Source organism: Morus notabilis, unplaced genomic scaffold, assembly GCF_000414095.1.
Source record: "Morus notabilis unplaced genomic scaffold, ASM41409v2 Scaffold241, whole genome shotgun sequence".
NCBI lineage: Eukaryota > Viridiplantae > Streptophyta > Magnoliopsida > Rosales > Moraceae > Morus > Morus notabilis.
Window position 1 is genome coordinate 1 of NW_010358037.1, and position 62,973 is coordinate 62,973.

At 32.8% G+C, this 62,973-nt stretch overlaps 7 protein-coding genes across 8 annotated transcripts; 3 read left to right on the forward strand and 4 right to left on the reverse strand.

Moving 5' to 3' along the window:
* Nucleotides 1-3,852: 3,852 nt before the first annotated feature.
* LOC21403818 (putative uncharacterized protein DDB_G0281733) lies at nucleotides 3,853-5,100 on the forward strand. Its single transcript, XM_010091256.1, has one exon. It carries the CDS (start codon nucleotides 3,853-3,855, stop codon nucleotides 5,098-5,100), a length of 1,248 nt encoding a protein of 415 aa, XP_010089558.1.
* Nucleotides 5,101-6,789: 1,689 nt separating this feature from the next.
* LOC21403819 (SNF1-related protein kinase catalytic subunit alpha KIN10) lies at nucleotides 6,790-11,774 on the reverse strand. Of its 2 annotated transcripts, none has more exons than XM_024161119.1 (11): nucleotides 11,630-11,774; nucleotides 10,538-10,737; nucleotides 10,070-10,254; nucleotides 9,792-9,974; nucleotides 9,534-9,665; nucleotides 8,929-9,114; nucleotides 8,524-8,616; nucleotides 8,370-8,453; nucleotides 7,968-8,108; nucleotides 7,383-7,616; nucleotides 6,790-7,173 (listed from the first exon to the last, which is right to left on the reverse strand). In XM_024161119.1, exons 2-11 carry the CDS (start codon nucleotides 10,725-10,727, stop codon nucleotides 7,060-7,062), a joined length of 1,542 nt encoding a protein of 513 aa, XP_024016887.1. In that variant the 5' UTR covers nucleotides 10,728-10,737; nucleotides 11,630-11,774; the 3' UTR covers nucleotides 6,790-7,059. The 2 variants fall into 2 exon arrangements, with proteins under 2 accessions (XP_024016887.1, XP_024016886.1); XM_024161118.1 differs by having other exon boundaries at nucleotides 11,616-11,774.
* Nucleotides 11,775-17,342: 5,568 nt separating this feature from the next.
* LOC112090270 (transmembrane protein 230) lies at nucleotides 17,343-20,092 on the reverse strand. Its single transcript, XM_024161149.1, has 3 exons — nucleotides 19,932-20,092; nucleotides 19,081-19,375; nucleotides 17,343-17,767 (listed from the first exon to the last, which is right to left on the reverse strand). The coding sequence occupies exons 2-3, from the start codon at nucleotides 19,346-19,348 to the stop codon at nucleotides 17,688-17,690; spliced, it is 348 nt and encodes a 115-aa protein (XP_024016917.1). The 5' UTR covers nucleotides 19,349-19,375; nucleotides 19,932-20,092; the 3' UTR covers nucleotides 17,343-17,687.
* A 1,351-nt stretch (nucleotides 20,093-21,443) lies between these two features.
* LOC21403821 lies at nucleotides 21,444-23,007 on the forward strand. Its single transcript, XM_010091259.2, has 2 exons — nucleotides 21,444-22,483; nucleotides 22,933-23,007. The coding sequence occupies exon 1, from the start codon at nucleotides 21,576-21,578 to the stop codon at nucleotides 22,449-22,451; it is 876 nt and encodes a 291-aa protein (XP_010089561.1). The 5' UTR covers nucleotides 21,444-21,575; the 3' UTR covers nucleotides 22,452-22,483; nucleotides 22,933-23,007.
* Nucleotides 23,008-32,860: 9,853 nt separating this feature from the next.
* Nucleotides 32,861-38,830, forward strand: LOC21403822. Its single transcript, XM_010091260.2, has 11 exons — nucleotides 32,861-33,339; nucleotides 34,235-34,538; nucleotides 35,122-35,205; nucleotides 35,390-35,524; nucleotides 35,622-35,888; nucleotides 36,042-36,177; nucleotides 36,309-36,471; nucleotides 36,617-36,745; nucleotides 36,879-37,073; nucleotides 37,689-37,811; nucleotides 38,478-38,830. The coding sequence occupies exons 2-11, from the start codon at nucleotides 34,256-34,258 to the stop codon at nucleotides 38,595-38,597; spliced, it is 1,635 nt and encodes a 544-aa protein (XP_010089562.1). The 5' UTR covers nucleotides 32,861-33,339; nucleotides 34,235-34,255; the 3' UTR covers nucleotides 38,598-38,830.
* Nucleotides 38,831-40,919: 2,089 nt separating this feature from the next.
* On the reverse strand, nucleotides 40,920-44,420 carry LOC21403823 (protein IMPAIRED IN BABA-INDUCED STERILITY 1). The gene is made up of 9 exons (XM_024177346.1): nucleotides 44,131-44,420; nucleotides 44,026-44,099; nucleotides 43,150-43,434; nucleotides 42,717-43,034; nucleotides 42,385-42,612; nucleotides 42,165-42,262; nucleotides 41,849-41,951; nucleotides 41,284-41,760; nucleotides 40,920-41,189 (listed from the first exon to the last, which is right to left on the reverse strand). Exons 1-9 carry the CDS (start codon nucleotides 44,414-44,416, stop codon nucleotides 41,037-41,039), a joined length of 2,022 nt encoding a protein of 673 aa, XP_024033114.1. The 5' UTR covers nucleotides 44,417-44,420; the 3' UTR covers nucleotides 40,920-41,036.
* A 5,319-nt stretch (nucleotides 44,421-49,739) lies between these two features.
* On the reverse strand, nucleotides 49,740-53,686 carry LOC21403824 (probable WRKY transcription factor 3). The gene is made up of 4 exons (XM_010091262.2): nucleotides 53,031-53,686; nucleotides 51,943-52,664; nucleotides 51,669-51,827; nucleotides 49,740-50,400 (listed from the first exon to the last, which is right to left on the reverse strand). The coding sequence occupies exons 1-4, from the start codon at nucleotides 53,466-53,468 to the stop codon at nucleotides 50,232-50,234; spliced, it is 1,488 nt and encodes a 495-aa protein (XP_010089564.1). The 5' UTR covers nucleotides 53,469-53,686; the 3' UTR covers nucleotides 49,740-50,231.
* Nucleotides 53,687-62,973: the final 9,287 nt, after the last annotated feature.

The window sequence follows — 62,973 nt, forward strand, 5'->3', positions numbered from 1 at the left end:
TTTAAAAAAAAAAAAAAAAAAAAAAAAAAAAAAAAAAAGAAGCTTCATGAGACAAAAATAACAGCGAAATTAAATTTATAAGCAATAATAATATTAGAATAAAGTTTATAAAATCTTATTAGCAGTTTTGGTACAAGTTTCAAAATTTTCTTAGAATAGTTTTCTTGAAAGGCCATATTTCGTCATCTCGTCTTCAAAGTCTTTCTTAGAAGCAATTTTTGGACTCAAGAAGTAGAGAACTACTTCTAGGAAGCAATGCCGAACAGGCTATGGTTGTCCTAGCTCCTAATCCCAGCTTTTGTAAAGAAGGATTTTACAAATGGATAGCTATATGTTGAAGAAATGTTCAGCGTACTAAGTTTGTCAATGAATTTCTTGACACAACTTAGTCATGCTGGGTTTACAAACATGAATTAATCTAGAAGTGTATATTCTAAGGAATCAAAGCGCATTTTGCTCTAGGCCTGCACTTTCAAAACATGGAAAAGAGAACTTCATCAGAAACTATCTTGTTCAATAGGTTTCCTAAGTTTTGGAACCAGTCTAGTTTGACAAAATCATTTATCACTCATTATTTTTTTCTGTTTATTTTTTGTTATACTTTGCCATTCTATTACTCATTTTTATTCTTATCTAAATCTGAAAATATAATAGTAAATACTGTTTAACAACTGTCTTTTTTATTAATTATTTTTTTTAAAAAAAATTCAGTGTGCATAAATTCTGTTAAAGGTTTAAGAAGCTATGCTTGAATCTAGACGACATATGGCGTCTGATTAATCCCTTACTTTGAGGGAAGCTTCTTTGTTGAAAAACTTTTCAATTTTACTCATCTGAAAATGGTATTGTAATATCTGAATACAGTTTTTGTTATAGTTTCCTTCTTGTCTTTGCATTGCCAACTAACTAAGTTTAATGTTGCACTGGACCTCCACGTGGAGTCTCCAGAATGGCCATTGACAGGTTCCTACGATGACAAAATTCAAAGTTTTCTCAAGTATTTTTATTCTCTTCACTTTAATAATGTTAAGAATAATCGAATAATATACTCAGCAGAGAAGAAAAATGTGGCAAATAATTTTTTTATGGTTTAAATTTTTATTATAAAATTAGAAAAATAGAAAAGGTGCCATTCTAGACTAGTGTTCACGCTAGTAGTATTATGATCACTTTCAAATGTATGCTGCTGCTGACCTTTAATACCAAAGTCCAAACAGAAAGTAATTGAAAAACCTCATGCTGACCTATGGCTCTCTTCATCTCATATTTAATTATATACATACAATGATATAAGCGTTATTTATTTAAGTATAAAAAGTATTTTATTTGGAATTGGAATGGTTAATTTCAAGGGAGAGTAAAAACCAACCAAAGAAATGCTGAGTAGAAAGATTATCAGCGTTATTACTTATTTGTCTCTTTTTCAACCAAAAAAATCTTATTTGTCTCTTCTTTTGTTATAACTGCCGTTAGAATCTCTACAAGTTTTGCTTCTGTTATTCTTTTTTTTTTTTTCATTTTTAGTTTGTTGCTTTTGTTCTGTCATAAGTGGATAAACATTTTAACTTTGTCTTCCATAATGTTGTGTTCTATCCACCATTTTCCTAGTTTTGAGATCTTGTACTCCTCATATTTCTTTGGGAAGTCATAAGCTCATAAATTTGATACTAGAAGCTTCCCTATTAATATAGTCAACTTATGATTGTTACATCTGGTTAAAATGTAGAGCAAACAATAAACAATTTTTACTATAAAACTTACGGCTGAAAACCGAATCTTTACGGCAGTTCATTTTTTAAGTCCTACCAATGTAACTTTTCTGTGCTTGTTCAATGGTGAATGAAGAACGTTACATCCGGTTAAAATGCATAGCAAACAATAAACAATTTTTACTATAAAACTTACGGCTGAAAACAGAATCTTTACGGCAGTTCATTTTTGAAGTCCTACCAATGTAACTTTTCTGTGCTTGTTCAATGGTGAATGAAGAAATATACTGCAAAACTCAAACTCAACGAGCTAAATAAAATAAGAATATTCCTTCCTTATATTGCGTAGGAACTAGAGCGAATTTCAATAATTTGAGAAAAAGTCTAAGAATGTCACTGTCTGAACCTTTTTGGGGTGACGATAATAAATCAAGAGAGAGATTATGACAAATAAGATAATTAATGGAGCTTCAATAACAAGTGGATTAAAATATGATTTTGAAATTAAAAAGAAAAAAAATTCAGCAGATCATATAATTAAAATATTTCTTAGCGCCATATTATTGGTCTGGATATTCTCATTGTAGGGCTTTGGAAAAACCGTTTTTCTTGCCTTGTCGCTGAAGACAACTGCAAAACGAAAAAGAACTATTTTTGGTTTGATCATCCGAGGCAATTTATTTAATCTTATTTATGAGATGAAAGGGACTTGTTCAGTATAATTTTTTTATGTAAAACAGTACAAGATTTTTTGCCTCTTAAAAAAATGGCTTTGTTTTATGTAGGACAAGAAAGAGATATAGTACTTGGATATAAAAAGTTCATTTCTTTTCAAGATTTATAACCGCTGCCTTTACATTGGGGTATCTTGAGAAGATTTATACTCTGCCGTAATGTACTTTCTAAACTTTAAATCTAGCTAAAATCACATTAAAATAAAAAAACATGCAAAACTGATAAAATCTAATACTAATATGATGGTTCAAAACAAAGCTTTACCGATAAAGTAAGCAAAAGTCTCATACTAATTTATTGCCAAAAGCAAGATTTTAACATGTTTACAAATAATCATACATCATCATTCCAACTTTAGCAAAGTTTCTCTCAAATATGCGATCCTAGTTTGACAAAAACATCTAACTTCTTAAAATAACATGCGTGAATGCATACACTTTTGTCCACTTTTTCGAAACACATAATTTTTGGGGTCTCTAAAAGGAATACCAAACTGGCTTAACATACTTTGTTGTTTTTCCCCTTCAATTTGATATGTAAGTATATAAAGTCATAACTCATAACTTCACTCCATAGAGAAAAATAGGATTTTCCATTTGTAATGTTTATTAATTGATATCTTGATGATGATGAGATAGATGTTGAAATGGTCATGCAAATAGAAGACTGCACTATCTTTCTGCAGCATCCGAAAAGTAAATAACAAGTCCTTGTTTTGTTTTACTTCTTGGGTAATCAATCATTTTGGTTGCTTATACCAATGACATGTGTTTCCATCCCATGTGAAGATACAATGAAAAAGGTACAATATGTACTTTTCAGTTTCCTCCCATAGCGATGAGTTCAATGCTTCCACGTCCTTTGTGCTAACCAAAAGAAAAATAAAAAATAAATTACAACTATGGTTTATTTACTCATAAAGATAATTGCCACAAGAGAGATCATAAAACCATGAAAAGAATATTAGACAAAAAGAAGTAATGACTCATTCAGGCTAGCATTTCCATGTTAATATTATTTTTTTCTCTAAAAAAAAAAAAAAAACTATTGTTTTGTTCTGGACATCTTTGGCCAGGTCAAAGCAACATTAATTTAATTTGCTTAACTCCATATGGCAAATGAAGCCGAAATTAAAAAGAAACAAAGAAATGAGAACAATTGCTTTGCAGTAGACCTTTTCAAAGCTGCATTTTAATTTGACATGATCTTCATTCGCCTCCATATAAATATACATGCCAACAGAACCAGCTGGTCCACAACATCTAAACCTTCCAAGTACTACTTTACCATCTTCAGACAAACAAAAAAGAAAACACTCAAAAACTCTCAAGTGATCTACTAAAGATTAAGGAAGAACCTCGAAAAAGAAACAAAGTTACAAAAGTTGAGAATACCAAAAGAAAGAGATATGGCAAGGAAGAGAAAAGCTGCTAGTGAAGGAGTGGAAGACAAGAGTTCAAGTGAGGGAAACATGGCTTGGGATGACATGGTGAAGGAAGCTGCTGCAGCCGCTGCACTAGGCGGAGCACGAAGAGCTCGAAAGCGCTTTGTTGGGGTGCGGCAAAGGCCATCAGGCAGATGGGTGGCTGAGATCAAGGACACAATACAAAAGATAAGAGTTTGGTTAGGCACATTTGACACAGCTGAGGAAGCAGCCAGGGCCTATGACGAGGCTGCTTGCCTGCTCCGCGGAGCCAACACTCGCACAAACTTCTGGCCTTGTTCGTCGTCATCTTCTTCGTCCCCGGCTCTTCCTTCAAAGATCACAAACCTTCTTCTTCAGAGGCTCAAAGCAAGAAACAACAGCCTCAACACTAGTTCTGCTGTTTCACCTCCTTCTTCTTTTCCCGTCGAACATCAGCAATATCAACATGATGCAGAGGAGGAACCAATGGACTTCTCAGACACCCAATTCACAGATTTCCTCAATGATCCAGAAGATTACACCATAAGCAACAATGACATGATTGGCAATAACAACATTAGTGCAGCCACCATAGACGACATGACATCAAGCTTTGAGTCATGTTTGACTCAGAGGGAAGGCTGCAGAGGGAGAGAAGCCGATTTGGAGTACAATTTTAGCGATGGGTCAGGGCCGAGTTCGAGTGTGGAGTACGGAAATTCTCACGGAGAAGAAGATGATGGAGAGGAACAAGGAACTGACCTGAGGGACTTGGACTTCCAGTTTGTGGATGATGTTAAATCATCTTGTTACTATTCTCCTTTCGAGATTGCTGAAGAGATAGAGGAGCCGATAATGGAGCCCGAGGCCTATTCGGACGAGCCTTCTATGCTTAGAGCTGCCATGAAGAGGATGAAATATGAGAGGAAATTCTCGGCCTCGCTCTATGCCTTCAACGGAATACCTGAGTGCTTGAAGCTGAAGATTGGAGCAGCGAATGTGAATGGAAGATCAGGAAGGTCTGACCAACTAATTAGGAACCTGCAAAATGCTTGTAACAACAACAACAACAACAACAACACAGAGAACAACAAAGACGAGATGGCAAAGAAAGAAGATGTGAAAGTGAGAGAGGAAGACGACCGCAAAACATCTAATGATGCGGGGTCTTCTTCCTCTACTTTTGGCACTGATGGTGAACTGTCCCTTTGGAGCTCACTTGATCTTCCACCCATCTGCTTTGTTAACTGATTCATCTTTAACATCCCATTTTTCCAATTCATGTCAAGACTTTAGATTTCATAATTATTTTTACAATGCTAATCCTTAATATATATATATATATATATATATATGTTAAGCAAATAAGAAATTCCATTGCTTTCTTTTTTTAACTTTTGTTCGTCATGTAATGTTAATGCCATGAATGGGTGATGAATGTTGTTGCACACCGAACGCTTTGACTTGTTGAAAGTAGATGGCCCAGCAATAGTAAAGCCCATTTAATTTACTGATTTGAGTTTTTAATTAAGAGAAAGAGGGAAATAGATCAAGATTTGAGATGAATTAAAATTAATGAGTCAATAGTTTATATAAGTTAATAAATAGGTAAAATTACTGTTTTTGTCCATAACTTGTCTGGTTATGAACCATAACTTGAGAGAGAAAGAGGAAAATAGATCAAGATTTGAGATGAATTAAAATTAATGAGTCAATAGTTTATATAAGTTAATAAATAGGCAAAATTACTGTTTTTGTCCATAACTTGTCTGGTTATGAACCATAACTTGACAAGTTATTGTCCATAATTGTCCATAACTTGTCTGGCTATGAACCATAACTTGACGAGTTTGTCCATAACTTATCTGGTTATGAACTATAACTTGACAAATTATGACCTATTAATTTCTATAACTAAAAATTGACCTATATACTTTCTTAAACTTTTCATATTGACCTATTTTTTACTATTTTCCTTTTTAATTTGAGTTGAAATGTAATTTTATGTGAGAGCTTTTTACTGTAGCAAAAAAGTTAGATGTGAATGTTTCTGAAAACTCTTTAGTGTAGCAAAACTCAAATTCTAAACTCAAATCGGTGAAATGAACGGGGTCTAAGAGATACAAGCGAAGAGATCCCAAGTATTTTTAAAGGAGGATAAATACCAAACGGTTTGAAATGATTTTAAAAATTCCGGCTTAGCCAAGCCTAAGGTAACCTCATTTTTGTATAGTTATCATATGAGCATCATTTCAAAAGGTTGTAATATATGTCAACATTATGCAGTCCTTAGCCAGGTTCATGTTAGTTTGACCCGGTGTCCTCTTCTCGACTGTTTGAATACAGGAAAGTAAATTTGGTAGGCAAGCAAATTCGGTAGTAGGAAACAAGAAATTAGAAATTGATATTTTGGAAATTACAAATAAATTTGGTAGTAGGAAACAAGAAATTAGAAATTGATGTTTTGGAAATTACAAATAAATTCAGTGGTAGGAAACAAGCAATTAGAAATTGATATTTTGGAAATTACAAAATCATGTGGGGAAAATAATTAGGCATAAGTTTTAAGCACGGGTGTCATTCAGTCTTCTGTCAAAAGCACTACTTTGTAAAAATTGAAACTATCTATGAACCATTTAGAAGTTCAAATTTTTAATTCTGACGATTGAAATTTAAATTTTTTATGAGAAAAACTACTGTAGCATAATTAATAATTTGAGTTTGAATATATAAAACAAACGAATCTCTAATTCTTAAAATATCAGATTTATACGAGCATCCATTTCTTTCATGGGAAAGATTTGGCGATGCGTGCGTATACCAATAGCACCCGCTCTGTCCTGTACAAGCGATTTTCTCGCTCACTCAAACCGCAAGTCTGCAACGAAAGTTACAACTACTATAACTTATAAAGATGCAAAGAAACTTTCAAAGGGTTAATTCTGTATATAGCAGGAATTCAGTTTCAGAAAACCCAGAAAAATATTGGGGCAAGAGCAAACAGACATAACCCTTGACCGAGTAATTTAGCTAGTACTATTGTCAAAGATCAGTTCGAAGTTCGAACGACTATTACCATATAAAACCGGTAATAACAATAAGAAAAGGACCCAAAACCAAAGGATAGATTATATACACTGCAATATCTTTTTTTGATTATTCACATCGGTAGCAGTAGTTTCCACTATCTAAGAAATCGTCTCCGCTACATCATAGGACCCGCAGTTGCGCAAGGAAAGCGGCACAAAGATCCAAGAACAGAAACTGTGGTCCCTGGACCCGCTGCAGATCGAGCAGATACTTCTCTTCCCTAGTCTTGTAAAGCTGTGAAGACCAATAGTCAGCATTATATTAGCATTTCAGTTGGGCCTATTAGATCGAGTAAATCAACACAATAGTAGTTTTCCATTATCCAAGTTTTATTTCCAGATGCACCAAGAACGACAAAATTATCCCAAGACAAAGATTGTAATTAGTCCATAAGACGAGATATAGAAATTACAGGAACAAAAGCAACGTAGCAGAAACATTACCTGAACTTCAAACTTGACCACATTGGGTTGTTTCACACTACCATCTGTTTCGATGATGGAGGAATTATCCCCAAAGTAGTGATTACTGTGCCCAGCATTGTTAATCATTTCGTCATGGTGTCCAGGAACCCACCTACACTTCATGTTATAATGCCCTATCTTTTTCCAACCCACACGCAATTCTTGCAGAGCTTTTAAGACTTCCGTCATTATTTCACGAGGATGGGCTCGAGACTGTCAAAATGAAAGCAAATTATATAAGCAGTGAAAAACATTTTGCTTTTGCTTTTATCAAGCCATTATAACCCAGAACTGCCGTGTATATCCTGTGCCCTCCACGAAACTCAACATGAGTCCTTAGATCTATCTATTGATGGAATTAACTCCTTAGACCTATCAACAGATGGATTTAACTTATTGTTCTACAAATAAAAACATTAATCTACTCTTTAAGTAGCCAGGAAGGAGATAGAAGCTGTGACCTTTTGTGCCAAAAAGTCAAATCCCGTAACATACCATAGCAAGTTGGCATCCTACTCCTAAGTCTACTTTAATAATTACTAAAAAAACTAGATAAAACTTTACCTGAAGTCCAAGAGCCCATTTTCTTTCGACGGGAAACTGTGGTCTCAGAGCCGTCCCTTGATAATCCATATAACCTTGAAGCCGATGCCCCACCGGTGAAGAAGCAGGCTCACTCGGATGCATTCGATTGAAACCCCCTTCCTATCAACATAAAATACAAGTCTTACTCAAAATGACTCCAAAGAGGTCAACAATATGCATACTACACGAGTTTAGCAGTAATCCCTCAAAGGGACTAGTCCCTCATACGTGGATGCCTAACTTTATAGTTAAACATGAGCATCAGCATAACTTTTATTCCATTTAAATAGTCCAAGAATGAAAAAAGCAGGCAATAGAAAAAGTAAAAAGTAACCTTATCAAGAAAAAGTTCAATAAAAAAAATAACAGAGAAGAACATACCATAGTTTCCTGAAATTCAGCCCCCAGATAGCCACTGGAGACGCGGAACCGATTGTCCAATAGCAAATAGTATGCAACAGTACCCTGAAATAAGTTGCAAGCAATGAGACAAAAGTTTGGAAACATATTATAAATTAGTTTCAAAGGTCCAAACCTCATTTTGTACTCTGTTGCGAAGAGATTCAATCAGTTGGTTCCTGTCAAATCCCACCATCTTAACCACCTCCTGAAGGATATCTTCATCAATCTGCATGAAGCATGGAAATGATTGAAAAGACGAGATACGAGAATGACCGATATAGAAAGCAGAATTTATCTACAAGAGAACAGAGTCATAAGCATTAGGTCTGAATTAAAAGTCAACGTAAATAAAGCCTATAGAAATTATATACCAAAGAAAAAGGTTGTGTAATAAAAAATTGGGAATTGCTAACTTTCATTAAGAGTGTATTGGCAATATACACAGACAGACACAAATATATAGCAAAAATGTATATCACATATGTCCGATATCAAAGAAAATCAAAACTGCAATTGACATTGTAAGCCCATGTCAAACCTTCTTTGCTTGCTGCACAGTGTCTGGTGGGGGCACAGCTAAATAACGAGGAAGATGAGCCTGGAACCATGGATGCTGGCGAATCTCAGGAATGGTCATTCTCTTCATTGGATCAACCACAAGCATTCTTGGGATCAGGTCTCTTGCACCTTGTGATAAATGACTCGGTAAAGTGTATATCCCACCCTGAAGACATATTATGTAGGTTCAGTTGACAATCAAACTCCATAAATATACAGCAGAGATGAAATTAATCAGCAATGGACAGAGAGGAAAATAATAAAATAAAAAATAAAAGGTAGAAAATAAAGTGTTCTCGACTTGGGACAAAAGAATGGGAAGATGGACGTATACAAAACAAATCTACAGAGAAACAAAGAAAAGGTTCATAACTCTAGAAGTCGTCCGAATAAGTAAATTCATTCCATGAGTAGATGCTAATCAGGGTGAAAAGGACTGTCATTCATGAACTACCAAGTATTAACTACTAATCACTCAGATTAATTTGCGGCTCACTGTTAACCACAGAATTCTACTATCATTTACAGATTATATGAGCCGATATAACAAATTCAATCATAATAGATCTAGACATCTAGCAATACCTTTATTTTCTTAAATAAGTTGGGGATGTTTTCATCGTCAAAGGGAAGGGTGCCACAAAGAAGGGCGTACAATATAACACCACAGCTCCAGACATCTACTTCGGGCCCAGCATACAATTTCCCTGATATAACCTAACAAATGACACAAAACGTTACTTTGGAGACTCAATGAAGATAAAATCAAATTTAATAAAATCAAATTTCCTACTAAATAAAACTTAAAACACCTTTCCAATCATAACACCAGAAATTACATACCTCTGGTGCGGCATAGTTTGGGCTTCCGCAACTAGTCTTCAGAAAATGACCATCACGCATAATATTGCTCAGACCAAAATCAGCAATCTTCACATTGCATCTGGAATCCAAAAGCAAATTCTCAGGCTTAAGGTCTCTATGAACCACCATATTTCTGTGGCAGTACTCCACGCCAGAAATTATCTGTGTCATGCAAATGATCGAGCTATTATAACTCATTCAGAGATGAGGAAATAAATGCCACGTGAAATCTATAATAGAAAACTACTCATAATTACCTGCTGAAAAAAGTTACGAGCTTCATCCTCCTGCAGCCTACCTTTCTCCACAATATAGTCAAAAAGCTCTCCAGACTTGACATACTCCATCACAACAAAAATGTCTGTAGGTGTTTCTATGACCTCATATAGTCGGATAATGTGGGGGTGCATAAACAGTCTTAATATTTTAATTTCCCTCCGCACTGCACAATATTTCCGGTAAAAAGAATGAAAAGGAAAACAAATAAGCCACTTACGATCAACTAAACCAGATACACAAACATAAGAAAAACAACAAAAAAATTTACACCCCCCCACCCCGCCAAAAAAAAAAGAAAAAAAAAAAAAGAAACATCAAAACCAGACATTATTTGGTTCAAGAAGAAAAACCAAGACCCAATCATGAACGTGTCATACAGACTGGACCACCATCTAAGAAAACGAGAAGGTCACCTTGTTCTTCCTTTTGCTTAAGATTAGTCTAACCTTTTTCTTCCATTTCCATGTTCTTGATCTTGCGCCGGTTAAGAATCTTGATAGCCACTTTGTGACCGGTCAATGCATGCTCTGCAATTTTGACTTTACCAAAAGATCCAATACCAAGTGTTTTCCCAAGCTTGTAATTTTGTAACATCATATCAACATTCCCACCACCTCGGGTACTTGATCCATCCATTTTTTATAACCTAAAGGCATAATCATTAAATTCAGATCAACATAAATAGAATGTGTAATCACTGCATATACTATATATATAGACATGATTGTAGAAGACCCAAAAAATAGAATTCACAAAAACGCGTTCATCATATAAGGGATTTAGTACAAGAATTATAAAATTGAAAAGGGCATCTCAAGTAACAAACTTTTTACAGCAAAAATACCGGGAAAAAAAATTGGAATAATTTTGGGAATTTACAGAAAACATACTAAAGCCATGCTTGTGGCACAAGATGTTAAAATGAGGGGGACAAAAAAAGCAAATGAAGCACACACACATGCACAAACAAACATGAATCCAAAGACAAACAAGATTTGTGTATGTTTCACCCTTTTTAGGGGAAAAAAGAAGAAGCGGAAGAAGAATAAGAAGAATAAAAGTTTCGATTCAAAGAATTCTTTTGAGCTTTAGATTGTTCGTCTCACAGACCGCGTAAATATGCAAACTTTAATTTCGCGCTTATCAATTTCTCTTTGAATCATTAAACTCGTGTTCTTTCAGGATCTACAAAGTCCCATACCTCAAAATTTGCATGGCCGCTTTCTTTCTAATGACTTTACACCACCAACAGTGTAAGGTAAATCACTTTCTTAAAATAAAAAATAAAAATAAAAAGCCACAACCATCGTACAAAAACCAAAGCCTAAAAAGAAGAAATCAATGCAAAAAATCTTCAGATTAGTATCGTTTAGAAGCAAGAGAACATATGAGATTCGGCACCCAAAAAAGAAGTGAAAACTTGATATTTCGATCAGAAATTTCGACCGCGATAACAGATTAGATTCGTACAGATCTGAAAAAGAGAAACCAAAAGGAAAAAATTACGGCAGTTAAAAGCCTAACCAGAAGCAAATTACGCGAATTTGTGGTCACCGGAGACGAAGCGAAACGGCGGAAGGCGACAGCGATTTGGTGCTCTAACTTCTTCTCCTTCTCTCCTCCCAAGCCTCTCTCTCTAGCACTCTCTCTCTCTCTCTCTTATCAGACGTTGATCTTCGAAGGATTAATTTCGTAAATGCCCCTGACGAATCTACTATATTTTTAAATGCCCCTTAATTTTTTTAAACAAGAGTTCCTTTATTCCACTTATTTCGAGTTTAAAATTAAAATTTTATTATAATAAAAAAATTTTATAAATAATTATATTTAATTACGGCTGATATGAAAAACTGATCAATTTATCCCTTTAATCCACTTCCGTTTATAATATTATTTGATTCGTTGGCATGCTATAAGAGTTTAATTACAAATATTAAATTCTAATTATATATCAACAAAAGATTAACTATTACAAAAATAATGAAAAAAGGAATAAAAAAACCTTAACATTAAAAAAGAAAAACAAAACAAAAAACAAAAAGAGAAATCTCTAATCATCGTCTCCAACCTCAGGCCCATTCTTAACCAGAAACAATCCATGACAAAAAAAAAACCCCTTCACTATGGAAAGCACAGCCCTCAAAAACAATGATCCAAAAACAAAACCCCTTCACATATTCAAGAACACCATAAAAGAATCAGTACAAACGCCTCTTATTCATTAGAATCCATGATCCAAAATCCTAATATTCACAATATTCAAGACTTCATCTGAATGTTCAAATTTATCAGTAGCAAAGTCCAAATTTGATAATGGGACTAAGAAAGATGGCTCGTCGCGAATCAATCGCCAGCCCATGGCAAAGTCCATCGCTAGCCTCATGCCGGCGAGGAGTGGGGGAAGGGGGCTTCGGCGATCCAGGGTTCTGCTGCGCAGGGCTGCTCTAGAGTGGCAAGAAGGGAGGTGCATGAGGTTTGGCCGGATTGCGAGGCCGTGGTGGAGGTAGGCTTGACGGCAAGGTGAGAAGGGAGATTTTGAAAATTTATATACAATCATTGTTTTGGCATTTAAGAAATGGATGTGCTTGATTGAAGCTGAAAGAAAAACATGGATTGTGTTATTAGATTCTTGGTGAAAATAGAACATAGAAATTTAAAAGCAATGCTTGGTTCGGTGATGAGAGCAGCTAAAAGTATTTGCTTTTTTTTTTTTTTTTTTTTTTTTTTTTTTTTTTTTTAGAAAATGTTAAGTTTTTTTTTTTTTAAATTAATTGTTTTTTGAATATTTTGTTCATAATTATGCTTTGATATTTTAATATTAGTGCCAAGTGAGCATTTCTGTTAAGTTCATAGACGAAATTAGACGAAAAGGCATCTGTAAAATTAATCCATCTTCGAACACAACGTCCTCATATTGTTATTGCATCCTTCTAATTTCTTTTTTCTTTTTCTTTTTTTTTTTTGTTTTTGAGAAAGGATCTAGTTTCCTTTTTCTGATATTGTATTTTCTTTTTGTACTATTTTTGTAATTTTATAACTGAGGATAAGAAATTCCACGCCAGGGACAGCTTCATTCGCGTTGGAGATTTTGTATTGGAGGGGAAAAATATGCTGAATTCCAAAACTGATGCGCACCATTAACGATGACAAACTGAAATGCTGATTCAACTATTAATATTCAATTGAAATATGCCACGAAGAACAATATAGCATTGTTTATTGTAATATTTCTATCTTTTTCAAATTAAATTAGGTAAAGAGCTGTGAAAACTATGGAATGTCAACTGAATAACGGAAAATTTATTTAGCGAATTTAGGTCTCATTCACTTCGTAGATTTAAGTTTTTAATTTAAATTAAAATGACATTTTATGAGAATTTTTTATTATAATAAAAAAAATGTGATATTTTTTAAAAAATTTTTACTGTAAAAATTTAAAATTAAAAAAATTTTTTATTATAATAAAAAAAATGTGATATTTTTTAAAAAAATTTTACTGTAAAAATTTAAAATTAAAAATTTAAATCGATAAAATGAACAAACATTTAAAAAATTACAAAAGGTGATGAAAGATTGCGCGGTAACGGAAAGTTGCGTAAAGAATTAAAGTACCGGAGAATAAGTTATTTAATAAGACAAACTGAAACACCAATTCAGCTATTAATATTCAATTGAAATTTGTCATGTAGAACAATATAACATTTAATATTGTAATATTTCTATCTTTTCCAAATTAAATTACCATAATATTTTTCCATTTAGATATTTATAATTAGTCCCAAAATTACAAAAATAATAATAATAATCGACCAACGAAAACTTTCTATAAGATGTTTAAACATGTAAAGAAACTAAACATAATGAAAATTTTCAAAAAAAAAGCTAATGATAATTGATAGATTATGCAATAAATTAAAGTTAATTTTAGAAAATTAACATAAAGTTTGTGAAAGAATTATTTTTTTTTTGGTTGAACTTGCGAAACAATTAATTAGTGAAGCATACGCTGTTCAATGAGATAATTGATTTATAAAATTACGAAAAATTATAGAAATTTAATCGATGAACGAAAAAATTTATCTAAGAAGTTTAAACAAGTATAGAAACTAAACAAAATGAAATTTTTTGAAAAGTTAATGATAGTTTACGCAATATATTACAGGTAATTTTAGAAAATTAACAAACAAACTTGCGAAAGAATTAATTAGTGTATTCCATGAGATAATTGATTCAAAAATTTACATTTAATCAAAATTTGCCACGTAGAACAATGTAGCATGTCTTATTGAACTTTTTCTACCTTTGCCGAATCAATTTAACGTAATATTTTCCATTCAGATCTTTATGGTTATCCCCAAAATTTTCATAACTTTTTAGCTGAACTAATTTAAGTTGGCCAAATGTTTTTAAATGGTCTATTTCTTAAAAAAAAAAAAAAAAAAAAAACGTAAATATTTGTTTCATCACCAGAGAACCCCTTTTTCACATCCTATAAAATCATTTAAACTCTAATAGACAAGTTGTTTAAAAAAAAAAAGTTATATGAAGTTAATGAAAAATTACATAAAGATTTTAAATAAACACGGAAAGTTAACAAAAGAAGTCATTAACAAATGACTGAGGCAATTGGTATAAATTTGTCACGTAAAACAATAAAGCATCACATATTAACATTTCATTCGTATTTGCCTTGTCAATGTATAGTCAGTTTTCCATTTAAATGTCCATGACTTTCAAAACTTTGAAGCAGAAAAGTTCAAGTCGCCAAAACATTAGTCTTTTTTTTTTTTTCATTTTGGTTAATCCTAATAGTTATGTTTTTGGACGAGTTTTTCGAGTTTTATTTATTTTCTTCTCGCAATCCAACTATACCACGGAGCTTGGTTCGAACTCCTCCTGCTTCTGCCATATTTGTCAATATCTTAAAAACCAAGGCCTAAGGATTTCTTTCCCAAAACGAAATTGTTTCTAATGTCGGCATAAGTATATTTATTTGGCAACTGAAATTAAGAAGTTGAGTTGTATATGTGTAAAAAAATGACAAAAATTTGAATTTAAATTTTTATGAGAAAAAACGCTATAATAATAGAATTTGAGTTGTGAGTTGTAAATAAATATAAACAATTATTAGGAAACTTGTATTTTTTATTTTTTATTTTTTTCCCGTAAACTTGTGGAAATTTGTTTCGATAAGATCTGAAAATTAAATTCACCCAACATTTAGACAACTTGCACTTTTTTTTCCCTTTTTTCTATAAACTTAGGGAAATATAAAACTCTTTAGAGGAACAAAAGGAAAAAATTTGAGAAAATGAGATAAATACCCCCTTTAAATGTATGGGTCTTAAATTTTTCTCTTTACACTTGATTAATACCCTTTAATTAAAGAATTATATTAGTAAAAAATGTATTAATTAAGAGAAAAAGGTAAAAATCTTAAAACATTACATTTAAATCGTGAGTTTACTTATTTTCTCAAAAAAAATATAAATCTCGTCATTTTGTGATTGTCCTGCCCATTCTCTCATGCTTTACAAAAACACATTATCTTGGCAGGGTTATTGACTTCATTAGTGTTCAACTATAAGCATTGTCATAATTGTTTTTTTTTTTTTTTAAAATAAACTAGTTGAACTCCACGTGCCTTGCACGTAGGGAGTAATTCATGTTTTAAATTTTAATTATCGTATTATTATTAAAAGCATATGACATTTGAATATAAAATTCTAAAATGGAAAAAAAAATAGGGCAAGAAAAAAAATATAAAATTAAATAAGTTTTAAGGCAAAATGAACCACAATGAAAAAGGAAGTTTCACAGCAAAAATATGAAAAGGGGTAAAAGAAAGACCAAAATGTGAACAAATAAGTTTTAGGATAAAAGAAAAAAAAAATTCCAAGACAAAAATGTGAAAAGGGATCAGAAAAGGATTGAAATGAAGAAATAAATAAATTTTAGGGCAAATAGACCAAAACAAAAAAAAAGATAAATTTTCAGGGAAAAATAAAAAAAAAATGAGTCAAAAAAGGATTAAAATAAATAAATTTTAGGATAAAAGGAATCAAAATGAAAAATAAAATAAAATTTATATACTAAAATAAAAAATAATAAAAAAGGACTAAAATGAAGAAATAGATATGTTTTAGAGCAAAAGAGAACCTAACAAAAAAATAAAGTTTCAATGGAAAAATTATTAAAAAAAGATAAAAAAGAGCCAACGTGAAGAAATAAATAAGTTTAAGGTAAAAAAACCGAAAGAAAAATGAAGTTTCTGGATAAAATTAAAAGAGGGAAAAAAAAGAGAAAAAAAAAACCAAAAAAAAAAAAAAACGAGCGTTTCAACCAAAACGCGGTTGAAATATACTGTTCATTGATCGGTATCTATTTACACTTATTAATATGTATAGATCAATTCTTTAACTTTAATATTTTTGACAGTTTCTCTTACCGTAAACTATGATGGATGGTTTGAGTTTAATGGATATGGTGCTAAATATTCTTTTCAATGCCCCTTGACTCGAGAATCCTTGAAAATTATAAAATTTTACTCATCATGTGACCTTTTTTTTTTTTTTTGGTAAAAATTGAATTTACACAATGAACAAGTGAATAGTGTTAAATCTCAAAAATTTATCATCAATTAGACACTTAAAAAAAAAAACACACACACACACAAACACGCACGCACAAATAACAAAAACAAAAAAAGTTCAAGGATTAATCGGTCTAAAACAAAAGTATAACAACTAAACTATCACTTCTTACAAAACTTAAAATAGACAGAGCCATAAACTCTGGGCTGATTTGGTTTCTGCGTTCAATTGTGTCGTTTTGAAACTTTGGGGTTTAAACCAAAAGTTTTGCAAGTTATGTGGGTTTTAACAAACTGGTGAACGGAAGTGTAACAACTATACAGGAATAGAGTCTGGTTTATATATTCAGAATCATGATTCAAAATCATTCTCGTTTTATATATATTTTTTATAAGAGAAAATACTGTAAAGAACCATGAATCATGATTCAGAATCAGGACGAATATATATGAAATAAACGTCCCTTAAAATAACGCCTCAGGAAACTGGTTTTTGCCTGGACTTTGGGCCACTCCTGTCTCCTGGTCTTAGCATACATACGAGTATTTTCTCCCTAAAATTATATTTTAGGTACAAAATACTGTAAAAATGATTGGGTTCAAAGTCTTCTTACTTGAAACGGTTAAACAATAAAGGGCATTCATTTTGAAAGAACAGCTTTCTTCCAAATCAACAAATAGTTTCTTTGCATAAACCAACAACATCACATGTCACAGATTCTCAAATTGCAATATCAGTGATCTGTTCAGTAAAAACTCCCACATAATTTCCCACTTCAGAGCCTGTATAGAGGGCTAAAGCTAAGCAAACGGATTACAAATATGTCACGTGTTTCTACATAAAGATCTTGATGCAAAGCTAAGCAAAACATTGTGTATTATTTGGAGCCAAAACAAAAAAAGAAAGAAAGAAGCAGCAGCAAAACAATGGGTATATACGGGACAGGAGAACAAGCAAACGTACAAGTTACAACGACGAGGGAGTTTACAATAGAAACACATTCCTAATAATCAGGAATGGAAGCAAAGCGATATCCTTGGGCACCTCTCCAGGCATAATACGCAATCCGTGTCTCATAAAAGCCTGCAGACACAAGTTGAGGAACGTGTATGAAATGAACGGCTTAAATAAATTCAGCCATTAAATATAGCTTCGTGTTCCATTTGCACAAACTTTGATAGTAGCTTGGTTAACACCGTATAAAGAAAAAGCTAAACGCGGGTCAACAAGAAAAACACGCCCGCAAGAAACAAGAGCAAGATGCTTTAGTTTGGGCTCTAGATCAGCTGTCTAACCAACACGTTTTACCACATCAATGAACAAGCATGAAAACTTGAATTAAAGAACATTTCAAACTCTTTGTGCGCGTTTGGAACCCTTTTTTAAAACAGTTTTCACATATTTCGAGAAGTAAAAAATAAAAATGAAAATGAAATGACGTTTGTTTAGTAAATATTTTGAAAACGCAAACAGTGAGAATGGTTTTTGTGAAAGAATTAGAAAACAGTTGAAAGTTATTTTCACTTTTCTATTTTCATTTTTTAGTACTTATCAATAATATTATAATATATTAATTAATAAACACAGTTTCACTTTTTTATTATACTCAAAACAATCTCTTAAAAAATCAACTAAACGCAATTTCAGAATCGGTTCCAGAGTGATTTTTAAAACAATCTTATTTTTACTTTTTATCGAAAACAAAATCATTTTAAAACCAATTCCAAACGCACCTTTTAAGTCACATGGCATGATATGGTTGGTTAGACACCATTTTGGACACCAAAATTAGACAGGTGATTCAAGTCCTTTTAGTTCTACCATCCAAAATAGTTATGGATTGATCCTGGTTCATCGAAGATCACAGCAGCGCGGTTGTAGAACATTCTACAGGGATTATGCCAGACAAATATGGTGATATCATGATATTGGTGGTTGTGGTGGAAACCGGTGGCACAGTGACAATATCACTGGTTGCAAAAAGAAATAATTGCAGCAGATATATGATCGTGGTGTTTATGAGGCTGTTTTATTGCTTAACCATTCAAGCGATTAGTTTACTCAAAAAGCCTTCCATCACAAAATTTCCGCGTTCATATGAGATAATGAATGATTACCCATTATCTATAGCTTGTTACGTTTTGATAAGTTACTGTTACATAATTCGGGATTGCTGCGGGTGAAAGAAGCACTAATTTTTACTAATCTAGCCTCTTAAAATAACGGTAAAGGTGCATTAGTGTGCATACAAAGTATTTTTGTGCACTCTACCAAACACGCAACTTGCATCATTTGATGTACACAGTGATCTTAGAGACTCCAAAAACAATACCAAACTAACCCACATTATCTATAGCACAACTGACCAAGAAAAAGAAGGAAAAATGTTTTCATACCTGGAAGAAAGGTGAGAATCCCCAAAGCTAAGAGGCCATAACCTTGGGACCGCTCTCCTCCCATGTGACCAGTAAGAATGAAATACGCAAGGAAGAGAAGGGTTAATCCAAGAAACAGGAGGAAAAGAGCAAGGACGAGGGATTTCCAGGGGATTCTATCGAAGGATTTCGGCGTGTAGTCAAACCGAGGGTCGTATTGCGTCGCATTACCATCATAATCCTCATCATTTCGAAGACGGCTGTATTGAACATTGCGCCTTGTAGCCATGCCCAAGAATGTCAAGTCTTAAACAAACTGATTTAGATCAAGAATCAGACATGTACAAGGCAAAAACAATAATGTAAATAAAAGTAGAAGCCTAAAGGCGCAAGATCAAGAACAAAGTAACACAAAACAACATGTTAGAGCAATGCATATTCAAATAAATCCGAGAATGGAAGTTTAAATACGAAATTCACTTTTGTTTTTCAGAAATTTAGAAAGCAAATTTGACTTGGTTTTGCAGACATCGTAACTAGACTAGAGCAAAAACAAAATACAGTAAAGAAACGAAAAAAAAATCCTCAAACAGTATAATTGTTAAAGTAATCTCAAACTATACAAAACTAAGATTTCTCTCAACTGGTAACTCTGTAGCAAACTAAGGGAAAAAAAATATTCATATGAAGAGAAATATTTTGCGCATCGATCATAAAAGAGAAATAGAAAATAACCATTTTTAGCTAGATCTTTACTAAATTGGTGTTTTGATGCCGATAAATCAGAGAAATATCAGTTTCGTATCTCAATAAGTTTTCCAATTGCTCTGATTATTGAAAGAAAATGGAAAAGAGAAAAAAGGAAATCTCACCTTTGCAATCGCGCCAAACCGCTGAATTAATCGAGAAGACAAAGAAGGTTGATTTTCTCTGACGGTTTCTCGGAACCCAAACAAGAAAATAGGGACAACGGAATTCTTGGGTTGGCTCTCTATCGCTATGACCTGTGAGCTGGTCAGTTCTGGGGGCTGAACTGAAGTACGAAGCGCACAAACGGCGCCGTTGTGGAATAGGCACACGTTGCCCCCTCTAGTAGAGATTTCATAGAAACGACGCCGTTTATAAACAGAACGCCCTCTCTTTTTCTTCTAAAAAGTGAACAGGGATCTTCTCTGGTATGCTAACATACCAATAAATCAAGTTTTTTATCCGTAAGATTTATATAAAATCACGTAAAATAAATAACATAAAAGTTAAAAAGTATGCAGATCTAACGGTTAGAAAAACATAACCTATCAGTACGTCAAGCATACCAGAAAATCTCTCAAATAGAAATCAAGTAGAAGCACTTCTCCATTTCTTTTATTGTTCCCTAACTTGTGAAAATATGTCTAAGAAGCTTTTGTTTATGAAGTAGGTAAATAAAATTGTATCTAGATCATATTCATATCAGACTATACTAATTAGGGAATTTTTCTGGTGTTTTCTATATTTTAGGAGCATCGATGTTCCTTGAATTCTTAAGCTAATTAGTAGGGACTTTTTTTTAGTGTTTTAGAAACACCAGTGTTCCTTGCTTAGCAGCTGTTAAATATGTATTATTTTTTAATTTAATTTGACTTTTGACCATATTTAATATAAATTCGACGACTACTAAGCATAAAATACCAGTGTTCCTAAAATATCAAAAAAAGTCGCAACTAATTAATTTAAAAATTCAAAAAACATTCATATATACAATTTTGTTTTCCGTAAAGAATAATAATAATGGAAAAATAATCTTTGCGAGAAACTGAGAAAAAATATATAACGCATTGAAACCCAAAATAATAGTAATTACTTAGAGGAAAGGTCAAGGAAAAAAAAAACAAAATAAATATATAGAGACTGACATTTGATATTTAAAGAAGTGAATAGATTTTCCATAAGATAAGTATTTGGATAGATTATCACAATTAAAGGAAGAAGAGTTTCCATGGATGATATTTCATAAAATGTCTTACATAAACACTTGTTAAACTTCCTAATGACATACGTGGTCTTTGTGCATCCTCTAAACTTTTATGGGCCCTACTTGATAATTACTCCTTTAAAGCATGAACGCCGTCGAACCAATACAACTATACAAGATAAGTTTGAAGCTTAATCAATTCATCATACTCTACGTGGAAATCTACGTATTACCCACTAAATACTTTTCACATATATTTGGATTAGTCACTTGACAAGGAGGAATATTCACGGCCATCAAAACTAGATTTTCTTTTCTTTGCTTGCGTCACTCCAAGAGAAGTAACGAAGTACAATTCTTATGACCTTTTTACAAAAGAGTGCTGTTTTATCTTCTTGCATATTTAAGCTTTGACGATAAAGAAAGACCTGTATCTTGGCAGTTTTTAGTGCTTAGTTTTTGGTAGTTGAAATTTTGGAAAACTAGGTGAAAGATTTCAATATTTGTCTCTCTCTCTAGTTTCCAAATTCATACATACAAATTCACATATTAAAATCTCCCCAAGATGGTGGAAGAATTCCCGTCCGATCCAATGGAGAGAACAGAAAAAATCATGAGGAAATCAGTCTCAACTTTTCTTAAACATTTTCATTACTTCACCACAACCCCAGTTCTTCTTGTGCTTCCCTTCTCGTCTTCAGTTCTCATCTCGCAGCCCCTTTTCAGCTCTTCTGCCTCGTCAAAATTCAGCTTGTTTTTGAGCCATGACCACTTCTCTCGATCCTTCATTTCTCCCTCAATCTTCGTCATACCCTTTGCTCTCTCCTCTCTTCTCATCGCGAAAGCGTCGGTAATAAATCGCCACAAATTAGCATCTTCTCAAGCAACCTCTCTCTCTTTCTTGTCCCTCTACAGGCCTCTCCTCCTAACACACCTCCTCAACATAATTCTTTGCATCTCCATCCACATAACCTCCACCTTCCTCCTCTTGATAATCATTCATTCCCTTGGCTCTTTCGGATTCTTCACCGCCATTTTCCGAACAGTTTGTGGAATTTTTCTCTATGCCTTTGTGACCAACATAATACTTCTCTGCAACTTGGCTTTGGTTGTGGCAGGAATGGAGAATTGTTCTGGCTGTAAAGCCATATACAGAGCTTACTTGTTGAGAAAGGGAAAGAATTCAATGGCTCTGATCTTTTGGGCTTTCCTTACCAATTTGGGCCTTGCTTCTGTAGAGGCCTTGTTCTGCTTCAGGCTTGTAAGACCTCATCAAAGGCCAAGTCTGTCCATTGCTTTGGAGGGATTGTTGATTGCTTATCTATATTCCATCATAATTGTGCTCGACACAATTGCTTGTTGCTTTTTTATCAAAAGCCGCACACCAGATTCTTCAACAGAGAATGGAAATGGGATTTATAATCAGATTGAGCTTGTTTGAAATTACACAAATGGATTTTCCTCAAAACACAAGTAAGCCACTATATTCATCATTGTCTTGCTCTCTGTTTGGTTTTCTTTCATGTAGTCACCAATCTCTTAACTTCCCTATTCTAAGCAAATGAAAGGGAAAATCAAGAGTAGTTATTTTCCAAGTCACAGTAAATGTGTAACAGCTCATATAAGATTAAAAGTAACTGTAAATAAGAGAGACAAACTCAGCATTATATTGTAGAGTGTTGCACCAAAGATGACTTATTGAAGTAGTCTTTTTTCTTTTTTCCGAGTTATAAGAATAGAGAACGGTGTATTCAGATAAATTTGAAGAGACATTAAATATACATGTGGGATGTGAGTTCTCCATAAAGTGTATTGCATATGCATTTTAGTTACTACATTGGAACTGACTCGAATTTAAGACCTTATCGAAGAGAACCTGCAATCATCACTCCATCAAGTATTGAACAATCATGTGAATGTAGATTGTTCATCAAATCATGGTAGAGTCAGAGGGAGCCACCTCCAAAGAATCAGAAGACACTGAAGAAAGGGCCCATTTTGCAGCTCAAAAATTCTAAATCCAACCAAAGGAAAGATTAGGGAACGCCTGAGCACCTCCAAAGAATCAGAAGACCCTGAAGAAAGGGCCCATTGTGCAACTCTTACCAGCTCAAAAATTCTAAATCCAACCAAAGGAAAGATTAGGGAACGCCTGAACCAGATTCAAAATAGCTGAAAAAACAAGAACACGAGCCGAAGCATGTTCATTGAGAAAATTATAAAAATTGACTCTTAAACACATCTTTATGAAGTTCCACCATTTTAGGCTACTCTTTGATAATAATCTATTAAATTATAGATAATAATTTGTTAAATTTTAGACAGTAATCTATCAAATTACGTCTGTTGTTGGTGACCGGAGACCTGCCGCTAATGACATCTGTCAAATTATCGATAATAATCTATCTTATTACTTACTCAAAGGGATAAAATTTAATAAGTTAAAGTGGGACTTAAAAATCCTTAATGGTATCATTGTAAAAATTACTCATGTTCATTTGGTAGCGTTTGTTGGGCGGGCCTATGTGTTCGAAGTTTGGCATGAGTGGAAGCATTAGCCCAACCCAATTATATTGTGGGACATCCTCACTGAGTCCGCTTCTTTAGAAAAATGGTTGTGGGCCATTATGGGTAGTGTGAAAGTCAAAGATGTACGTGGATGGGATTTTGGATCACTCAATTGTAAGACAGGGAAACATATTACACATCCATGCAATTTATTTCACGACAAAGATAATATTATTAAATATTTTCAGGCAGACCGTTTTATTCTCAAATTTTTTGCTACATTTTTTTAATTTAAATTCTCAACTTAAAAAAATGAAAATTTCACTTAATCTTACTCTAGATTTATCATCGGGTTATAATTGATTGAATCTTTTAAGATCCGACATGAAGCTTCGAAGCAACCACTATAGATAGCTTATTTTTCGCTTTTGGAATGAAAAGTTGGCCTTTTTCTTTCCATAGGCATGTGAATGAGGTATGTTTTTGCCTTGCATTATTCAAACACCATATGTATATACCAACATACAGATAATATATAAATATAAATATATATATATATATAATTAAAGTATAAAATTATTGTTAGTAAACTTCTTAATAGTTTAAGCTTTTGAGATGGATTAATAAATTAACATGGTATCTCAGGTTTAAATATTTATGTGTTAGACTTGTCAATTAATTTACCTATACATGAGAGGGAGTGTTAAAATATAAAATTATTGTTGACCCGCCTCATAATACCTTAATCTTTTAGGATGAATCGGTAAACTAACGTATTATGTGTGTGTATATATATATATATATATATCACATTGAACCTGAAAGCACCCACAGCTTTATATCTTCTTCCTTAAAGGGCCATGCATTTGTTCGGTGCAGTTTCAGCCATATCTCAACAAACCCATTAAAGAAAAAGGTGGACCAACAAAAAGAAAATGTATATACAATACAAGAGGCATGTGAAAGAAGGCGATCATTCTATCATATATTATTATATAATGTTAAAGTTCCAATAATATACAAATAAGAATTATTGATTACAAATTAACAAATGGTTATACATTCTATAATTCTGCACCATAATTAATTGAGATGATCTATATGTCTTGCTACGTTATTCCATGTGAACAGATCGTCGCTTCTTGCACTTCTAAGATTTACTTAGGATTTTTTTTTCTTGTGTCGTTTGCATATAATAATTGCATGAATTAGGTTTAACTTTCTAGTTTCTAATGCTATTATTGTTTCCTTTATTGTTTAATGACTTCGGTTGTTCCGATGGTTTTTTCCAAGCTCTTTCCTGAATACCCAACTTTTCATATAAATAGATAAACAATCTTGAGTCCAATAGGATTAGCAATATCAAGTTCATAATTGACATGCATGCATCAATGTCCTCTATCGGTTCACCACTTTTCACATGCATTGTCTATCTTAAATAATATTTAAGATATTCTTAGTACTTTAGAAATTCATTAATTAGAAAATTCCTATATAATTGCATATGAATGGTAAATTTAAAACTAAAGATGAGAGGATTCGAACTCTACACAAATTCTGGTGGAGACAAGCGTGTAAAATTACCGTTAGTCTATATCTATAACCATTTAATTTTTCTCGTTTTTTATAGAAAATCAGTAGCAAATATTTGAGTATTTCGATCCACGTGTTGGAACACTTGATCAAAGCTAGACAATGAAACCACTACAATTTTGCTTTCTAGAAAGTGGCTGCAATTGTTGATGTGTGGAACTAAGCCAAATCAATTACAAAAGAGAGATTCCATTATGCAACCATGTTGTTTACGGTCTCGTTCATTTTACCGATTCGAGTTTTTAATTTCAGTTTTGCTACAGTTAAAAGCTCTCACAAAAAAATCACATCTAACTTTTTTGCTACAATTAAAAACTCTTGCATTTGTTCGGTGCAGTTTCAGCCATATCTCAACAAACCCATTAAAGAAAAAGGTGGACCAACAAAAAGAAAATGTATATACAATACAAGAGGCATGTGAAAGAAGGCGATCATTCTATCATATATTATTATATAATGTTAAAGTTCCAATAATATACAAATAAGAATTATTGATTACAAATTAACAAATGGTTATACATTCTATAATTCTGCACCATAATTAATTGAGATGATCTATATGTCTTGCTACGTTATTCCATGTGAACAGATCGTCGCTTCTTGCACTTCTAAGATTTACTTAGGATTTTTTTTTCTTGTGTCGTTTGCATATAATAATTGCATGAATTAGGTTTAACTTTCTAGTTTCTAATGCTATTATTGTTTCCTTTATTGTTTAATGACTTCGGTTGTTCCGATGGTTTTTTCCAAGCTCTTTCCTGAATACCCAACTTTTCATATAAATAGATAAACAATCTTGAGTCCAATAGGATTAGCAATACCAAGTTCATAATTGACATGCATGCATCAATGTCCTCTGTCGGTTCACCACTTTTCACATGCATTGTCTATCTTAAATAAGATTTAAGATATTCTTAGTACTTTAGAAATTCATTAATTAGAAAATTCCTATATAATTGCATATGAATGGTAAATTTAAAACTAAAGATGAGAGGATTCGAACTCTACACAAATTGTGGTGGAGACAAGCGTGTAAAATTACCGTTAATCTATATCTGTAACCATTTAATTTTTCTCGTTTTTTTTTTTATAGAAAATTAGTAGCAAATATTTGAGTATTTCGATCCACGTGTTGGAACACTTGATCAAAGCTAGACAATGAAACCACTACAATTTTGCTTTCTAGAAAGTGGCTGCAATTGTTGATGTGTGGAACTAAGCCAAATCAATTACAAAAGAGAGATTCCATTATGCAACCATGTTGTTTACGGTCTCGTTCATTTTACCGATTCGAGTTTTTAATTTCAGTTTTGCTACAGTTAAAAGCTCTCACAAAAAAATCACATCTAACTTTTTTGCTACAATTAAAAACTCTCACATAAAGTCACATCTCAGCTCATATTAAAAATTCGAATCAGCAAACTGAACGAGGCCTACGTTTTGAGAGCAACAAAAGAGTCAGAAAGGGAACATACAAACATCTATCGATGTTGATGGTGTTACTTTGGTTTATAATTTGGTCCATACCTTGTTAAATAGGCACCTCTTTTTAAGAGTTCGATAGGAGTAGAGCATATATAGCGTTTGATGGCCGTCGAAAAAGCCTAACATAAAAAGCAGATGATTCATTATTATTCACTTAAAGTAACCCCATCCCATTAAAGAAAAGGGAGGAAGATTCTCGCCTGTTTGCACTATTTCTTAGCGAATAATGGGAAAGAATGAGTTTGTTCAACACCATAAACTAATAGAAACTAAATCACAACAACGCGAGAACCACACATGGGACCGTTTTCTATTACTTCTGGTGATAAATACTAGTTGTGCCCCCCAAATGTTTTATTTATCATTTATGAGCTCTTTTTTCAGGTCATTATCATGCATACTACTTACATAGCGGTGACAAAAAACTAAAAATAAAAAAACAAAAAATAAAAACAGAACAAAAACAAAACAAAAAAAAAGAAACAAAATCAGCATGCTATCCATGAAATATTTTTGTTTATATAAGTACTATAAACAAACTAACCATTAATGTTTTTCAGTAATATAGTAACATATGAAAAAGTGTTTCACACGTCTTGCCAATGTTTTTGCATGAAAAAGTGTTTCACGCGTTGTCTATGTTTTTGCTTCTTTAGAGTTCGCCATATATTTCCTTAAATTTGTATACTTTTCGGCTTTTATGTTATTATGATTTAGTCTAACATCATAATGTCTATTATTAACAAGTATTTCCTGCCACATAAGCCCCTAATTTCTCTATAACATGGTGTGTGTATATATATATGGCCCATTTAGTTCGTTGATTCGAGTTTTTAATTTGAGTTGAAATGTGACTTTATGTGAGGGCTTTTTATTATAGTAAAAAAGTTATATGTGATTGTTTCTGAGAGCTTTTTATTGTAACAAAACTCAAATTTTAAATTCAAACCAGTAAAATGAACGGGATTATAGTTTAAAAGGACTAATTGGTATATTCTGTGTGAGTTTTGTAGCTTTTGTACAAAATCTTTCATAAGAAGTGACATGACATGATACTCATAAAAATGTAGACAACAACAAAACGGCCAAATGGAGCATCTTTTTCCTTTTGTATTGCTTGTTCCTTTCAATGGATATTGGAGGTCATTATAGAAAGAAACTAGGACTGTAAAAGTATTAGAAGGGCCAAATTTTTGGATTTAGGAGCTCTTTAATTGATAATTAAAAGAAAGATTAATGCTCTACTTATCTATTTAAAACGTGGAGAATCTCTGATGAAGAAAAAAAAAACGAACAATGTAATTTAATATCAACATTGTAATGAGGGCAAATAGCTTACTTTTTATGTATTTATGTGGTCAAGAATGTCAAAGATGCCACTTAATTGCATGACCCTAGCACAATGTCCCTTTTTTTACTTCACGGTCGTAAAAGATCTTCAAAATAATTGATGCCAATTGTACAGTCACCAAAAGTATTCAATCTTGATATAATTATTTTCAACATAAAAGTCACAACATTTTTCACCAATTTGGAAGTTTTCTTTTTCAGATATACTGCACATGCAAAAAAAAAAAAAAATAGTAATAATAATAACAAATAACCGCCAGATGGGAGTTTTGTGAGATCAACCGATCGATTTATGTACGTGAGAAACAGATAATCATGGGTACGTGAGAAAATGACTCAGATAATATCTTATATTTTCACGAGTTAATACATGATAAAAAAAAAAAGAATGTTTATCTGCACGGTCTGATTAGTGTGAGTTTTTTACTATTGAATTAAGTTAAAATTATTAAAGAAAAACATACCTTTATATTCACACAATGAAAAATTAAATTGAAATAAAAATAATAGAAAAATAAATAAGACATATTTAGGTAGTTCAGAAAAATTTCCTACAACTATTGGAGAGGGAGAAAAAAAATTTACTGACAGTTTTAAAATTATAAACTCAACACACTTTCTCACTTTCTCTCTCTACTAAAAACCTCTTACACTCTTACCTATCTTTCTCCTCACTTTCCTCTCTCTCTCTCTCAAAATGAGACAACTCTTTTTTTACACTTTTTTCTTAAAACATTTTTCTCTGAACACACATAAAATTTTACACAAACTACTTATATATAAACTCTTAATAAGCCATAAAATAACCCTTGTCTAAAAAATTAAAAACAATAACTTATCTAAAAACACAAAATTATTACTTTCTCAAAATAATAAAAATCACATCATATAAAAAATATATGTGAAATAGAGACAATTTTTGATACATATGCTAAAAATAAAAAACTACCAGTAATTCATTTTTTATGATCTTATAAAAAAAAAACTCTAAAAAAAAGAGTAAACATCCTCAGAAGAATGTTCTCGTATATCTATATATACAATATACATAATTTTCTCTGAGAATTTCACTGTAAATGTAGTGTGAGAATTTTGTAAATATATTTGTTCCATTTTAATGTTAGAAACACATGACTCATTTAGTTCATTAATTTAAATTTTTAATTTAAATTAAAATGCGATTTTATATGAAAATTTTTTATTATAATAAAATAATTAAATGTGACTATTTATAAAATTTTTTTATTATAACAAAATTTAAATTAATATTAATAGGACCATAAAATGTTCTGAAAACATCACGGAGAGAATTAAAAAATGCTTTAGTAGACAAAACAGTAGCGTCCTGACTGGTACCATTTAAACAGAAGTATAAAGACAAACAAACATTTCACTTTCCGCAGGACCTCACGTACAATGCATCAACCTTTCTAGTCACCAAACATCAGGATGAGGAACAACTCATGAAGTCCGCCACATACAGTGAAAAGGTATTTGCAGTTTTGTCCTTTTTTTTCCGCCTCTTTGTTGCCGGCTTCCAATGATGGAAAACTGCAAAGATAAAAAAAAAAAAAAAAAAAAAAAAAAAAAGACAGACTTATAAATACAAAGAAAATAACGTAAATGTTAATTTTTTTTAAGAAAAAAGTTAACTATCATAAAATTATTTTTAACCGTTAAATTTATATTACGTTATTATGTATTTTAATATTTTAAAAAGATTCAAAAATAAAAAACTAATTCTATTGATCTAAAAGTCTCATGAGAGAAAGTTTTTATTATAAAAATTACTCGCCTAACAACATTTCTTTTATTGGAATAACATACTTACCCTAAGGATAATTCTATAAAAGAAAAAAAAAACATTTGGTCAACTCAAACTATTAGCTCAGTTAGTCGTTTGGTACATATGCTTGAACATAAAAATTTAAACAAAAAATTAGATTTTATAAGAGAAAATAATGTAGTAAAAGATTCCAAGAATAATTAGAATTTATGAAACAAACCACAGGTTAGTTTTATAGGGCCTCCTAACTGAGCCACGTGTCAGATCCACATTGGATGAGAGGCCTAAGCTCGAGATTCACGTGAGATCCATCTGATATTTTTCACGAACATTTGAGTTTCTTTAGGATAACCCTTACAGGCATTATCCAATTCGCTCACGATTTCCTTTAATTGTCAATACGATTCAAACGTACATCTGGATAGCCAATTGGATCTTGACACGTTGCCATAGTACACGATGTTTGATTAATAATAAGAAAAAGTTTGAGATAACGAGAAAGTGCCAAAACAAAACTATTCAGTTGTGTACATTTTACTATAGATGGGCATGCGCGCATTGAATTGAATTATATGAAAGTTGATATTTAGGGAAAAAAAGAAAAAATAGAGAATTCTTTTTAAGAATATTTGAAGAAGTATTCTATGGGTAGGACATAATTGTTAAAAGTCATAATTTTGTTAAATTTGCTTAAATTTTCATATTTTATTTAGTTTAATATGATTTTAGTTTAATCAGTTGGCAGTTAAAAACAATACCTCAGTTTAATTTGACAGCTAAAAAAATTATACTCCACGGTTGGAGTATTTTCTTCATGCTTTAGCATGGAACTGCCAAATATACATATACATATATATATATGTATATATATAATTTGAATTGTGCTTTGCATTTTGCCTTTTTTTTTTCTTTTAATTGAGGAGAAAAAATATTAGGATGTTAGAAAAAAAAGGGGGGGGGGGACAAAATAGAAAGAGAGAAACATATGAGGCTGTAATAAGCTGTATTTCATTGTCATTTAAATGCATAATATGTGGTTTTGGCCATGTCCAATTGTCATTTAAATGCATAATATGTTACATGTGTAATCATGTGACCAAGTTCCATTTACTGGCAGACATGAAAATAAAGAGCAATTAAACACCTTTTATTATCATTATTATCATTATTAATTTTTGTTTGAGGGGATATATCATTGATTATTGAAATCCAGTCTGGCACTTCAAAAGAGGCTTGTGGTGATTTAAGTTTAATATATTAAAAATCAAGGACAATTTTTCTTCATTTTTTTCCCTTTTAAATATTCATGGGAATTTTTAATCTGGAAGATATTGGATATTAGACCGGGATGTGTGACTGGGATTGACAAATTTCAATGGTAGAGTTGACTTGGTGCATATAATAAGAGTCAACTATTAAGTTTATGATCGTTCGATTATTGTGCACGGTGCATGATCCCCGATGGCGTCTTTTTTTTTTTTCCTTTTTAATTTTCAAAATTTCATCAACAAACATGTTCACAGGAATTTAGAGGTATTTTTGAAGAAAAAAAAAAAGGAAAGATGAAGAAGAGTAAAGAGCAATGGTGTGATGTGTTTGTTTTATAAATTCAAACTATTATTTAAATTTTTTTATTACAGTGTTTTTTCTCATAAAATTTAAATTTTTTTATTCAAATTTATAAACCAAAAGGACCTCTAATTTATATCTTTGTAAAAATGGTAGTTGAAATGGAAAAAAATGACACTGCAAAGTGGAAAGAATCAATTAGACAGTTATTTGATCAGAAATGCTTTCAATCTCTTTTTTTTCCTTTGATTTTGTTTTTTTGGGCAAGCTCCTTCAATGTTCATATTCTATTTTAGATTAAAGTCCTTTTTTCCATAATTGATTTCTAAAATTAGGCAAATACCCGCTTTTATTGCAATTATAGACTTCTAATCAATTTGCTATATAAGACCATCATGGACTCCATGCAAATACCAAGTATATAGTAGAAAAAAAGAAGCTAAAATGATTTACTACATTGTAATTAACCATAACAGAGAAAATTTTAAAACATAGTAGGGAAAAAACCAAAGGGAAAAGTGCAACACATAGTTATAAATATAAATTTTTATCCATAATTAAAAGTTCTTTTTTTTTACAGAGATCTGCTCATTAATTAGAATAGCTCTAATGTAATGATATAATTAATTTATTAATTATAAATTTAATATTTGAATGTAAAAAACACACTCTTTGTGTACTATCCCACATTTTTTATACATACAAATACACAATATAGGTTTCTAAAAAAAAGCACAAAATACACAGTATTAATAGGATTAGTTTTTCAAGAGAGAGAGTTAGAGAGAGTGAGAAGGTCCTTAGAGAGTATACGTTGGCTAGAGCTCCACGCGTGTCGCCGGATTCCCGACTGTGAAATTTGGTCATTCGACTCGTCTCGTTGTGAGCTTCTCATTAATAGTGGCGGTGTATGGTGTAGTGGCTCTATTTAGGCAGATATGAACCAGTTAAGAGCTTGAAAGCTGAATGAGTGGTCTCCTTTCTCAGGAAAGTTTTCCACTTAGTGGCTAAGATCTTTTCGCTGACTATCTTCCTTGACGGTCCTTTGGTCAGACGCCCTTCACCAGAGGTTTCTACCGGTGGCGTCTTAGTCCGGCTAGAATTTTTTCTATACCGTGTAGATGTTCCCTTTTTTGTGAGTTTGAACGATTTGCCCTTCCAACGTTCGACAGCTTATGTTGAAGATGAGTTTTTTCAGTTGAACTTTCAGTCCACTCGTTGTTAGTGTGCCAAGATGCTTTTTCAGTTTCAGACCTCAGTCGTACGTTTATTCCTCTAATGGATTTGTATTGTATCAAAAAAATTGTTTATTAATATATTAACAAAATGCAATTTTTCTTTTTAAAAAACGCCCTTGTTGTGGCAATAAAAGTGTAAAAAGTATGTGTTATCAGAAAAAATAAGTGTTATCAGTTATCACCAAACAATTCAGGGACTAACGGTATGGATATTACCGAAACAATTATTTTTAATTACCCAAATAAAAATTCAGTTTGGAAGGAGGATTTTTTTTTATTTAATAAGAAGGAAGGAGGAAATTGACGAAAGAAAGACGTGGACAACCTAAAGTCCTAAACCCCCGCGCCGCGCGCTTTTTCCCCCTCTCTTCTTGTCTGTCCCTCTCTGTTTCTCTCTCATCCCGGAAGAGAGAGATAGGATTTTCTTCGCCAGCGAAAACTCGGACCAAAAGAAAAAAAAAGGAAAAAGAAAAGAAAAAAGCGAGGGAGAAAGGGCCATAACAACACCAACAAACAACCATTAGGATTAAGAGACCATTCCTCTCTCTCTCTCTCTCTCTCTCTCTAAATATATAATTATATAAGAGAATAATAAGAGAGGAGGAGGAGCGAGAGAGCACTGGCTCTGACATTCTTACCCGGATCCGAATTTGTCGGACCCACCTTCCGCCATTGTTAAACGCAAAGCTTTCTTCTTCTTCTTCTTCTCTCTCTTTGATTGCCTTCAGCGGTGGTCGTTGACGTCGTTGCAGACGGATATCTTCGATTCCGAGATCTGTTCCACAAGAGGTTCATTTCTGGTAAATTTTCTCGTAATATCTTTAAAGCTATCAGTTTCGTGTACGTTTTCAGCTTATGCGATGGAATTTTCCTTGGACTTTCCTTGAGCATTTGAATCTGATTATTTTTTTAGCTTTCTTTGTCGTCTACGTTTTACCTGTAACTTCCATGTTTTTTACTAATGCCGATATATATTTCAATATTTGTTATTCTTTCTTGTATCTTATCATCTTTCTCATTTTCGTCCGTTGTGTGATTTTTTTTCCTCTCTCTCTTCTCTCCCTCCACTTTTTGGTTTTCTCTCTCTGTATAGAACTCGCATCGTTTTCGTTTTTGTCTTCTTGCACCTTCGTGGATTTGGACCATTGAGGCATTTTTATTCAAACTTTTTTTTTTCTCCCAATTTTTCAATTAATTTTTTTTTAAATTAAATACAGTATATAGCTTTCTTGAGTCCTCTGTTTCGATCTCTCAGTTTGGAAATTTGTAAGAGCACATGGCCTGAAACTTTGAATATTTTTCGTCTTATAATATTTGAGGTTAAGATTTTTTTAGTTTTTAATTTTTTGTTTAATATTTTTCCTCTTATACTTTCTTGATCCTTTGTGGTTGTTTATCTTAATTATAATTTTTGAGGCACTAGCATTATTTCCAAGTTTAAGTTCTATATCTTAATTAATTTTATCATTATGATTATAATCATAAGAATTCAACTCTTCTTTTAGCTATTATTTCTCAGGTCAAAAACTGGGTTATTATTCTCTACTTGAGACTAAACATCACAAGTCCTAATTATGTGGCAAAAATTGATCCCAATAATCATTGAAAGAGCCTAAAAAACACAGCAGAACTTGTGTTCTCATGAATTATTACACTTTTTCTGAAGATATTAATATTGTCCTTTTGTCATCTTAGGAGTTGTATGATTGAGGACTAATGGGCGGGTGTGTCTCAACACCGTCGCAAAAAATAAAATCGAGAAGAAAGCGCAGTCACCATTTCATCAAACGCTGCGGAAAGATTACCCGCTCGGTCTCTGATGGTACCAAGAAAAGAAACAGTGATACAGGAGCTTGTTTAACAGATTATGCTGTGAGTGAGTTTGTTCACATGGACTTTGGGAAGGGTGGGGCTACTACTTGCAGAAGATCCGAGGTTTCAAACGCAACATTCCATCTCACTCAGTTGCAATGGCACCGCAGTCAATGTGACACTAATGGTGTGTGTCATTTCTTTAGAGCCGTCCATTTTCAATGGTGTCTTTCATAGCCATTTTCACAAAGAACAAACAATCTCATAATCATTTGGATGATCCCGTGAATTAATCATGTTATTTTGTCATTTATTTTGCACTTTTTATGGATTATAATATGTTTCCTAATATGGTTTGGCCTTGGTCCCAAGAGAGCGTTAGAAAGAAAAGTTCTACTTGATTTTTTGATTTCCACACTCACGTCTTAATCCTATAATTTATTTTATTTATACTTGTGATGACTATATTGTCCCATAAGTTTTATTAACTGATAATATATTTTGGTCTCATTCATTTTGTGGATTCAAGTTTTCAATTCGAGTTGAAATGTTACGTTTTTTGAAAGTTTTTAACTGTAACAGAAAAAATTAAATGTGATATTTTCTGAAAGTTTTTAACTATAAAAATCTAAAATTAAAAATTTAAATTGATAAAATAAATGAGACATTTATATAATCTACTGAAAATAGTTTTTAACTAAAGAGTTTCTTAAGTGTCAACTTGTAGAAAGTTTAACCTAATTTTACTTTTACGATTTTGTTGTTTGTAGTCGTTTGCCAAGAGGAAGCTTGGTTTGACTCGGTCAGCATTTTGGAGTCTGACTCGGATGATGACTTTAGTAGTGTACATGGAGGTAAACAACAATAACTTATCTCGTCAACTAGGGATCTGTGTAATATTACATGAAAATAGAATTATACTAATCAAATATTTACATAAATCTTTTTGGTGCAATCGCAAGAAAAATTCCTTTGTTCCCAATATTAGGTTTCTCAACTTGCCTTTTGTTTTGATTTTGTTTCTTCTTCGCTCTGCAGATGTTTTCCCATTAGTAGGTAGTGCAATTGGAAATATCTCATCAGGTCAAGTGGTTCAATATGAAAGATCAGCGTGTTTTGTCGATAACAAGTGCAAATATGAAGAATATCAGAGCTTTGTGAAAATAGATGGAGGTAAATCAGGGTTTTTTTTTTTTTTTTTGGTCAAAGATGAAAGCATGAAATGAATTTTCCCTTATTGGTGCTCTGGGGGTTTGATTTTCTTGCTTAGGGAAGACTGATGAAGTATGCAGCAAGAGGAAGAAGATTTTAGACCATTCTCTTGGAAGCTTCAAAGGTTTCAAAGAGGAGAGACATGATTCTGAAGAGAAAACTAGCAGGAAGTCTAGTTTAACTAAATTATTACCCGCTGTAAGCTTCAATGAGAAGCTTCTACATCCGTCAAGTATGGGTCCACAGCCACAGAAAAAACCTTCAGCAGTTTTCAGGCTTTCTTTCAAGAGGAGGTCCTGTGAAAGAGAAGAAGCCGTTGAACAATGTAAGTAACCGAACAGTTTACTAAGGTTGAAATCTAACTTTTGGCTTTCTGTTTATCACCAAACTAAATTGCTCTTTAGTGTTTCTATTATGTCATTTGAATTTTGTGATTTTTTTCCATAGATTTGTTCAAGTATTGATCGTGCATATGCAGGTCAATCAAAAAGGTATCTGTATCGGCCAAGAGCAGGACATATTATTCCATGCTGTACAGGAGAGAAGCTAACCCCAGGATGTTGGTCCGAGATTCCACCCTCAACCTTTAAACTCCGCGGCGAGAACTATTTCAAGTATGTTGTTGGTTTTTCTTCTATTCATGATTGAAGATATGTAGATAACTGCAAGTAATTACTCTAATTTTATTATTCCTTTCCCCGCCTTTCTTTACTAAGAATGTAATGCCATTTAATCTACTACTCAGAGATAAGAAGAAGTCGCCTGCTCCAAATTACTGCCCATATACTCCAATTGGTGTTGATTTGTTTGTCTGTCCCAAAAAGATTGATCATATTGCTCAACACCTTGAGCTTCCAAATGTAATAGCTGATGGAGTAGTACCTCCCCTCCTCATTGTGAATATCCAGGTGCTTTTCTAGGAACTACTTGCATCATTTCTATTTCTTCAAGTTTGTCTCCGTTACTTCATGGACTTATGATACGGAATGATTTGCTCCTCAAAACAGTTTCTAATGTTGTATCTTGCAATCTTTGCTCTGTACCTACTTGCAGTTGCCCACTTATCCCGCTGCGATGTTCCTTGGTGATAGTGATGGAGAAGGGATGAGTCTTGTATTGTATTTCAAAGTCTCTGACACTTTTGACAAAGACATCTCTCCGCAATGTCAGGATAACATCAAGGTAACTTTCGTTTTCCCCTCCTTATATATATTTTATCTCTCGTGGTTCGCCTTTTCCTATTGGCACTGAGGACTAGTGAATTTTACCATCCGTGTGGATTAGAATTTACTAAAGAAAGTTATTAATGCTGCAGAAATTGATTGAAGATGAGATGGAAAAGGTCAAAGGATTTGCAAAAGAATCCACCGTCCCTTTTAGAGAAAGGCTGAAGATCGTAGCTGGGTTGGTCAATCCTGAGGACCTTCAGCTGAGTTCTACTGAGAAGAAGCTTATAAACGCTTATAATGAAAAGCCAGTCCTTTCACGCCCTCAGCATAATTTTTATAAGGTAACGTATAGCACATTTTTGCTTTTTACTTGGATGTTGGCCTTGGTAAAATTATATATCAACATTTGGTTTGGCGGGCACGTTGAGATCATGCTATGTAACCTTGGATTTATATGACAGACTTGATCGCCACTTGATTAGTTGGACATATAATAGCAATTACTGGTTTTAATCAAGCCACTCATATACTCTTTTCATTAATGCCAATGGTTTAGCTTTCTTTATGAATTCTTGAAGACTTGGTTTAGCTTTCTTTATGGACTTCTGGGTAGTTGTTTCTGGTGAGAAAACAGAAGACTGAAAGAGGGCTAAATTGTGATTTGCACTTCTTCTACCAATTATATTAAAGATTTGCTGTGGCACAGGGATGCAACTCTCACATTGAAAGTGAACCACTATGAAATCTCTGTTTATTTTTGTTCTTCTCATTTTCGTACTGCTCTCGGATACTAGGAATTAGGGCGTTTAATTCCTAACATATCATGCTTCCAACTCCAATCATCTTTGCAATGCTAAGAAAATTTCTTAGTTGCCTGTCTAAACGTATACATCCTTGATTGATTCAGCATTTTTACATGCAGAACTGACTTTGAGTATTTTGTCTATCACATGCAGGGTTCTAATTACTTTGAGATTGATTTGGACATTCACCGTTTCAGTTACATAGCAAGGAAGGGACTTGAATCCTTCAGAGAACGTTTGAAAAACGGAATACTGGATCTAGGACTAACAATTCAGGTAATATAGAAAACATTTTATATGCAATGATATTCAATTTCTACCTTGTATTTTTAGTAATCTGGTGTTATACAAAAAAGACAAGTTAGACAACAATAGAGAAGTTGAGTTGTTATTGTATAGTAGAAATGGTAACAAACAGAAAAATTTAAGGACTTTTGGGTGCCTTAACTTTTTAAGATTTCGCCTAGTGGTCCCTGAATCTGTTTTTTTTTTTTTTTAAGCAAGTTTGAACCCTCGTAACAGACTTGATGACAAATTTTGGAAACTTAATGAAGGCAATGGCTTGTTTATCGTGTAAAAACTTGAAATTTCACAAAAAAATTCAAGTTATATTTGGAAATTGTTCCAATTAGTATTTCCATTGGCTTTGAAGTGTCGTGCTTTTTATGTGATATTTTTTTTTTCTTTTCTCTGTAAAATTTTGAGTTATCAATGTGATAGACATGTGATTATCTTTACTAAATTTTACAAATATGTGTTGTTTTTTTTATCATTAAGGAACAAAAAAAGAAATTTAAAGGCCCAACTGTCAGAATGCTTATATTTTAAGGAATGACGACACCAAATCCAAAACAGAACCCGGTTTTCTAAGTCAAATTGTGCAAGGTTCTTTAAGCACTAATTTCGTTCAAACTAACCCTCATTAATTATAATGTTAAACAGGCACAAAAGCCCGAAGAACTGCCGGAGAAAATGCTGTGTTGTGTGAGGTTGAGCAAGATTGATTTTGTAGATCAAGATCATAGCAGAATACCCACACTAGTGACCCTCGATGATGATTGATGAGGATGTTGAGATGCAGAGCTCAGGACACCCCATTAATTGGGAAGAACCAAGACTGTAAACATTCAACTGCCACCCATTCCAGCCTTTTGTACATCAAAAGAAAATAAATAAATTCCTTGTTAAAAAGTCTGTGATAGTAGCTTTCTAAAGTTTGAATCTGTTTATCAGCTGGTCAGAATAAAGACAATGTCGTTTTCTCTTGCAGTAGAAGTTGAATAACGTTTTTTTTTTTTTTTCCGGTTCTACAGCAAGACCAGATAGATTTTACGACATGACGTTCATATTAAAGAAACGACAATGACTTTAGGGACAGAAATGTCTCGTTAAGATAAAAACGACAACAAACGTTTCTTTTGGTTGAAAAACGACAAAACAAACTTACTCAACAGACAACACGACGCCTTTTGAGCTACACGGCAGGAAACTCAAAACTTAGTCAACAGACGATGTGTCGTTTTTCACTTAAAGGTCAAACAAACGCAAAACGACAAAATGAAGCCAACGAGGAATTTTCCACGTTAAAGGCGAGTACGAGTACGACAAAGTTTCCAGTGTCGAACGCCAGAAAGTCGTTTCTTATTCAGTTTAAGTAAACGACATACAAAAAGCCTTTTAATCATGGAGGACAACACATATCCCGTACTCGTAATATTTTCGGAAACTGAGGGCAAAATGGGGAAAAGGATAGGGTTTACCGTGTATGCAATGTGGAGGTATATAAAGGAAAGAAGAAAATGGGGAAAAGAAAGCGTCCGAGGCCGAGCGCTTCCCTCTTGAGGAAGAGGTGGCGTGGTATTCCACGAGAGAGGTTACAATTACAATTCGTGGCGCACGTTAGTGCGTTGGGCGCACATTAGCAACTTCTTTGTTGGGGGCTACTTGGCCGCTTTGCTGCCCTAGTTTTTGCAGCTTGAGCGAGGAGTTTTGCCCTACAAGACTTTTCCTTTTTCTTTCTTTGTTTTTTCTTTTTTTTTTTTCCTTTTCAAAAGCTTCGATTTTTCGTCCTCTACTCTTGAAATATTCAATTTTATCTTTTTTTTTTTTTTTTTTGCCTTTTCTGGGGAAGCTGGTTTTTGTTGATACATTTCCCCGCCCAGATCGCAATTGGATACGATCTGTTTTTGTCTGGTGAAACAGGTTGTGATCTGTTTGGGTCTGGTTGAACAGGGTGTCTGGAGAATGAGTTCAAAGTCAAACCACTCTGGTTTTTTTGGTTTAAACAATATATTTTCTTGCAGAAAAAATTAAATTTTAAAAGTTTTGCTACAGCTTCCATAGACTTTTACCTTTAGTTTTTGGTACTGCACAGTTTTTACAGATTTTGAACTTGGTCCTGTGTTTTATTTATTTATTTATTTATTTATTTAACAGGTAGCAGAATAAACTTTTAACGTGATATCCTGATATTTGTATTTTCGAAACAATTGAAATTTTCTTAAAAACTGTATCTATATTATTGAACTAGCCATGTAATGGAGTCAATAAGAATTAGAATTGCCAATAAAATTAGGAACTAATTTACTTTTAAAAGAGGCTTAAGAACCCAAACTGCTATAAGTTAACAACTTGTGTTTAAAATTGATCTGTTTTATTTTTTACATTTTTTAAGAAAACAAAATAAAAACGTTTTAAAAATAGAAGACAAAAAACAAAAATAAAAATAATTTTTTAATTTAATATAAAATAAAATAAATAAAAAATATTTTTTAATTTTTTAATTTTATTTTTTTCTCTAAAAATAATTTCTGTCTAATATTAAATACGTTTTTATTTTTATATAAAAAAAGTTATTTTAAAATGAGTTCAATGCGTAAAAAATTTGAATAGAAGTTTTACTTTATCAGAAAACGCTGTGCCAAAAATATTTGAATTGCAATTCAAACCGGAAAGATACTAGTGAGCCATTTGGCTGCTACAGAGTCGGATTATGTCAATTATGAACTAAATTGGCGGGTTATTTTCTAAGGTAAAGAATAAGAGAAGTTAAGGAGCTCATAGAAAAACTCTCCTTTGAAATTGATTAATCCAATGCGTGTACATTCTCTGTAATGTATGAACTTTTGCTTTCTTTGTGTAATACAATTGTGGTGATACATTGGTATTTGTTCGGCCAAAAAAATAAAAAAACCAAAGGCTAAGGATTGCAAGCAGAGGACGTTAAGAAAAGCCCGCACAGCCATCTGAGCACACACTAGTTGGGTCAAATATTGTCTATGAAATTCCCCACTCTCGACCCACAAGTATTTACACTTTCGTTGAGTTGGGTGCCAAGGGACCAAATCATTCGGTAGTAGTTCCTCTGCATCATTTCTCTGCACCCCAAAATAATAATAATAATAATAATAATAATAAAAATCTTACTAAGGACAGTGGTGGGCATCAATTATACACAGCTAAATTCTGAAACAAGAATAGAATTTGCGCAAACTAGCAGAATCAGGTTTCCATTATTTTACCTCTTTCAAACCTTGATTTGCGATTTGCCAGACGTATCTGATTCTCATTCCTGTGCAGGAGTTCGTCCATTCTATGCGGTCGTAACAATAGAGGTCCTGAGAACTCAATATGGTTTTCATCATCCTCGTAATCCTATAACACGATTCATCAAATGGGAAATGAGTTTTTAACACCAATAATGCTTACAGTAATTTAAAACAATAAATGGGTTTGTATTATAAACTACCATGCTTTTTGCCAAAACGGCCAATCGTGATATATCCTGAGAATATAAATCGGATGAGTCAAAAGAATCCGGCGGATTACTAAGGTTCCTCTGCTGCTTACGCATCTCACGCTTGGAATCAACTCTCTGCAAAACATGGTCTTGATTTGCCAATTTCGGTAAGCCATATGTGGACTTTGCAAACGACGGATCCAAGGCACTGAACTGACTTTTGGAGCCATCTGATATCGCGGATGCGACATCATCTTTTCGCCTTACAGCCGCCCATGCAAAGCCACTTGATGCCGAGACTGGTATTGGCCCTGAGAACGCACTGTCCCCTTGTTGTGTGCTCAACATCTGGTAAGTTTCCGACACTGTATCGAATGATGGTTTAAACGAGTCTCTACGAAGATGACCTCCTTTATCCTTGATAATTTGTGCATCGTTGTTAGTGACATTGTTTCTCCGACCAATTTGCGCGTTCTCTTGCGCTTCCTGAATACAAAGACAAGCCATTCAATGTAATCCAGCTTGCTTCTACAATTGTGAGTGAGAGTGGGAGCGAGCAAGATAAAGAAATTACCTCTTTTTGTGCTAATTTACTGATCAAGTTTTGTTGTTGCAAGGTTTTGCGAGATTTCCTTGGTTTTCTTGATGCTCCGGTATGTCTAATGCCAGGCTTTCTCCTGTTTTTTTAAGTACAAACATAGTGCTTAATAATGCAACATATACCAAAATAGAAAATACGTGTTAAAAGTTAAAACTATAACTAATAGCTTCAAGCCAATTACTGAATATTAAGAGGACAACAAATAAAAACCAGCAGTCCTGTGATACATATCTGAACCACAACCATAGTTTCACAAATGAGGAACAAAAAAATAAAAATAGAAAAATACCTTAGCACGTCCTCCCGATTTTTAGCATCAATTTCCTTGTTTGGTGGATACTTTGGCAGCGTTGAAGGATCACATGCTAAAGGAGGGGTTCTAAAGTACTGGAAACAGAAATATGAAATGTGTATTTGATCAACAAAGAGAAATAAAAACGGAGGTGAAATCAATGAGTTTCAAATGGTAAATTAGCACACGCCGCATAGAACATATCAAAGAGGGATACCTGAGAAATAAGGGCAGAAGAGGCGGTTCCACGCTGGTAAGGTTCTACAGAAAGAAAGGTTTCAATCAGGTCAAGTGCAGTTGCTGGAACGTCTTTACACCTTTCCCTTAGAGAACTTTCATAAGGATGTTGTGGTTTGAACATGGTCGCGTGAGGAAGCTTAGACTTTTTCCAGTATTCTTCGGATGGAGAACCACAGAGCTTGAAGATTTTGTGCAATTGTTCAACCTATAAATGGAGAGAATTCGACATCAAACTTCAACTTCCAATTTATAACTGAAAAGTGAAAACCAACAAAATGTAAATAAGCACACATAAACATATGAGCGCACCTCAGTTCTTCCTTTAAGAACGGGCTTCTTTAGAAAAAGTTCTGCAAATACGCAACCCACGCTCCAGAGATCCACAGACACTCCATAGCTCGTTGAACCCATCAAAAGCTCAGGAGGACGATACCATAAAGTTACAACACGGCTGGTTAGTGACTGCTTGTTCTTTGAGTTGACGATGTTTGCCAACCCGAAATCTCCCAATTTGAGAATTCCTTCGTCATTTACCAAAATATTGGATACTTTAATGTCTCTATGCATTATACCTCTTAAATGGCAATGCTCAATTGCAGATAGTAGCTGCCTCATATAACACTTAACCTATACAAAAGGGAAACAAAACAAACTTAAAGACTGTTGCATGAAGCAGAGACTGATTGGGTTAAAAGAAAAAGAAAAAAAAAAAAAAAAACCAAGAACACAAATTAAACTAAACCTGAGCTTCACTGAATTTAATCTCAGGAGAAGATACTAGACCAGCAAGATCATGTTCCATGTAATCGAATACAAGGTATATACTGCTTGATGATCCGGATGTGATTAGCCCCTCCAATTTCATGATATTTGGATGGTCAAGCCTCCGGAGGATCAATATTTCTCTTGCCATGAATCTAACACTTTCTGGCTGAAAATTATCAAAGCGGACCTTCTTCAGGGCTACCAACCTTCCGGTTTCTACTTCGCGAGCTCGGAACACACTACTGTATGTGCCTTGCCCAATCTTGCATTACCAAAAGAAATAGAGGGACAAAAACCAGTCAGAAATCCTTGCACCGCAAGGAACTTTATCAACAATTATGCTTTTAACAAGAGTAGTACGGTTGCCGTTACATTTAGTTGCCTGGTTTGCATGAAGCATCAATTTTTTCTACCTTTAATTTGTTTTGTTAAGAATGCAGAAGAAGCTTAACAGATAGGAATTATTATTATTATTTTTTATCAATAGTTTCATCCACAGTAATTGCTAAATTAAACGGGAAAAAAAAAAAACACTAGTTTTTCTTCACAAAATGTTGTATAATTTATCTACTATTTCGTTAACGCTCTTTGTGATAATGATAATTAACATCTTAATATCGCTAATAATCCAGCAGTACATGAGCTAAGACCTTTTTTTTTTCTCGCAGCTATTTATTATATGACTAATTAGTTCCGAGTCAAGAACTGGACTAATTAATTAATGGATAAAAAAAGTTGATTAGTCTGAAAGCATAGAATGCGTCAAAGACCATTAAATCATAAATGCTTCTTATCAATCTAGGAATCTTCTAGAAAACGACAGAAGAAAGATTCACATCCGACCCGTCCGTACCTTTTCCAACTTCTCAAACGAATCGGCTCTGAGCGGCACCCAGCCGTGAATGGCTTCACCGGCGGGGGGGCCAACTGAGCGGCACCCAGCCGTGAATGGCTTCACCGGCGGCGGCGCTAAGCCACGGCGGCCACCCGGCGGAGACCTGCTCGGCGTCCACGTACCGATGAGAAAACCCTAACCTGAAGCTGAACGAGCCCCGTCCATGGGAGGCGCTGCTCTCCTTCCTCGATTTCCTCAGCTCCCATCCGCGATCCTCCACTCTCTCCTCCTTCCGACTCTCGCCGCAATCCGACGGATTCCCTAGCTTCCTCCCCGACACCGACCGGCCAAAACCTCCCGCCGCCGCCGGTGGCTCCTCCTCCACCTCCTTCGAGTTTATGCAACCCATCCGCCGGCGACGCCGACCGAAAACTCAAACACAAAATTAAAAAAAAAAAATAGTAATTTCCGATCAAGAATGGATTGATTGATTGATTGGAGGGAGGGCGGGAAATCGGAAAAAGAAAAAGAGATCCGGGAGAATCGAAATCTCTCTTTCCACCGCCGCGCGCCTCCCGCCTATATGACAATCGCAATCGCATTGACCGCGGCGAAGGGGATAGCGTTTGGGGAACGGGAAAATCGAGAGGAAAATAAATTCATTATTTTCTTTTTTTCCCTCTATCACAAAAAGAGAGAAAAGAAAAGGGGAAAAAAAAAAAACAAAGAAAAGAAAATTTTGTGTCGTCCAAGTCCAGGGAAGTGGCGAGATGTGCGGAGAAGACGAGAAGAAGGGATAGTGAGTGAGAAGAGGGAGAAAAAAAAAAGGAAAAGAAAAGAAAAAACGGTCCGAAAGGCAAGGAAAGGAAATGAGAAGGAGAAGAAGAACACAGCGTGGGACCGAAGTGCTCCATTGTTAGGGGGTGTGGGGTTTGGTTGGCTTTATTTTTGGGAGTTGAAGAGGAGGGAGGAGGGCTTTTGCTTTTCTTTTCTTTTTCTTTTCTTGGGTTTGGAAAAGGTGGGAAAAGGTGAAATGTAACCGTTTGAGGGGAGTGGGAACTTCTGTCATTATTTTCCGTTTGTTGCATGCTAATGCTAATGCTTTGATAGGAGAGAGAAAGAGAGGCAATGGTAATGGTGGTTGCACACCAACTGTCAGCCCAACAGCTCCACTGTTACACCACTGCGACACGTGTATTTCGGCGCAGGACAGGTCGTTTCTTGGAGTTATTTATTTATATAATAATAATAATAATAATAGATTAAAAAACAAATACAGTTGGCAATAACTGCTTTCTGTTGGGGCTTAGTTGGACACTATTTGGGAAGGATAGTAATTCATATTATGTGTTGTGTTTGTGTTATATTTTATTTTATTTTTTTAAATTTATAGTAAACTCAAATATGATTTGTGATACAGATTTTTTTAAAAACCGCGAATGATACGACTATTTAATGAGTTGATATAACATAACATGAAAATGATTTGTGATATAAAATTGACTCGTAAATTCAAAATTAATATGAAAATTATATATTTTTCTTTAGTTTTTTACATGTTAACTTAAAATTGATAACGCGTTAAAATACAATATCATCCATCAAAATTAAGCAAATAATAATATAACATTTTGAGTATAACATTTATGATATCATAAATTCATAATAAAATATAAAATATGTAATAAAAATATATATTTTTTAGTTTTTACGAGTTTCGTGTCGTGTTCAGGTTAGACGGGTTCAACTTTAAAATGATCCGTATTTTTCGTGTCAATATCAGGCCGACTCAATTCTGACCCAAACATCTTTTTTTCCACCTTAGTCTGCGAAATTTGTGTCATTTTTAAATTATATTATCGTATCGTAACTCATATTATCAACCTTAATATTTGGGTTGGGCTGGACCATCTTGACTATTTTTTAAGGTTTTCTTCTTCTTCTTCTTGGTTGGGTAGATGTGGGATTATTTGGTGGACCTCATCTATAAACTGAGGGTGATTACACATGTGGCTAAATTACAAATCTAGAATTGAAATATGGCTTATGTTTGATAATATCTCATACATGCCTCATTGTATAATGATATTTAAATAAAGTATTATGTAATTACATTATTGACTTTATAATGATATATTACTTTTTTACATAATTTAGATATTGTTTTACTTTTTTCCCATGAATCGCGAGATATTTATCTGTTTTAAAAAATCAAATCTCAAAATAAAAGGAATTAAAATATCATTAAATCATAAATTAATTAAATTATTATGGAAGATATAACTCTATCTGAAAGTGCTAGTGATAATGAGAATGTGACAAAGAGAAAGAATGATTCGGTATATATGTAGAGTGTCAAAGATTTTAATTCATTATGATATTTAATGGATATGTCATTATAATAATTTATTACAAGTTACCACTACAAAATGTTTTTTTTTTTTTTTTTTTTTTTTTTTTTTTTTTTTTTTTTGCAGGATTTTTCATTCGTTAATCCTATGGAAACGACAATTATGAACACAACTGTAATTCCCAATATCAAAGAAGTGACCAAAGAGATTCATTTATTTTGTGTAACGATACACTATATCATATTTTTAAAACACATACTCATTAAAATAATGACATTATATGGTTTCAATTATCATTATCTATGTTTTAATTAAAGAAGTTTTATCTATTTCTCTTACTAATATAAAAAGTTTAAACAATCGTATTAGATTTGCTTTTTTTCCCCCTCTGAATTAGAATATTCCGTCAAGTTGTTGGAGAAGAATCCAGATTGGAAATATTTGGATTGGAAATATTTGAATATTAGAATTCAAACTATTTGTATTTTTTTATTTTATGTTTGAATATTTTTATATTCGTTCAAGTTGTTGGAGAAGAATCGTTGGTTTATCTATATTTTTTGTATTTTCTAAAAAATTGATTTGTAGTAAAAATTACTTTTTATTTTGTTCTTTCATTAAACATATACGAGACTCACAAACTTTTGATGTTTTATAATTGATATTAAAATAGGTTGTTCTATTACATTATAATTGATATCACATTACATTAATGATGTTCTATTTTAATGATATGTTAGTATCTTTGTGCATCATTTGTTGTTTGTTATTTCAGTGACATAATTACTTAGTAATTAATTTAATAGAACTAGGAGATGGTTTCAGTTATCATTATCTATGTTTCTTAATTGATGAATGTTTATCTATTTCTTTTACCAATATAAAAAGTTTAAACAATCGTATTATATTTGCCTTTTTTTTGTTGCTCTGAATTAGAATATTAATTTGATTTTATATACAAGATTACATAATCGTTGGTTGTTTCTTAGAATAAGGAAATATTCGGTCAAGTTGTTGGAGAAGAATCCGGAAATAAACAAAAAAATGCTCAGTAAAATAAATCGAAGGGTATTTTGGAGTGTAATTCAAAAATCCATGTGATATTTGAAAAAGTAAGGTGTAATTAAAAAAGCTATCCATGTGATATTTGAAAAAGTAAGTCACATTTTAATTCAATTATGAAAAAAATGTCATAGTGTAATTTTTACAAAACTGAATTCTATGGAACTGCTCTTTTTTTTTAAAAAAAAAATGGAAAATGCTTTTTATCCCATCGGGTCACGTGGGTCTCACGTGGAGTCTATTCCCTTGTGAGTGATGGGATTATTGCCTTGTTGGAATAATATAAAATTACTATTTCTTTGTTAGTATGTGTAATAATAGACACCGTTTATAATCTTTGTTTCATTTTATCGAGTCAATATGTCAAAAGTATTAAATACTTATTTAATTCACGCGTTTAAATCAATTATTTTAATTTTAAATTTAAATTTTGTGACATAACTCATTAATATAATTTTTTTTTTTTTTTTAAAAGTCTTTGAGTGGAGGTTAACATATTACTATTGGCCTATGTCTAGTTGGTCAACACTTAAATTGAGATAATTTTGACGAGAATTCTGTTTACATATGGTGTCTAAGATACCGTTCATTTTACCGATTTGAGTTTAGAATTCGAGTTTTGTTACAGTAAAAAAAACTTTCAGAAATAGTGGCATCTAACATTTTTTGCTACAATAAAAAATTCTTACATAAAGTCAAATCTCAACTCGAATTAAAAATTTGAGTCAGCGAACCGGGCCCTAAATGACACTTCTGGAAAGAAAATGACGTGGATATCCAAATATAAGAAAGTGAACAATAGTTGGGGTTAAAACTTAAAACAATAAAATTTTGAGACTTTCTTTAGCAGTTTATATAAAAATAGACTATCAATAGTACTTTACTTTTCAACCGTTAAATTTATATCAGAATTTATCTATTTTATATTTTTTTTAATATGATGTGATTTTAACCAAATTTAATGATTAAAAATTGAGACTCTTAGAGCGGACTATAGAAAGACCGCCTAAATTTTACTCCAAAGAAAGTTTAGCCTTTTGGTCATCTCTCTAGAGATCTCTAGAATAAGACAGTTTTATAAAATCACGACGCATCAATATTTCAGATTTGATTTTCTCTTTTTCCGTGTAACGCGTATCATTTCAATCTTAGAAAATAAAACAGAGAAGAAATTGCATGACTTCGCCTTTCCTCACTCCAAACGGTGGAGAATGAATTTCTGGAGAGAAAAAGTCCATATGGGATTGTTCTCATAATCATTATTATGATGGAAAACGTGAGAGCAAAATTTTCCATAATTATGGAGGCCAAAATAATTAGGTTTAATATGCGACTAATGATCTCGTGATCTAACTCAGTTGAGTGGGCGGGGTCACTTTGCCGTTAAATCAATTCACAGTTTGGTCTTCCACGTTTCTTCTTCTTTTTTTGGTATTCTTTATCTTTTGGTAACCCCCTTGTCTACAAATTTAGCTTTGTCCTAGTCACTCTTAAATGGATTCGATTTTTCTTTTTCTTTAAGCTATGGGTGCCTATAGATTTGTACCTGTTGACTCGATCTGATTTGCCTCCCAAATTAAAAGGGTGTTGGGAAACATAAGATCAAATCGGATCTTGTAGATAATAACTCAACATGCATTCGACCCCGTTCACTTCACCGATTTGAGTTTAAAATTTGAATTGTTACAGTAAAAAATTTTCAAAAACAGTCATATCTAACTTTTTTACTACAGTAAAAAACTCACATAAAATTACATCTCAACTCGAATTACAAACTCAAATCAGCGAAGTGAACGAGAACTTTTTAACACAATGTGAATCCTTTTTCTAGCCACACACACAAACACAAAAATAAAATAAAATAAAATAAATAGGTGGATCACTATTTTTTTTTAAGTTGAGAAATGACTTTTTTTTTATTATTTTTACAACGATTAATCATTGATATACCAGATTTATCATTAATTTATTAATAATTTAGCGTTGATAAATCGGTAAATCATTGATTAAAATTGATTTATCATCAATCAATAATAAACCACTAAGCCCATCAGTGACACACCACCAAATTAGTTAGTGATATACTGATTTATTATAGATTTATCACGGTTTATTATCACTTTCCTAATTTTACAAATTTCAGGTACTTACTAATAAATAGCTCAAAAAACGGAATTTTCTTTTTGGCAAATGTACAAATTAAAAAAAAAAGAAAAACCTTTTTAACATATGTGCAAATGCAAGTGAAAAAAGAGCAAAGCCAATAAAAATTCTTTCAACCAAAGTGCAGAGCAGGTTTCCAATGTTTCCCTGGCCTCATTTAACTCTTTATGTAGCAAACTTTATTTAATTTCAACCTGGCAATAATAGTAAGTTAGTAACCACAGCCCCAAAGGGGAGACACAAACTAGGAACCACGTTTAGACATTTGTTGCAGCCGTTTCCCATTCAAGTGGGCAATAATAATCATATAAACATCATTTCTGAATTTAAATTAAATGTACAAGACCTCGCGAGTGGTATCATACCTGTGCAGCAATGCGTAACAAATACTTTTAAAAAAAAAATGTTGGGGTAAGAAACAAAAACAAACCAACCAGCAAAATATCACTACTTCCTCAGAAACCTGTCAAATGTCTTTCCTCTCCTACATTTCCTTCATTTTGCACCATGTTAGTTGATCGAAATCGACTGCTGACCTTACCGTTACATGGAAGAGCAACTTACAGAGTGATTTGCTCTTTCTTCTTTAGCTGCAAAAGTGATTGTGTCTGATCTTTGTTTCCTTCTGAGAAAAAACCTTGATTGGTTTTAACTATGTGCATTATTGTTAGCGATATTGTGGCTACTATTTCTAGCAGCCGGGACATCATGGTTATGTTTTCCCTCATAAGTAGTGATGACAGCTTTGGGGTCTGTCGAAGCTCTTTCGACGTGCTTACGGACGTTGCATCCTGCATTAGTGCATTTGTAATAGCTCCTGAAATCACACATTTAAGTATCACAAGCGGCCTGAAAAAATTCATTCCTTGCATTTCAAAGAAATATGTTGGAATTTAGAAATAAAATAAATAAAACAATTGTCATGGAAATTATGCCAAGATATAACATCACAGACAACAAACTAATGCAGTTACTCCAACAATAACTTTTGGAAGCCACCACGTGAAGTGAGATCATCACCGATAGTGACATCAAACTACAAAGAAAAACGGAAAAAAAAAAAAAAGAAAGAAAAACAAGGTAGCAAATAACATTGGTCAAGAAGAGCGCTTGAAATCAACATGTCTTTTTTTCTCAATGAACACATCAAAATGTTGTGAGCAAACAAAAACTAAAGTCGCTTAACATGCGTGTCAATTTGCATAACAAGACTTCAACTTACAAGTATGATTGCAAGACACTGCCAAAAATTCAAAAGAAAAAACAAAGAACCATAACTCCAAGATACCGTTAAAGAGACCAATGTTACTGCAACCATATAGCTGAAATAATAACGCTTATTAAAGCCAGAGAAGTAGTCGGTGCTAAAACAAAGAAACAAAATCTATAGCAGCTTCTGGCAAATTTCTTTATTAAGGTTTTCTTCCCTTCAATATCGTTTAATTGATTGAGCCAACTCCCGATAGTGTGTTATAAACCATTTTGGTAGAAACAAATTGACTGTACCATCCCATGAAGTTACAAGTCCCGATAATATACTCTCTTTTTTTTTTTTCTAAGTCCTCTTTTTTTTTTTTTTTTTTTAACCTTGGCATCATGCTTTCATTTTTTTTCCCCTTTTTAGTTTTGAAACCTGACAGCTTTCTCCCTCCCCAAAAGTTTAAAATCCCCAAAAATTTTCTCTTTTTTTTTTTTTTCTAAGTCCTCTTTTTTTTTTTTTTTTCTTAACCTTGGCATCATGCTTTCATCTTTTTTCCCCTATTTAGTATTGAAACCTGACAGCTTTCTCCACTTAGTAACTGTAAACTTCAGTCTCGGTCCAACTTCATCATTCTTTTTAATTGTTACGGGGTTTGTTTCTGTCAATTAAAATGGTCTTAAATGGAAACGAACGGGTGTGAAGAAAATTTCATAGCCAGTAAGTTAACTAATGAAACTATTAATAAATTATTACATTGACAAAGCTATTTAGATCATGCAAACAGTAAAACAGAAATGTGTGTGTGTGTGTGTGTGTATAAAACAAAAAATCAAACAAACCATAACAGAAATAAAAGGACACAGACGTGTGAAGAAACTGCTAACCTTGGATGAGGATTGCCTTTTACCACTTTCTGGCCATACTTGCGCCATCTGTAACCGTCATCTAAAAGGTCAACTTCACTTCGTGTTTGGACGATGATTTTTGGTTCTGTAACTGTCTTTTGTGACAAAGACACCTCAGATGTTCCAACATCTATGTTCCTAAACTCCAAATCGAAGATTCTCTTTTTTTTAGTAAAGAAAAAAGCAGAAAAGAAACAAAAGAGCTCAATATTAAGGTTTAAGGTTCAAATCAAATAATAAATTAAAGTAATACCTTCTCTTTGCATTTGGCTCATCAGCATCTGCGTCATCTTCTCTAACTTCTCCATCAACCAATTCTTCACTATCACTTGAGCCTGGTACCAAAACAAGAGCTCCTGGTGCAGATTCCTGATCCCTTTCGGACACTGACTGGGAAGGTGCAGTTTCATTTGACCTGTGTAAGTTCCCGGCCCAATTCTCGGATTTAACCTGAAAATTTGCATTCCCATTCTGATCACCACCGTCTTTGGCACGCTTATTGGGTTGAGGCTTTTCATGGTTATGCTGCCCTTTGTAGATAATCTCAGTGATTTGCCCATCTGGGGAACGCTCAACCTTCTTTTTCACGGGGCAATTCAAGTGCGTACACTTATAGTAGCTCCGCGGAAATTCGCTGCCCTTGACCTGCTTCTGCCCATATTTTCTCCAGTTGTAGCCGTCATCTGCAGGCTTATCAGTGGCAACGGAAGGAGCTTGGTATTTTCTATCGGAATGAGACGCCCCGGACGATTCAACGGCAGAACTTCTGTGGTCGGACGTCGACGATACTGCCTGCTTTTGTGAAGCTTCATTGGATACAAATGATGGATTAAGTAACTGCGTCCCTGTGGATGCTGGTGCTAAGGAAGGTTGATGGTATTCAATGTGCAAGGGCAAATGATTTTGAGACTGGGCAAGAGCAGCTTGGGCAGTAACTTGCGCCAAGGCCTGTTGGTGTGACATCCCAAAGGGACTCTACACCAAGATTTAAAAAAAAAAAACAAATCAATCAAAACACAGATACTAGTGGCTTCTTTGCTAACAATTTCACTTTTTTCCCTCTCACAAACAATTGTTGAAAATGCAAGGTGGATCTTCTCAGCATGCTGCTTAAAGTATCTCCATCAAAGTAATTCCATATTTCCATTCAGTTCATTCATCACAATTTCTGAGGCGGTTTAAACAAAAATGAATCTCTAAGCATCAAATTGTATAGTGAAACCCTCTAGTTACCCAAAAAAAGTCCCAATTTTTCAGAGTCTAAACACAACAAAAATCCAAAATTACCAGTAATTAGCACAGAGAAAGACTAAGAAATCAAAGGAGAATAGAACAAATTACCGGCGGCGAAAAGAACCCAGGCGAGTTCAAGAGTCCGGAGGGGCTCAACCCTGGAGAAACCATGAACAATGGCGGATTAGCCACGACCAAATTCACCGGCCTGCTCTGCTTAAACCCCGAATCCTTGTCGGAGCCTCCTTTCGAGAAACTCTGAGCTAAATTATCGGCGTGGAAGCTCGGCGGCGGCCTTGCCAGCGGCGACGAAATGGCTCCGGCGAGGAGCTGAGTGAACGACCTGTAGTCCGAATCGGGGTTATTGTCTGAGAAGAATCTAGAGACGAGAGTCAACGGCCCCGGACTGGCCCCGGTCCCGCCGGAGAAGAAGGCGTCCATGGACGGCCGCGGCGGGAGCGTTATCGTAGGCCGCGCCGCCACCGCCGGAGGCACTGTGGGCCCAGCGGAGAAGGAGAATCTCTCGGGGTCTTCATTCTTCGCCATTGATGAATAAATATATAATCACATAAAAGACAAACAGAGAAAAAGAAAATAAAAATCTACTCTCTCTTTTTTTTTTCTCTCTATGTATGAATCTGTAATCCCTCAATTTTCGTGCTCTCTCTCTCTCTCTCTAAACTTGCTTACACAACTACAACCTTTGTCCTTGTGAGTTTTTTGTGTGTGCGTTTCTCTCTCCTCTCTTTCCTTTTCTCTCTCTATGAATGTTGAGCTTTTTGGTGGTTTCGTGCTATCCTGAAATTCAAGTAGAAAGTCCACCAAGTTATTATGATGAAAATGACAATCGTATTTATTTATTTATCCACTAATTTCTTTTCTCTCTCTTATTTTTTTCTTTGTAGGAAAAAGGTTTGTCGGTAATTGGCGGCTTGGGCGTTCTTTCTTTCATTTTATTTTATTTTTTTCTTGAAGTGTTTTTTTTTTTTGTTATTAATAAAAAAACAAATGGATGAATAATGTGATATTAAGAGCACAAAGCAAAATATTTCACGAAAATCTTCAAGAGATATTGAAAAAGGACAAAGAAATCAATGTTAGAGAGAGAAAATCCAATTGACTTTGTTGCCCTATGAGACCGGCACATATGCATTAGATTCTAATTTCTAATCTAAAAGGTCTATATTCTCTAAACACACACACAAAAAAAAAAAAAAAAAAAAAAACCCAAAAGGTCTACTCTCAAGACAAAGGGGCTGTCTAGCACCAAACATGTTTGCAAGTTCTTTTGTAGTTTGCCTTGCCTAATTCAAGTATACTCGTTCCCATTTAAAAGGACCCAAAAAAAAAAAAAAACTTATCTAAAGAGCTAGTCATTTTTATTGAAACGGTGATTCTATCCTTTTTTTTTTTTTTTTTTTAAGTATAGACGTTTAGTTTATAGATTTCGAATCATAATTTAGAACTATTTTGATTTATATGTATTTTTTATGAGAAAAAATATTGTAACGAGTCACGAACTATAATTTAAATTATGACACGAATCCATCAACTAAAGACACACATCTCATCAAATATCTTTGTAGACACATAAAATCTTTTAAATAATTTCAAAATTCTCAGTTAAAGAAAAGTAAATCCAAAGATCCCAAATTATACATTTAATTTTTATTTTAACTAGTATAATAAATGAGTATTAATTTATGTTTTAAGGTAATAAATAGCTTAAATTCGTTATTTCTTCTAAAAAAAAAATACCATACCTATAGCGAGCATTTCTGAACAATTTAATGTACAAAAATATTTATTACTATCTCATTTCACAAAATAAAATATACACATGTGCTACTACTATATACGTGGCTCTTCGCACATCAGCCACTAAAATGATTAATAATCAAATGTTAATTCACCAAAAAAAATTATGGTAAAATTCTCATGGATATAAACTATATTGAGAAATTCTCTGATATGTTAATATATCGTAAAAACAAAAAAAATACGCAAATTTAATAATTAAAAAATTTAATTTATCGATACACCAGGTATATTAAAGAATCTCCTTACTATATTAGAGTATATTTTGGATTTGGAAGTTCAAAGTCATACAAAAATAAAATAAAAAAATTAGGAAAATTTACAATAAAAATAAGAAATTTCTCCTCTAGGACTAAAAAAATAAAATTATCGGTGATTTTATTTTTTCAGTCGTTAGATCTGTATGAAAAATTATTTATTTTATATTTTTGTTTCAATTTCATTTAATTATGATTAAATTTAAATATTAAAAAATTAATTCTAATGATAAGACGATTTAGCAGAGACAATCTCTAAAAAATAATACAATAATAGCAGAACATTCTTACGTAACTTATCAATAAACGACTTATTATTATCATCTTACTCCTTAAGAAATACATAGCAATCAAATTTCAAATGTATATTTTTCTATAAAAAAAAAAAAAAAAAAAAAAAAATCCAACGTTAGTCCATATCGAAAGGTCAGGGCGATACGTGGCCGCATGAGAAGCGAGTATAGTTGCAAGTAGAGAGGGTGTAGTTGTACTTTGTGGGGACAGAGACAACGCCGTCACATAAGCAAGTGGGTAATAACAACAACCCTGAATGAAAAAAAAGCAAGGAGAGATCGTGACACGTGACCGTGTCTGAAGAAAGATGCTGTCAGTGGGACCCACCAAGAGAAAGGCCCCATTTCGTCTTGCCGCGTGCCCATCAAAGCCCAAAATCTACGATTGATGGGCCTGATTACTTAAAAATTCGACAAATAGCTGTTAAAGTCATGATTATTAATTATTAATTATTAATTTATAATTTTTTAATTAAATAAATATATTAATAAAAAAATATTTACTAAAATAAAAAATAAAAATTTAGATTTATACACCCTTAAAAATAAATTTTTTTTATTTTTTTTCTTAACGAAACATAAGATTTGAAAAATGTTCCCCAAATTTAAGTTAATTGCATTTTAGCCTCTGAAATTTAAGACATTTCACAACTAATCCCTGATTTTTTTTTATTATAAGCTTTCGCATTTAATTTGCGTTAAGAATGCATTAATATGTGCCACTTCTTAATAGAAGGACGTTAATGGGACGATTATCAAGAACTAGTTTCATGACATTCTAAATGTTAGGTAAAAGATTATTCAATTGGTACGAAGTAATTCTTGTTTATTATTTTCTCTTTTTTCATATTTCTTTATTGGGTTTTTTTTTTTTTTTAAATCCCACCCAGCTTGTAGTAACGTGTGCTCAAATATCAATGTGTCTTTGTTGTTAAGTACCACCGTTATAAGTTTGTTGGTGAAATATTATTTTTTAAGTATTCTTTGTTTTTGACAAATTGTATATCAAATTTTATTACATTTTGTTTACGTAATGTAATGAGACTGATGTCATTAGAACATAATGTCAACTTAAGATAAATAACTTTATAAATAACAAAGTAATATGATAAATTAGTCGCTTGACATTTGCAAATCAATTTCACTTTTGACGTTGTGCATGATAATAATAAGTATAACGGTTTTGTATTCCTAAAATGTGAGATTAATGGGATGTTTGTTTTAAGAGTTCGTTTTTGGTTCTGAATCATGGTTTTTAGTTCTTTACGGTGTTTTTCTCTCAAAAAAAATTTAAAATTTAAAAATCAGAATCATAAATTGTGGTTCTAAATCCATAAACCAAACGTTTCATATAAATTCTACTTACATCCTTTGAGACATTATAAAAACTTCGGTCCAACTTATTTTCTAGTTTAAAAGCATTTATATAACTGTAATTTTTGGATTTGGGTAGGCCGTGAGCTGAAAATACAATAAAAAAAAGAAAATGAAGAATTTACTTTTGAGAGTGCATGAGTCTGGACCTTTACCCATTGTTCTTGATAAATACCCTTTTGTTAGTGTAATTATTTGACTAAAAAGGTTATGAATCAAGAGTAAAAAATAAAAATCCTAACCCATGAACTTTTAAAGGGTATTTGTCAAGATTACCATGTATAATCCATAAAATAAAGTCAAAATTTATAAATAAATAAAAAGAAAAAAAATAAGAAATCCATCATGTTTGGTCACCTCTTTAGTTTTATATAATTCTCTTAGAGCTCCCTTTTTTTTTTTTTTTTTTTTTTAACTGGTATATGATGAGAGTAATTGAGGGGGGGAAAAAATCTTAAGTATAAATATTTATAATCTAGATAAAATAAGCCCTTTCCATACAATCAATTTTAAAGCGGGCCTCTTTCGTTAGCTAAAAAAGAAAAAATAAAACTTGGATTTGGGTAGGCCGTGAGCTGAAAATACACTAAAAAAAAATAGAAAATTTACTTTTGAGAGTGCATGAGTCTAGATCTTTACCCATTGTTCTTGATAAATACTCTTTTGTTAGTGTAATTATTTGACTAAAAAGGTTATAAATCAAGAGTAAAAAATAAAAATCCTAACCCATGAACTTTTAAAGGATATTTGTCAAGATTACCATGTATAATCCATAAAATAAAGTCAAAATTTATAAAAAAAAAAGAAAAAAATTAAGAAATCCATCATGTTTGGTCACCTCTTTAGTTTTATATCATTCTCTTAGAGCTCCCCTTTTTTTTTTTTTTGAACTGGTATATGATGAGAGTAATTGAGGGGGGAAAAAAATTCTTAAGTATAAATATTTATAATCTAGATAAAATAAGCCATTTCCATACAATCAATTTTAAAGCGGGCCTCTTTCGTTAGCTAAAAAAGAAAAAATAAAACTTGGATTTGGGTAAGCCGTGAGTTGAAAATACAATAAAAAAATAAATAGAGAATTTATTTTTGAGAGTGCATGAATCTGAACCTTTACCCATTGTTCTTGATAAATACCCTTTTGTTAGTGTAATTATTTGACTAAAAAGGTTATAAATCAAGAGTAAAAAATAAAAATCCTAACCCATGAACTTTTAAAGGGTATTTGTCAAGATTACCATGTATAATCCATAAAATAAAGTCAAAATTTATAAAAAAAAAAAAGAAAAAAATTAAGAAATCCATCATGTTTGGTCACCTCTTTAGTTTTATATCATTCTCTTAGAGCTCCCCTTTTTTTTTTTTTTTGAACTGGTATATGATGAGAGTAATTGAGGGGGAAAAAAATCTTCAGTATAAATATTTATAATCTAGATAAAATAAGCCCTTTCCATACAATCAATTTTAAAGCGGGCTTCTTTCGCTAGATAAAAAAAATAAAAAATAAATAAAAAAACACCTTGAATTTGTGCAGAGTGTTATCAACTAAATAGCTGTTGCCAAAGCAGTGAGTTTGTGGAAGCGATTTAAAAACATAAAACATTGGCATAAAATGTTGTCCATGTTGAAATATTTGACATGCCAACCCCACCTCTTTAAGCCTAAGAAGTGCTTAATATATTGACGGCCATAACAAAATCAGAAAGTCCACTTTATTTAGATAATCATACCAGAAAGGCATATATTATATTATATTATGTTATATATTTTAGCAATACGTGCGTACTCAAAAACGTGGTTGAGGCAAAGCACTACAAAGAGCCGTGAATGAGGCCACTACCATAAAAACAGCTGGCGATTAGTTGCGTTGCTTATCATAAACCTTCATCAAATCATCACCCAAGATTGTAAACTTAAAAGATTAATTGACCATTTTATTTTAGTGACATATGTTATGTAAAGTTGATGACATTACAAATATTGGATTATAGTTTTGAACATTTATGATGTCATAAATTCATTTTAGGGCCGTTAGTATTTATGCCTCCCGAACTTTTGGTGGTTTAAAACTACTTGTCTTTGAACCCCCCTTTTTTTTTTCCTCTTGACTAGTGATCTAGCACTTAAACCACCAAAAAAAAAAAGGGGGACCCTAAGTAATTAACTCTTATCATCAACAGAAGTTAAATTTTGAAGAACTTACAATGAAATTAGGGAGTGAATTGATAAAAAGAAAAATTAGGGACCCTAATGTCAATAAATTAAGTAAAATCTCTCATTCTCACCCACTGTCAGATCTAGATTAAGAAAGAGCTAGCGAGAAATGGACAAGTAGAAAGCGGTCTATAATATTCCCCACATAAAATCTCAGGTATATTGTAATATATATTCCTGCATTAAAAGAAATATCTAATAAGACACCAAAAATATTTGGATTCGCCACCAACCAATAAAGCCCCATCAAAAGATAGGGACAATATTGTTGTAAGGAGCTTCGCAGTTTCTGTCCCTAGAATTTATTCTGGTTGTTGGAGGCATGTAATGCGGTCTCATTATGTAGCATTGCATATGTGATATGTCTATGCAGGAAGGGTCGGAATCAAACCCTAACAACTTGACCACTTTTTATTTTATTATTTTATTTTTATTTTTTTAGCAATTTGATAATGTTTGCTATTTACAACTGCCATTTAATACCGAACTTAGCATCTTGAGACACTGGAATCCAAAATAAAAGTAGTCAGAGGAAATGGTACCAAGGAATTATTTTAGAAAAGCTTTTCTGCGACCCCATTGCAGCAAATCACAGATATGCTTTCTGGTTAGTTGAAAACTCTCTTTCTCTCATATTGACTTTTTTTTTTTCCTCTCTTTTTTAAGACCATGCCATTGTGAATGATGAGGTAACGGTATATTCAAGGTAACAAGATAGCATCAATCAGTGTTGCATATATTATGTATAATAAGGAAATGCTTCTGAAAACGGACAATTTGCAGCAAATAACACGTTTTTTTAACAAGAGAGGAAGTTATCCTTTTCCTCGATGATGTTTATTATTTCAAGACGGAATCTTTTACTCAAGGTTTTTGCGATCTCTGTTGAAATATTTTTATGTAGACTTTTATAATCATAATAATTCATTTTATAATTAATTAAAATATTTTATGGATAATAGTATTAATATAAATTAATTAATACATATATGTTAAATATTAATCTATAATAAGATGAAAATTTATTTTATTGACTCGTTTGAGACATATGAACCCACTCTTTCTAAATATTTAATCAGCCCATTAAGATAAATTTTCTCTCTATCAATAATTTTAGTTGAGGCCCAACAAAGCCCAATTGCTAAAGGTTGCAGCACAAAACCAGAGGGGAAATTTTTTTTCCCTGCCATGTATGTGTGTGTGGGTTGTTGGTGTCTGTGGAAAAGAGAGGCAGAGAAGAGAAAGAGTTCAAGAACTCTTTAAACCCCTTTGATTTTTCAGGTCATTCAAGCACTAATTCCAGCCAGTATTGCACGTTTTCCAGCAACCATGAACGACCCCGTTCTTATGCTAAGTGGAGGAGGTAATACTAGATCCATACACTTTCTATATGCTTCAAAATCCAATTTGATAATGTATTTTTGGGTTAAATGTTTTGATCTCAATATTGAGAACTCATTAATTTCTAACAAATTGTATCAGAGCCTATTTTATTGGATTTGAGGCTGTAGTTTTTTCTTTTTCTTGAGCTTGCTGTGCACGTTTGTGCACTTCATGGGGTTTTGAGTGAAATTGATGTTTGAAAACCAAAGAGAATGAAATTTGGAGCAAAACCCATCTAAGAATGTCAAAAATGGACCACCGGAGCTCAGTAATCTAGCGGATCGGGTCACGAATCCGATCGGGTCTTTTCTGCAGAAACCATAGCTCAGGGAAGCTCCAAACGACGTGTCGTTTCATCCTTGCGAAAAATGACATGTCGTTTGCAACATTTAACAGCGACTGTCATATTGGTGAAACAACATGTCGTTTCCTATAAGCCCAAAACGACATGTCGTTTCTGAGGACCAAAAAAAAAATTTTTTTTTACCGAACTTTAACTGGTCTGTACAAACACATCCGAAGTCCATTTTGAGCGCCGTTTTCGCCGTTGCGCTCCGTTTTTCATTTCCTATCCAATTAAATGATTTATTTTGGGTTTGGACCACCATAAAATCATGTTTTTAATATTTTTATATTATTAATTTTATATTTTTATGGGTGGCTAATTCTCATAATTTTTAAACAAATTTTTTTTGGGCATTTCGTATACAATTTGTTTGATGATTGATGCCATAAAATTTATATTATGTTGTTAATATTACATGGCATATGTAATTGTGAGAATTCGACAATAGTGAATGTTTATGTACTTGCTTGTCGCGAGTCTAAACATGTCAAATTGTTTGCGTATGTTACGGAGCTCTCCTACAAAATTTAACATTTCTTTTTGAAAAAGGCATTGGGATACACACACTCCTTACATGGATGCACATGAGCTACTAGAACATATTTTTATTTAAATATTTGTTTATTGTAATACTTTTCATATATTTTCTGGGTAGTTTTAATTCTCACTATTTTGATACCTAAAATTTTAGGGCATGTTTGTTACTCCATATTATATGGTCATATTTTATTTGTTCTCCCACATAATTTGATATTTTGGTAAATAAAATTTAGACATATAATATGGATGTTTGTTTAAATTTTGAAATGCCCATTTTATGTTTAATGTTTTAATGCCTAATTCTTTGTATATGCATACGCGGTCTCTTTTGTGTTAAAGTGAGAATGAAAATTTTAATTAGAAGCTCATGTGCTATTATAAAGCTTAAGCTATAAGTTTATCCATAATTTATTTATTATTGCTATCATTATTATTTAATATCTTATTTTATGTAAGTATCATGTTTTTTGATTATGCTATCCAAGTAGGAGAAAATTAGAAACATTTTTTTTTGTGGATTAGCATAATCACTAACTCACATACTATTATCAAATAATAAATTGTGGGATTATATGGATAAACTTAATTTGTTAATTATGTTCCGAAAGTCCATACGGGTAATAAAATTATCCTATCGATAGTTTTGTTACTTGGTAGGACGCTTGAGTTTTGTTAGAGCTTAAGCTTGTTGTCTTTATCCATGTATTTTGTTTGCATATTATTATTTGACATTTTGTATTGTATGAGTATTGTCGTCATTGATTATGCAGTAAAGTGGGAGAATATTGTGAATGATTATATATGGACTTGCACAATCACTAAACTCATATTATGGTCAAACAATATATTAGAGTGTTAAGGATAAAGGTATGTATTGCTAAGATCCATACGAGCAATTAAATTATCCAATTGTTGCGTGATTTTTATGCTCACAAGTGCACGTGTCGCAATCAAGTAATAAAGTGTACAGAGTACGAATATCACCCCACAGAGAATGAATCACTAAGTGTACAAGCAGAAATCAACTAGTTTACCCGTTTTAAGTGACAAAAACTGATTGTTAAAAAATTACCCAGTTGTTATAAATGCAGAAATGTAAAATAAACAGTAAAAAAGATTAACCAAAAGATCAAAAATACTAAAATGGAGTGTATGCAGTGATGTAAATAAGCTAGACCTACTAATTTCTCCTTAGTTGTAACTCTGATGGCAGGATGCTACGAGAATGCTGCAAGAATGCTATAGCATTTAAACGACATGTTAACAGAAACTCTTTTATTATGCATAAGATTCTTCCGAAGTCTTTATGTCTACAGATTCATCAACCATTTCCAGCATGTTCCTATGTGAATCAAGTCTTAGAATGCAAATTAAGCTCGGATTTCTATTTGTTATGCAAGATGAACAATATATTCCTATACCATTCACAAATCAATAAACTAAAACAAAAGTATTGAACTTGCATCATCTATGTTGGATCCAACTAAAATTAACCTTTTCAGTATTAATCTTAGTCTCATATTCTATGATCGATGGCTAGTAAAAAACAGAAATAAGCATTAAGCATACATAGATGAACAGGAAATAACATTAATCAATATTCATCAAGCAACATCAACCTTACAACCTTGGTTCCATTAATAGATCTAACTTAGCAATTTAGTTCTAATGATAAATACAAGAACCAGATTTCTAGTAATATTCATGTCTTAATCAATATCAAAAATAACAAAAGATTCAAGCTAATAGAGAGAGGGAAAATTGAAGAGCTGGATCTTGGAGCTTCTGGATTCCTCTTTGTCCTTCTCCACAGATTCACCTTCTAC

What these genes read in the sequence shown, in the direction of transcription:
- LOC112090270 (XM_024161149.1), bottom strand. Translation starts at nt 19,348, where the DNA reads ATGGCTACAAGGCGCAATGTTCAATACAGCCGTCTTCGAAATGATGAG. An exon ending in GATTCTCACCTTTCTTCCAG is followed by an intron (nt 17,768 to 19,080) that starts GTATGAAAACAT and finishes TTGTGTCTGCAG; the next exon opens with GCTTTTATGAGACACGGATT.
- LOC21403818 (XM_010091256.1), top strand. Translation starts at nt 3,853, where the DNA reads ATGGCAAGGAAGAGAAAAGCTGCTAGTGAAGGAGTGGAAGACAAGAGT.
- LOC21403824 (XM_010091262.2), bottom strand. Translation starts at nt 53,468, where the DNA reads ATGGCGAAGAATGAAGACCCCGAGAGATTCTCCTTCTCCGCTGGGCCC. An exon ending in CTGGGTTCTTTTCGCCGCCG is followed by an intron (nt 52,665 to 53,030) that starts GTAATTTGTTCT and finishes ATCTTGGTGTAG; the next exon opens with AGTCCCTTTGGGATGTCACA. An exon ending in AAAGGCAATCCTCATCCAAG is followed by an intron (nt 50,401 to 51,668) that starts GTTAGCAGTTTC and finishes GTGTGATTTCAG; the next exon opens with GAGCTATTACAAATGCACTA.
- LOC21403822 (XM_010091260.2), top strand. Translation starts at nt 34,256, where the DNA reads ATGGGCGGGTGTGTCTCAACACCGTCGCAAAAAATAAAATCGAGAAGA. An exon ending in CAGTCAATGTGACACTAATG is followed by an intron (nt 34,539 to 35,121) that starts GTGTGTGTCATT and finishes TGTTGTTTGTAG; the next exon opens with TCGTTTGCCAAGAGGAAGCT. An exon ending in ATCTAGGACTAACAATTCAG is followed by an intron (nt 37,812 to 38,477) that starts GTAATATAGAAA and finishes AATGTTAAACAG; the next exon opens with GCACAAAAGCCCGAAGAACT.
- LOC21403823 (XM_024177346.1), bottom strand. Translation starts at nt 44,416, where the DNA reads ATGGGTTGCATAAACTCGAAGGAGGTGGAGGAGGAGCCACCGGCGGCG. An exon ending in AATCGGGAGGACGTGCTAAG is followed by an intron (nt 41,952 to 42,164) that starts GTATTTTTCTAT and finishes TTAAAAAAACAG; the next exon opens with GAGAAAGCCTGGCATTAGAC. An exon ending in GTAAATTAGCACAAAAAGAG is followed by an intron (nt 41,761 to 41,848) that starts GTAATTTCTTTA and finishes CTTTGTATTCAG; the next exon opens with GAAGCGCAAGAGAACGCGCA.
- LOC21403819 (XM_024161119.1), bottom strand. Translation starts at nt 10,727, where the DNA reads ATGGATGGATCAAGTACCCGAGGTGGTGGGAATGTTGATATGATGTTA. An exon ending in CTGTGCAGCAAGCAAAGAAG is followed by an intron (nt 8,617 to 8,928) that starts GTTTGACATGGG and finishes TGCTTCATGCAG; the next exon opens with ATTGATGAAGATATCCTTCA. An exon ending in CTGAATTTCAGGAAACTATG is followed by an intron (nt 8,109 to 8,369) that starts GTATGTTCTTCT and finishes TTATGTTGATAG; the next exon opens with GAAGGGGGTTTCAATCGAAT.
- LOC21403821 (XM_010091259.2), top strand. Translation starts at nt 21,576, where the DNA reads ATGGTGGAAGAATTCCCGTCCGATCCAATGGAGAGAACAGAAAAAATC.